Here is a 70,991-nt window from a genome sequence, read left to right as displayed (position 1 = left end):
AATATGTGTGATTGAAGCTATGCAAGTTGTGGGCTGGAGGTAAACCTATTCAGTCCCTCTGTGCAGTGGTTAAAACAATGCAAAACAAATTCCATATTGAATCAGGTCATGACCCCATGACCTAGTTTCCTAGTGACCTTGTGACCTATGACCTTTGGGGTCATGCTATTAACCCTTAAAATAAGCTTTCATATACACATTACATTGTTATTACATCATTATTACAAATGAGCTCAATTATTATCATATAGCAGCTGATTTCGGACATGTAAATGAACTTATCTCTGGTCCTGTTTACAGTCATCGGACAAACAAAGAGAATTGTTATTATGAAACCTTTTAATGAGAGAATGTGTCTCTCTGTTCAAACAGAACTTTGCTGCTCAGTATGATGGAGCTAAAGGACCTGAACCTGGCCCTGGACCTATGGTACGTGAATTTCCCTTTGAATTGGATACATTGAACAGGCCTACATATATCTTATGGACAATAAACGATTCAAACTTGGAAGAACACCAGTTGACAGTTTTACTTCATCTTTTCAAAATACTTTTTGACTGTTGAGGTACCAATATCACTATGTAGCCCACTTGATGTAGCCCTTTGTAAAATGAAGACACATGCAGATGCTCTATGGGTGTTGTTGACAACATGAGCAATCATTTGTATTTGCTTTTGTACAGGGTCTGATGGGAGTTAGAGGCCCACCTGGACCTCCTGGTTCACCCGTAAGTGCTCATACATATTATATATACATACATATTTTGCTGTATGAAGTGATTAAATGATACTCACATGTTGATGTTATGGTCATTATAGGGACCCCAAGGATTCCAAGGACATGCTGGAGAGCCCGGAGAGCCAGGACAGGCTGTAAGATAGCCTTCTACTCTTTCATTTCAATAATGTCCTTTCTAAACACTTAATCGTCTGTTGAGAAGTTGGTCTTGAGGTCATAGGTCACTGATGCCTTTACCCTCGTTTGCTCTTTTTGCGCAGGGTGGTCTTGGTGCTCGTGGCCCCCCTGGACCTCCTGGCAAGTCTGGCGAGGACGTAAGTTGAAGTTTGCGTACCTGATCAAATGTTGATCTGACAATTAAGATAAAAATGTAGAAACTGACCATTTCCCGGCATTCTTTACATTAGTAATCATATGCATGTGACAAATAAACATCCTTGTATCCTTGTATCCTTGAAATGGTGTGGAAAGGATGTTTCTGATATTACAGGTCATCAAGGGGTCGCTTAATTTGCATGTCTGCTCTTCTTGTCTTGTAGGGTAACAATGGAAGACCTGGCAAGCCTGGAGATAGAGGAACAGCTGGTGCTCAGGTGAGAGCAAACATAACACTTAATTTCTTAGGTACTTAAAGGTACCATCTTTTTACTGCTATTCAAAATCTTGTAATAAGGGTGAAGTTTGGTAATGCAGAAGAACCGCAGTGAACAGGAGAACATAAACATGAGTGGCACATTATGTACATCAACGATGTTCTTGTTGACATGCTCATATTAACAACTCTCTTCTCTTTGTGCTGCACAGGGTGCCCGTGGTTTCCCTGGAACTCCCGGACTCCCCGGAATGAAGGGACACAGAGTAAGAGCCCTCTCCTCAAAAGGCATCTTTCTTGGCCATACCATCAGTCATCAGATCCAGAATATATCATCACATCACTCTAGGAAAACTCTAGCCTGGGTGTTCCCATCCTACCTTGCGCGGTGATTTGATTCACGCTGCTAAGGCAGTCTGGAAACTACAGCCCTAATTTTTGCCTGAGATAGGGGACCAATCACAGAACAGGGGGGGGGAAGCAAGACGATGATGAGCTATGCACAGATGCATTTGATAGACATCCGTGGCGCCCAATGAACGGATCTGGGCATTTTTTCAAATATGAGAAAATTAACGTCTGGTTGCCAGACCACGTCTCATTTGAGAAGTGGTAGGCGCTAGCCAGGCTAGGAAAACTCACTCTTATCCTGCAAATTGTTGTACTTAATCCCATAGTGTAGATGTTAGAATAGTGACATATTGAGGGGGAAATCATTATGTAATCATTATTTTGTTGGACAAGCTTGTTTGCTCACACTGTTTTCTGTCAATGCTATAGGGTTACAATGGACTTGATGGACGCAAGGGAGAGCCTGGAGCTGCTGGAGCTAAGGTAATGTTCAACAGACAGGCCAATGTTTGCCACTGACCATCCAACACAGTAAAGCCATAACTGACTCTCTACTAACTACTCTGATAGCATCAGTAAGCACTAACTCTGATAACCCTGACCTTTTAGTGGCTCTCTGGGGGTCTGTCTTTATCTTTTACCCCCAGAACATTCTAGAAAAGGAACTTGGAATGTTAGGTTCTCTACAAATAACAGACACACACCATATAATTAACTCTGTACAATTTGAAAGGTTTTGAAAAGGTTAAATTTAAAATCCTGAACACAGGCCTACATTTCTCTCCATTCCCTCTATGGTATTCCTCAGTGGTCTACGCAACAAGCTTCCTTGTGGATTTTCTCATCCCATAATGTCTCTTTCCTCTCCCTAGGGTGAGAATGGTGCCCATGGTACCCCTGGAACCCCCGGAGCAAGAGTAAGTGTCTCAAACGTTTTACCAACTCATTTTATGTCACCTCAATGTTCACATGGTTGACTTTCATGATAATAATCCAGCCCAGAAGTAGCTTTTGTCATACAGATACACTTACACAGTACATACATTTCAGCGCCTACACTTACATACATTTCAGCATACATACAGACAAGACTTAAACATTCAAAGCCATGATCTTGGCAAAGCAACTACCTCTCTGAATCAGTGTAGCTTCAGGGAGTGCAGTTCATGAAGGCCTCTGGGCATGGCCTCTGTTGTACATGCATGGGACACCTGCTTCTGTTGAATATGGGATGCCTGCTCATGGGTTGTGCTCTCTGTCCATAGGGTGCTCGTGGTCTGAATGGCGAGAGAGGTCGCGCTGGCCCTGCTGGCCCAGCTGGTGCTCGTGGTGCTGATGGCAACACTGGACCCGCCGGCCCTGCTGTAAGTAATCTTCACCACCCACACGGCCTGGTTGCCACTTCCAGACCCAGTTCTCTAGGACAGAAACCTAGTCTGACTGGCACCTCTAGACTTACTTTGCTACAGCATAAGTGCAGCCTGTAACTCAAGACCTTGTTCTCTGGAACACAAATATCATTGCACATTGACTGCTCTGCTAACTAGTTTTGCTACTATAACAAAACCTAATTCCTTTGAATCAGAGGGTATGTATGTACAGTATATTGTATGGTTTAGTCAACTGGAAATATTAACTTGACCGAAAGATGGTCTGATTACAGTTCTAAATGTTGTCTCTCTATGTTATTTTTCCTAGGGTCCCTTGGGATCAGCTGGACCTCCTGGTTTCCCTGGTGCTCCTGGCCCTAAGGTAAATGTCACAGCTTTGAACAAGCACATAGAAAAGAACCCAAGAAACACACTTTTGCGACCAACTTAGGTCAGGACATTGCCGTTTTCCTGTTAGCCACATAGTGCACATAGATAGACATCTTGCCTTACGTCATGGCATACAACAAGCCTCAAACTGTGTAAATAACCAAAAAAAGAGCTGGAGTATTTACTCTTTTCATATTCATTTTTAATTAAGCACTGATTTTACATTGCACATACACTAGGTTTGTAGCTGTAGCACTATAGTGGTGGGAACTAACACCCTCATATTCCCACTGTCTCCTTCTCCAAACTGCAAACTGCAAACTGAACAATTATTTCATGTGCAATTTTACAAATACATATTCAGCAATGCCACTATAATGGCCAACTACAGCTAAAAGAGGAACTTGTTTCCCTCTAGTAACAATAAAGTAGGTCATTCTCTGCAGCCATCTTGTATGTAAGCACTCACACTGTCTCTGTCTATATGCAAACAGGGAGAGATTGGAGCTGGTGGTGCTACTGGACCTTCTGGACCTCAGGGAGCAAGAGGTGAGCCTGGTCCCAATGGAGCTGTTGGACCCGGTGGTCCTCCTGTAAGTATCCCGTTTTGTAGTTTGTTTTCACAAAATTATCTGACAATTCGTTAGGTAATTCTGTGATAAATAATATGGTTTTTTTCCCTCTCTTTAGGGAAACCCCGGAGCTAATGGTCTGGCTGGATCCAAGGGATCTGCTGTAAGTATCTAGTAAATTGCTAATACCAAGTAAAATATACGTTTAAGAAGTTAATATACAGTATACTCACTAAGCAGTCCACCTTGAGTCTATGGAGCTATCAGTGAAGATTCACCCATCCTGTTGTGAGAATAATATGTGCAGCCATAGCTTATCATAGCCTTTATGATACGTGGGCAGTTGAGCCCTAAGTCATTAGAAACCCTTATCTGGTATTAGTGTGATAATAGTAAAGCAATCATGATGTTTATGTTGAAATTGCAAAATATTTTTTTTATAACCTTCCTTGACCTGACACATGTATGTATCTGTCTCATTTTTGTATATTTGTCTCCACTAGGGCACCCCTGGAATTGCTGGTACCCCCGGATTCCCCGGCCCAAGAGGAGGACCTGGATCTCAGGGACCATCTGGTCCCTCTGGCCCCAGAGGCCTGGCTGTAAGTGACCTGTGTAGTTCTTTTGCGTTGCACCCGCCTTACCACACCTGCTGTAACCTCTTAGCCAGGCTGACTAAGATTAGGCCTTTACTCCTAGTCTCGACCAGTTGACCCTAGCTGGATACTTGTCCCCCAGTTGTAAGTTGTTTTGCATAAAGGTATAGATACCAAAATATCAAATATCCCAAGTCTATGTAAATATAATGTGATTCACAATCATCAACACTGCCTTTTTAGAATGATTTTTGAGGACAGGTGAATATTTGACCGGGATTGCATGTAAGGTGTTTTTGAACCAAATAGTTCTAAGAACTACTAACTGGACACTAGAACACAGTTCCTGGGGCTGTTATTCTGTTTGCATTCACACTGCCAGCAGGAACACGAGGTGATATAATGTATAGGCTTCATTTAGAGCACTCATGGTGGTGAACCCAAACATTTCACATAAACTTTCCCCTTTAGAATTTCAAAAAGTGACAAATTATAGCGTTAACACATGTTATTAAGAGGGTCATCCCCTTTATGAAACCTACAACAACCTTCTCACGTCTGCTAAATATTTAATTTTACTTTAGTAAACCTGCCTATAGTCTCTAAGCCAAAGTGGTTTCATTTTTATATTCTCGACCCGCTTGATTTGGAAGATGACAAAAGGCTAATAGAATAAGCTTCAAGGAGCGCAGCGTCGCCATTATAGTGGAAAATCTGTCAGGGTTATAGCAGCAAACCAATCAGTATTTATTTTACAGTAAGGTTACCATCAAACAGCATATCTATTTAGGCTACTGAAGTGTATTGAGAGAAGACTATGGTATCAGGAAGTTTTCAGCTTTGTTGTTTTTATCTGTGCATTCTAATCATTTGTCCAGAAGACACATAGCATGACAGTGACAGTGGCATTGGAAGCCTATCCAGCATCCTCCTGCAGTTTTTACATTAAGCAAATCTAAGTAGAGGTTGAATCATGTTTACATGAATTTTGTCAAAATTTCACTTCTGGTGCATTGACTTAGTTGGCCATTGCACTTGACCAATCAACATGTACTCATGGTTCCTTCGTGCAGGGAAAAGACCCTAACTGCAGTATATATTGCAGGAACTGCAATCTCCCCCAGTTCTATGCAGTGGGAACAGGCAAAAAAAGTTAACATCCAACTCTGAAGTACCTCTGCAGATAGCTGATTATTTTCCAAAATGATTATCCAACCTGGCTTAAGTGATGGATACAAACATGTAGGCCTACACTACATGTAAACATATTCATATTCCCTATGGGCTATTGCTCATGTAAACATCACATATTTCAAGTCTTATACTCATAAGGTCAAGCATTTTATACCGGTACATGGGTTACAAATCTACATATCCGATCCTTACAAGAGGAAACTTGATGCCAAACATTTGATGCCAAAAGATACCAAATTATGCAACCCAATCCAAGCCTTCAAAATGGCAAATTCCAGCAAGTATCACTACAAGTCAAGGATTATTTTTTTTATGATACACCACTACAAACCGCATCTATATTGTTGCAGGTTAACTGAGATAACCAAGTGGATTACAATGTCCTGAAGATCAATGGTGCATGATGGGTAAATGGCATGGAACCTTGTTTTTGTCTGTCATAGGGAGACCCTGGTTCCGCTGGCGTCAAGGGAGAGAGTGGACCCAAGGGTGAGCCTGTAAGTAAACACGCACATTTTCATCTTTGTAAAATGTACAAATAATGAACATAACACTATACCAGTCACATTGTCAACAAAGAATGTCCACTTATATCAAATAAACACCATTCGATTGCATTTTTCTCATTTTTATGCTTAATATAATATTGCTATTGTGTACCAAGTCATATTATTTTGTTTTTGGTACACATAAATCATATTTGTACACATAGTTAGATAGTCCGATAGGCCTTGTTCTCTCTTGGTTGACAACATTTAGAGTTGAGTCTGCTGTCAGTTTCTCACGACTAAATGCTTGTGTGCACTACACAGGGTGCCATGGGACCCCAGGGTACCTCTGGACCCGCAGGAGAGGAGGGCAAGAGAGGCCCAACTGGTGAGCAAGGTGCATCTGGACCCGCTGGTGTCGCTGGACCAAGAGTGAGTTGATCCATGATCTGTTGTTGTGTGTTTATGACGTCTACACTTACAGACGTGGCTATTAGTACAAGCCATTAGCTATGAGTAAACTCTAGGTGATGTCTTAATTGTGAGTAAGCTTTAAACACATGGATAGCCTATCCTAGACATTGTATTTTATTCATATTTCATTATTATTTTTTGCATTTCTGAATGCTAAATGTTCACACAGAGTACATTGATAGAATTGATACATTACCATTCCACACTTGGAAAGCATAGTTGCAGCTAGGTGCCTTTACAGTAGGTGCTGAAGTGTGAAAATGCCTCCTCCTTGTTCATAGGGTACCCCCGGAACCCGTGGTCTTCCTGGTCTTCCCGGCCGTGCTGGCCCAATGGTAAGAAACAGTTGAAATGTTATTTATCAGTTTAAACTGTTAAATGTCTCTGTAGGCTATGTATTACTGTATATTAAGCGTGATATAACTGACTTTAATTAAATGGCTTAAATTGACTTGCTATTGCTATTGCTGTTTAATTGCCTTGCTATTGTGTTGTACTGGAGTGCAAAGATTAAACGGAGTCAAATCCCTTGTATGTTCACGCACACCTGGTCAATAAAGCTGGTTCTGGTTCTGATTCTGATTCTTCCCTTACTTCTCTGTAGGGCATGACCGGTGCCCGTGGTGCATCTGGACCTTCTGGTGCCCGTGGACCCCCTGGAGACTCTGGCCGTGCTGGTGAGCCCGGTCTGACTGGAGCCAGAGTGAGTTAACAACTTTCTGATAGATAATGTTCTTCAGGGTGCTTAGCCCAGACAATCCCTAATTCAGTGGCATAGCAGCAGCAACAACAACAACAACAACAACAACAACAACAACAACAACAACAACAACAACAGCACAACACATATAGGCCTAGCACTTTATCAAGGCACCATCCATGTCTAGCACCCATCTGAGTGATGCATGGCAGCCATTGTTCACCAGAACGTGTACATAATGCAGTAAAACTCGGCACACTTGTCTATTCTTATGAGGTGTTCAAGACAGATTTATACCAATGTGAGTTTGAGATGTACCATCCTCTTGAAACCCCACATGTAGACTTATAGTAGGCTAAGTTAGCCATTACCTGGTCAGCATTTAGATATAGTGGCGTTGTGACTAATGCACATGTCATGGTGAAGTGGGTATAATGATTCCAATAAACGGTCTTTCAGTTAATCAATGCAATACCTGTAGTGCTAGCACAGGAGTTTGCCCTGTAATGCTAAAGGCTAATGGCTAACCCAATGTTTCCTATCCTACAGGGTCTGCCTGGAAGCCCTGGCAGTGCTGGACCCCCAGGAAAGGAGGGCCCTGCTGTATGTACCTTTCTCCTACTATCCTCAGTCGCATGCTCAGTTATTGCTCTGTACAATGTCTCCTTGAGGCAGATTTATGACAAGTACCTTTTAACTATTACAGGGTCCTGCTGGACAAGATGGCCGCTCTGGACCCCCTGGCCCAACTGGACCCAGAGGACAGCCTGGTACTATTGGATTCCCCGGCCCTAAGGGACCTGGTGTACGTATCTGAAAAAGCTTCTCCGAGAAACCCAGTGTGGATGTTTTAATTGTTTGATCTCTTTCTGATGGGCTCCTCCAGAAAGTGCTTTGCTCTTCAGTTTTGTAAAACTGTTGAATTTGAATGAAGTAGGCCTACCACAACCCAAGCAAGCGTGTGCAAAGCAACACTCTGATTATTGTTTGTTCTTTTCCATCAGGGTGAGGGTGGTAAGCCCGGAGAGAAGGGACCCACTGGACCAACTGGTCTTAGAGTAAGTGCCGCTATTAACTATGTGTCAGTCACGGAAATATTTGTACAAGACTATATGTCTCTGTTTATGACACCACACAAAATGTCTAACCAAAATTAAACCCTTCTTCCTCTCTACTAAAGGGAGCCCCTGGTGCTGATGGCAACAATGGCCCCGCTGGACCCTCTGGACTTGCTGTAAGTTAGACTGTCTCTCTAGAGCTGGAGATTTTCATGTCAACACATTCCGTGAGATTCAGTTGTTTACTACGCCATATTTGAGGTTCACAGTGATTCCTTCTTGTGCATCTAGGGTGCTTCTGGTGAGAAAGGAGAGCAGGGACCTTCTGGATCTCCTGGTTTCCAGGTGAGTGTCGATAGTCATAAAGAAAATCAACGCTGACAAATCATTACTAACTTTGAACAGTGCAGCTAAGACAATGTATCACTTAATACAGATTAATTTGATAACAGATTGAAACACGTATCTGTTTCTACTTGTAGGGACTGCCTGGACCTGCTGGACCCGGTGGTGAGCCTGGCAAGACTGGCGATAGAGTAAGTGAAGCCTAAAACCACACACACACACACATGTATACATTTCCTGGTATCCAATACTGAGTCTACTTCTAGTTACTGTAAAACCATTGTTTGGATGCAACTGACTAAACAGTTTACAGATGTCCTCGGGATGTCATGATTTCACAATACAAGACTTATGCATGCACTGAAATGAGGGACATGGTATTTATCAGTTTCTCTAAGTTTCTCTTTCTGGACTGACAGTAACAAATGTGTGCTATTTCTTCACAGGGTATTCCCGGAGACCAGGGTGCCTCTGGACCTGCTGGTGTGAAGGTACAAGACCTTTGGCCTGACCTTCCTCGACCTTTCACCCCCTGCATGTGGCAAATGTTCACCCTGTCCTTAATTTCTACACAAATTTGGACATAGCCACGTTCATCCCTTCAATAAGTCAGCAAGAGCTAAGATGCTAACTCATGCTTTTCTTTAGGGAGAGCGTGGTAACCCTGGACCTGCTGGATCTTCCGGCCCTCAGGGAGCCATTGGTGCCCGTGGACCTGCTGGTACACCTGGAGCTGATGGTGGCAAGGTAAGGATCCAACACTCTCTTTGGTACGAGCAAAAAATACCTTAGTTGTGATCTAGTATACATTTGATATTGTCTATGGCGGATAGGAAATAGAAATGTCCTTTTGGGTGTTGTAGATAATATTTGTCCTGTTAATTAGGAAATACTTGTTCTCACATACCACCTTAGTTTTCCTACCCGGAGTAAAGGTCTTGCTAGTGGTGTTACTATATGTCATGATATTCATTTTTGTAAGCAACTGTGCCAGTGTTTCTCAGTATGGAGGTGGCTCAAGGTCTTTATTATGCCCCCCTCCTAGGGAGAGCCTGGTGCTGTTGGACCTGCCGGTCAACCTGGACACCAGGGCGCTGCTGGCATGCCCGGAGAGCGTGGCGCTGCCGGGACTCCTGGACCCAAGGGTGAGAAGGTAAGTACTCACTAAAGTCATCTAAATACCATTGTCTCTTCATAATGAGGACACAGAGCCTATCAACAACTTGATAAATGAGCCATTTGTGTCTGTTTTATTACCTCGTTGATTTCAGGTTGTTAGCGCTATTATCTGTCAGAATGTGCTATTTAGCTAATTTTGTTGGCAAGAAAGAATTGTCTCTGTGTGTGCCCCCTGTATGTTCTCTTAATAACTATTGCTCAGAATTACACACTTACTTTTTTCTTGAATTGTTCTTAATATGCTTCTATTCTTTGTTTTCTTGTCTAGGGTGAGGGTGGATTCAGAGGCGCTGAGGGAAATATGGGAAGAGATGGTGCCCGTGTGAGTACTCGAATTCACTGCTAATTGGGTTTTATGACAAAACTTATTATGAAAAAAAAAACACATCCTGTATGACTGTCTCACTTTTCCACTTTTCCGCTTCTTAGGGTGCCCCCGGACCTTCAGGACCCCCTGGACCTGCTGGTGCTAATGGAGAGAAGGTAAATATCACCTGGAGGTGTTATCATCCATAGATGAAACAAAGGTCATCAGTTCAATCTGCTCAAAGAAAACAAGTTGAGGGAATTGAGGATGTGTCATCACAGACGTGATCAATAGAGTGGCACACACCCAGTTCACTCGGTTAAGATCGGTGATGCGAAGCTGCTAGCTAGCCATGATGCTCAACCCTCAAGATCAAGATGATGAACACACTTCTCGCCTCAAGATATGAGTCAGCAACCTGCAGCAATGACACCCGGCATGAGGACACGTATTTTGGACACAGTCAAATTTACCTTGATGGAAAACGTCTTATTGACCCTGACCTACCACCAGCAGAGAAAATGTGCAAATGGAAGGAAGCATTGGCTCACCATCGCCATCTGCTGGTTAAGATAAAAACTTTTTGGTCTTTGGCTGACACTACATGGAATAATTTGGAAATGTGTCCTGGACCAGAAGAAATCAATCCATGTGGAAATTAAAACAATCATTGTGGATTTTATACTCAGTTATACTAACTAATTTGCACAATGTTGTTTTTTAACTAAAACAAACAAATCAAGAAGCAAGCAACAATTCATTTGAAGACCTGAACACACTCAAGAACGTTGGAAAGCAATTGACAAAATCATTTCACAATATGGAGTAAAACCTACATGTAATGGATTTTATCCCTACATGGAAATCATTCCTTTTACAATTTGAATGTATTTTTACATTTTTATGCCTCAATATAATGTCTTTGTCCATCTATGGACCCTGAATATCTGGCCTGGAGGGACACCATACCAATGTCAGCTCTCAAGATTGTGGAAGCTGGTCTACTAGTCCTGAAGACTTTTGACGTCTTTCCTATCAAAGGAGATTGATTGAGACAGAAGTATTCTGGAAGAGAGCTTTTGAGAATTGTACTGGTCAGTGGACTAGTGATTTGATTTGAGTTCAACAAAGCCCCATAAGGCTAGGACTGTGTCAAATAACACCATTTCTACAGTGATGACCAAGGAAGGGAATTTATGATGACTTAGATTTGGAAACAACTCTTTAGACCATTTCAACATGACCTGTATGCATCTCTTCTGCAGCCTGTTTTATCCCATGGCCTTTAACCAAAAGACAAAACATCATATTTCATATGAGATATGAAACCCTTGATGCACTCTTCTCCTGTAGATTCACACAGGAGGGGCACCCATTACCCAGAACCATGATTGGTTGGAAATCAACTTAAAATATAAACATCTACCAGCCATACTGTCAGATAAATGATAAAATTCACTACCCAGTCAATAATAGATCAATTTTTTTGGTTCTGAAATCTATTAGCCATTTTCATATTTTATCAGTATTTGGTGGCCATTCGGTGGCCATTTCCCATCCCTGCAGTGTTGTTAACAAGTGGCGTCCCATCTGGGATTACAGTGTCTTCCTCCATCACACCTCTCATGGTCTACCTGTGTTCTGTTCCCAGGGAGAGAGCGGATCTTACGGACCCGCCGGCCCTGGTGGACCTCGTGGACCCCCTGTAAGTCCCTTCCTGATGACATCATCCACACAACAGCTTGTCTCACTACTGATATGATGTCCTTAAAGCGTCTTACAGACTTGGATTAAGACTCTGATTCAGTTTGGTATGGTTTTGTATGCATCGTAGGGAGAGCGTGGAGAGGGAGGCCCTGCCGGACCTGCTGGATTCGCTGGACCCCCTGTGAGTACCTGATTCTACATTTTCCTGCGCTGTACAAACACACACACACACACACACACACACACAATAGATATGAGGACCTAACCTGTCTTGTGTTCCCTATAGGGTGCTGATGGCCAAGCTGGAGCAAGAGGAGAGAAGGGACCTGGTGGCGTGAAGGGTGATGTTGGACCTCCCGGCCCTGCTGGACCTGCTGGCAACTCTGGACCCCTTGTGAGTTTTACCGCCATCACTTCATCTTGTGACATGAGGACAAAACGCTAAGCTGTCAATTAAGCATCTGCCCTCATTCATGTCTACATACTTCCTTAGAAATAGCCATGGTCATAGTATAGTGAACAATTAGCAAACTGACTTACATGCAGGTCTGACTGATGTATCATCTCATGTTTGTTTGTTTAACTGATTTCTTTCTTTCTTTGTTATGAAAGGGAGCTGCTGGACCTGCTGGCCCCCCTGGAGCTCGTGGTGATGGCGGTCCCCCTGTAAGTGGACATGGCTGGCAGTGGCATCATAAGGATCCTCAAATTCTGTAACTTACATACAAGTTCTTCTGTGCCACGATGAATGTGTTTCACTTATGTCCCTCTATTTGTCCACTAGGGTCTGACCGGTTTCCCTGGTGCCGTTGGCAGAGCTGGCCCTACTGGCCCTGCTGTGAGTACAATGTTGACTAAATGTTTCAATTCATTTAAAGAAGGCATCTGAGACACATAGGACTACAGCAATATTCTCTTATGCTCCTTTTATAGTTTAGATTCATTTTAGAGAGAAAGAATTACAGTAAGATGTCCAAATAGGTCTGCTCCAGATGCATCATAACATTCTAAACTATCCAAATCTGCTCTCACTCTAGTATGGTGAATGATGAGGCCCACTTGATAATGCATTAGAGGCACATGGCTAATTGTTTATTAGCATAGTTGATGGCCTCTACTGTACGTCTAAACCCTATCTAAGGGCACTTGTTTTGCCATGTGCTTAATTCTCTGGCACATGCACAAAGTGCTGAAGAGCAGTATGTACTGTACATACACAATATCATCCAGTTTTTATAGCCTTAATTGGAATCAATTTCTAATGTTTTTAATTATTGATGATTAATTATTTAAAAATAATTCATGTATGTTCATGAATTCATGTTCATGTATCGCTTCCTGCGTGAGACTCATTATGTCAATGGACAAGTCAAAGGACAACATGGGGAAACAGAATGCCAGGAGCCCATGGAGTTCATAGAGTCTATTTGTTTATGCTCACCTACCTAGAGAAAGTTAAGACTCCACGGTAATCTCCTCTCTTTATGTGTAAAGGGTATTGTTGGACCTCCCGGACCCACTGGAGCCTCTGGAAAGGATGGCCCTCGTGGAGGCCGTGGTGACTCTGGACCTGCTGGACCCCCCGGAGAGAATGGCATGATCGGACCTGCTGGTCTTGCTGGAGACAAGGGATCCCCTGGAGAGCCTGGTCCCGCTGTAAGAATAAGCACTGGTCAAAATGTGTATCATGATGATTAGGCTGGGTGAACCCTGCCTGAACTTCCGGCGAAATTTGGATTTCGCCCGGCAGCTCAGGCTGGAAACCTGCACATCTAGTTCCTCTGTGCCCTGCCAGAACCTTTGGCTCCAGTCAGAAACTAGCATAATCCAAAGGATTGCTCTGATTGGTTGAAGGACTATCCAAGCGTATGGTGTTATTTGAACGATGCCCATTGATCATGCCTCTCGTGCAGTAGAAACAAAGCACAGCCTCCCCATGCTAATGTTCAATCTTAAAAGATTGAGTTTAGTATAGTGATAGCCAGACTATAACATGATGTGTTCCATGTCAATCTGAAAAATGGAAGCATAGTCACCAGTGGTGACAGAGATCATTTGTTTTTTGTGACATTTTGTCTTTTTTATATTCATTTAATACAATACGGCCATACTATGGAACGCTTTAGTGCAGCAGTCCACAAACTTTCACAGATCACTGACATTGAAATGACATGGTATATATCTTATCTTTGCTTCCTGATAGGGTTCCCCTGGTGCCTCTGGACCTCAGGGTCAGCTTGGATCTCAGGGATTCAGTGGTCTTCCCGGAGCAAGAGGCGAGCGTGGTCTTCCTGGTATGGCTGGTGGTCTTGTGAGTATTCACTCTGTCTATCACATAATTTAAGCTGCTAGTTCGCAAATGACTTGGACTTTGATGATGGTGAATTATTGACCTGGTAACTTCCTGTGAACAGGGTGAGCCTGGAAGAATTGGACCTGCAGGTTCTTCTGGACCTCGTGGTCCCCCTGGTAACATGGGCATGCCTGGTATGACCGGTCCCCAAGGAGAGGCTGGACGTGAGGTGAGAATAATCACACATCCTTATAATATTTAATGAGCAGAGATGAGTGTAACGAAAGCCACAATTCCTCCTCAGTTACTGAAAGACAGTTGGTGATAGATACCATTCCATTTCAGCTGGTTGGTTGTTTGACACTGTGCATCTAATATTGCATCTCTGTTCATTTTATAGGGTAACCCTGGTAACGATGGACCTCCTGGCCGTCCTGGTGCTGCCGGATTCAAGGTAATGTTTTTGGCCCAGTGTTTGGTGGGAGAAGCAAACACAACCGGGCCTAAAGCTCATAAGTACTTTCCATCACGATACACACTGAGCATCTCTATCCATATTCACACTCTGTAAGTAAGGGAAACACAGCCAATACAACGCATTCAAGTCATCTTTTCGCTTTGATAGAGTTATGCTATAGTAGTGTAGTGAATGAGGAGCTGGGTTTGCATCCAGTAGCTTGAAAAGTTGTGAGTTTGGTTCCCAGCTGCCACTTAACCTTGAGTTGCCCCAGGGAGTGTGCCCCTGCAATAAATATGCATTTGTAAGTCACTTTGGATAAAAGTGTCAGCCATATTTAAAAAAAGATAAAGCTATTAATATGTGTTGTTAGGTTTAGTACTCATACAATAATTCAACTCAACCAGATGACTTGATTAGGTTATGATTAGTGCACAATTGTTTTTTGCAGTGGACTTGAACACAAAAAAACTGATTCCTAAACTATTCTAGGTACATCATCTACAACAGGAATTGAGAGATCTGTAAAGTAAATGATCTGGAACAAACCATAATTACCATGGCACAATGATCATTGTTTCCTTCATAGGAATTATATTTTATATCTGGTCTTTAAAGACAGTCAGTTGTAATGAATGTAATGTTAGAATAGATTTATTGTTGTCAAACAAAGATACTACTTAATCCATGTCCTATATCTGAAGAAATATACTGAAGCCAAGTTAGGCCTGTTACTCAAAACTTCTTGCCATTTCTACAACACCTGCATACCTTCTCTTGTTCCAGGGTGACCGTGGTGAGCCCGGCTCTAATGGACCTGCTGGCCTTCCTGGTAACTCCGGACCTGCTGGACCTGCTGGCGCTGTTGGCAGACCCGGAAACCGTGGTGAGGGTGTAAGTAGTCCAATCTTGTTTGTTTTGTTTTTTTTCTCTCTTTTTTTTTACAGATATACCACCAAACTCTTAAAGACAGCTGGTCATCGCCACCAATTAGCAACTTGTTACAAAGTCATACATTCAATTTCATTTCTTTAAATCCTCGCTTGAAATCGCCTTTGCTAAGCTAGCGCACAGGTCTGTAATTTGCATTTGAGTTGATTATGTTTATTTGAACGTTCTCTCCTTTAGGGATCCGTTGGAGCTGCTGGAGCCGTCGGACCTGCTGGTGCCAGAGGCCAATCTGTAAGTACCCACCCCTGCTTGAGATCCACAGTTAGACGACTAAGAATCAGAATTACACCCAGGAGCTGAAACTCAAGAATGTTACTCTCTTTGTATACAAAATGAGATGTAACAATGAATTCATCTTGAATCTCTGATTAATCTCTCATCATTCTCTCTCTCTCTCTCTCTCTCTGTTGTAGGGCCCTGCTGGAGCTCGTGGTGAGAAGGGAGGTGCTGGAGACAAGGGAGACAGAGGCATGAAGGGACTGCGTGGACACCCTGGTCTCCAGGGAATGCCCGGACCCAACGTGAGTGAAAGTCAAGGCTCCATCTACAACTTCTTGGAAGACTTTACTTGTGCTCTCTGTCAAAGGCTTTGTGTAGCAAAGTTTACCAGAATTAGAATTAGAAGCATTTTCACTATTGTATAGGATAGTGCAGGAGCAGTGCCAGGCTTACTTGTCTTGTTAGCACCCTAACACTGCTCCTCCATCTTTATATCTAACGTTTGTGTCATTTTAACGTGTGAGACGGTCATTTCACCGTCTCCCATATGCCTTGTTATAAAACGCTTTCAAAACATTGCGTTATGTCTTCTTGCTTAGGGTCCTCCTGGTGACTCTGGTCCCGCTGGTGCTACTGGACACGCTGGACCCAGAGTAAGTAGCCCAGATGAGTGTATTCTTATTCAATAATAAAAAAAAAACGCTCTACTGAACCACAGTGCTGGTCCATAAGACTGGTCCATCAACAACCTACTGTATCAAACCTCTGTGGTGTTGCTGTTTAGGGCCCTGCTGGTCCCGCTGGACCTTCAGGCAAGGATGGAAGAGCTGGAACCCACGGCCCTGTTGGACCCGTCGGTCACCGTGGTCCCCAAGGACATATTGGACCTGGTGTAAGTTTTATAAAAAACATAATATTTGAATATAAAACATATCTGAATACACATAGCTGAAATCAACTGTTCTAATATATTAGTAAGCAGGTGTATAGAAACTGAACACATATCTGTTTAGCAGATGGGGAATCCCCCATGCAGCGAAAGATCCTTAGGCTCATACACATTTCAATCAGATATAACGTGAAAAACGCATGAAGCAGAGGGAACTGTTCCACTAAGGTCATGGTGTTGCCTGATTGCAGGGTCCTCCCGGATCTCCCGGTCTGCCTGGACCCCCTGGTCCCGCTGGTGGCTCTTATGACGTCTCTGGTGGCTTCGACGAGTACGCTGCTGACCAGGCTGCCCTCAGGGCCAAGGACTACGAGGTGGACGCCACCCTGAAGTCTCTGAACACCCAGATCGACAACCTGCTCTCTCCCGAGGGCTCCAAGAAGAACCCAGCCCGCACTTGCCGCGACATCAAGCTCGGTCACCCAGACTGGAGCAGTGGTATGTGAACTTTCACATTGAATTGCCTCGCAACCATCACAATCATGGCCAACCAGTTTATTCACTGCTCACTTGATGAATGACAGCCATTTTATTGATGAGCTCAAAAGACATTGAGCTAACCTTGAGGACAACAAAAAGATATTTTCAAACGATCAAAAGATTTGTATGCAGTCAACAAAGCTAACTTTCTCACCTTTGGTTTCTCTGTGTAGGCTTCTACTGGATCGACCCCAACCAGGGCTGCACCATGGATGCCATCAAGGCCTACTGCGACTTCACCACTGGACAGACCTGCATCCACGCTCACCCCGAGGGCATTGCCCGCAAGAACTGGTACAGAAGCTCCCAGGAGAAGAAGCACACCTGGTTCGGAGAGACCATCAATGGTGGTACTGAGGTAAATTCAGTCAAATACTGACAAAGCAGCTATTGGTTATTATGAGCTATGGTCAGTTTCACTGGATACATTGGACATGTACTAATTTCTTTTGCTTTGGTCTTTCCTTTTCTCGTCTCCAGTTCACTTACAATGATGAGACCATGAGCCCACAGACCATGGCCACTCAGCTGGCCTTCATGCGCCTCCTGGCCAACCAGGCCGTCCAGAACATCACCTACCACTGCAAGAACAGCGTCGCCTACATGGACGCCGAGAACGGCAACCTGAGGAAGGCCGTCCTGCTGCAGGGCTCCAACGACGTGGAGCTGAGGGCAGAGGGCAACAGCCGCTTCACTTTCAACGTGTTGGAGGATGGCTGCACCGTACGTTTCCCCTTTCTACTTTATTTCTTTTTTTTAAATATGCCGATTCTATCACTGTTAACAGTACAACTTCGTTCTACACAAACGGCAGATTCCATATAGTGGTGGTGGTCCATAATATATTTATCATAGACATATTTCATTTCAAGTCAACTGTCACTTGCTACAGATTTGAGGCGTGAAATTGATTCATATAAATTATGATAATGGAATGCTGCCATAGTGTAGGGCCATTGCTTTCTCTCAAAGAAACTTTAGAGACAGAGGCTTATGAATCAAAAGAGCTTATTACTGCATTCACAATCATATTGTGCAGTCAATAATGTTGAGAAAGAATTACACAGCTTTCCTGTCCTTTTATTTCCGCATTTATTGTGTCCACACTAACCAATCTCTTCTTTCATCCTCTCCACCTGCAGAGACACACTGGCCAATGGAGCAAGACAGTCATCGAATACAGAACGAATAAACCATCTCGTCTTCCCATCCTCGACATTGCACCTTTGGACATTGGTGGCGCTGACCAAGAATTTGGTTTGGACATTGGCCCAGTCTGTTTCAAATGAATAGACTCACGATAAATTAAATCCAAAAAAAAAAGAGAGAAAGAAAGAAAAAAGAAACAATCTCTGCCCTTCTGTCTGTGTCGTTTTTTATACCGAATGCTGATTTCCTCTGCACATCCACTTGCTTAAGCTGGGCCCTATCGGAGAGGACCAACGGACTAAATGGAAGCGTTGCACAATTCAAATTAATACAGAAGCCCAAAGAGACGCAGGAAACCATCATGTTGTGGGACATGTCATCATTTTGTAAAAAATAAATGTAATAAAAACAATGAAAGTATGCATCACTTTGTGGTCTTTGTATATCTTCCAAAGAGGAGGTTTAAAACCACAATTTTCAAAAACAAGGTTTAAAACTACCTCATGCTTATGTTCAAGAAAATAATATTACAAAAACCTGATCCACATTTAAGATGTAAGTGTTAAGGCTTCAAGTTTTGTCCTGTTATCGAAGGTGCTCCAATACTTGAAGCGGTGATCTATGGTGCTATGCAGCTGTGGAGAGAACCACTTTTACTGGATTACTTTGTATTGTGTCTGAGGAGTCTTGCAGAGGTCTTTCCGATAACCTCCCACTTTAAGCAGGTGGACTAATTCTAAACCTGATGTTTTGTCTGGTTTTAACCTGTTTGGTTTATTTTTTGTTTCGACCTTTTTTGGTTTTCATTTTTGTTTTGTTTTGTTTCTATTTAGTTCTGTTTCAAGGAATTGCATTACTTCAGTCCCCCCCTAGTCTTTATGTTCACAGCACATTTCGTCCATTTGAATGGGTTTAGCAGGCCTCTCTCTTTCTCAAAACAAACTACAAAGTTTATTGTACCTATTTTGTATATGTGAGATGTTTAAATAAATTGTGAAAAGTTCTGAAATAAAGCATGTCCAATGTTCCAAAACACAACATGCCATGACTTAAGTGCTTTAATATATTTACATGCAAAGTGATCGGCATGAAATGTAAAATATCTGTGTACTTACTGAGATGGTACTGAGAGAGTTTTACTGAGATGGTACTGAGAAACGTTACTCCCTTGAACAAAGCAAAAGGAGAATGGCTAAAGAGGATGGAAAAATGTGTGTGTCTCAGTGGCTTACGGACAGGAGTGAAAATTTTATTTCATGAATCAAAGGCCAGGCCCATTCTTTTTCAGATTTTTCTTTCTAATCTTTCATCCATGTACTTCCAACGTCACATTCTTGCTTTTGCATGAAATAAAAAAGCCAAAAATTGCAACCTCTCCAGGCATTCTGTATATTTCCAGATTTAACTAATGGCTGAACCCATAGATCACAATAAAATATTTAAAATAAATGATGTCCTTGTTATCCAGCAAATGGTGAGGACAGAAATTACTAAAGTAGCTTCATGACATTGTTATTTGAAAACGTTTTTCTTACCTAAATTAATTGCAACAGTTATTATACTTCAAAACAAAAAGACCTGGCACCGTAAACAGACAGTATTTGATTGGTCCTTCTGTGAACATTCCTAAAGATGATTGGGCCACAGATAGAACCTTATAATTCCAAGTCTGAGTGTAACTTTGTGAATATAACCTTTTTGTTTTCTGAATAAAACAACCCAAATTAATTTCATTTCTAAAAAATAAAGTTATAAATGAGTAAGAATATGTAAATAACTACATTTTGACAAAAAATATCAGATAGAACTTTATTATTCTAGGCTAGGGTAGCAAGTTCAAAACAAGGAGTACAATACAGCCATCTACTGGACAAACTATGAAATGGCAAATAACACATTTTGAACCTGGACTGGACTGAACTGAGGATGGCGCCTAAAAAGCCAGAAAAAAAACTCTAAAAACTTTAAAAACTTCAGAACATGGCTCATACTTTGCTCTTTAATAACTGACTTTACAACTTGGATGCAAATAATTGATACTGCATTTACAATGTCCTTCAAGCTCCCAGTACAACTAAAACTTTCTTTAGGTATCATCTTAATTGGCATTGTTTAAGTGTAATGGGGTGCACAGAGCAACTGTTTAAATGCTTATTTATCAGATTTATTTAGCTATTCAGTATATGGTCAAATTCCAGCATCTGGTTGGTCACTGATGACCCACTACTTTGTATGAGAATTTTGATTACCATTTTTCTCAGTCGCTTTGGTACATTTCTTAGATCAGAATTGAAATTCTCAAAACTACCTGTTCAATCTTCACATCATTGTGTCACTTGTGCACATCAAAAAAACAGTTTCTCATTCCTTTGATCAAGTTGCAAATGTTTTAGTACATCCGTGCAAACTATCATGTACAATTCTCAGCTAAATAGTCTCAACCCCCACAACATTTAGGCATTAGTTCATAGTATAAGTCTTTACATGAAAAATAGTTGAACGTGTTGTCATTTGAGAATTTGTGGCGCAAAAGACAGGAACATCAGGAGGTGTAGGAGGTCTGCACTATAATTCCAACGCTGCATTTACGTTTTCCCTAACGATATTGTCCTATTTCTACTTTCTACTTTATTTCATTTTTTTCCCTTTATACTATGCAGTGCTGTCTTTTAGCACAATGAAGGACAACAAATTACAGTAAAAAAACCCTGTAAAAGCGACAAAAAATGTCATACAAATTTTAGCCATAGTTTACATCAGAACATCCCTCCAGAGTACACTGTTATACTGACAACATTACTTGACATTCTGATGCACTGACATGTTCATTGGCACAAATATTGAGAGATGTACTGAGGATTTTGAGCAAGAAACTGGCTTTTTCAGGTAATCCAGGGTGTTTTGCTATTTGTACAAACAGTTTTGAGAAATGCACTTGCTGTTTAGCAAATCTCAAGGATAATTCGAGAAATGTACCAAAGCGACTGAGAAAAACTGTAACAGGCCTACATGTATGCATGCATTCCAAAAAAGTTGTGACGCTTTGTGAATTTCAAAAAAATAATGTTATTATTTACAAATCACGTTAACTCTGAGAATAGTTCAAAGACAACATACTGTATCCACTGCTGAAGGACAGAAATTCTATTGTTTTTGGGAAAAGATTACTGTAATTAGGGTTAATTTTGAAGTCAATGCTAGTAGAATCAATGAAGCACAGGCAGATGTGGACTTGGTAAGTGCTTGGATGGATGGCCTCCTGGGAAAGCTAAAATAAATTTCTGCTAAAAGTTGTCTTAGGGGTCGCTATATATTTGTATTACTTGTATATATAGTTGTTATGGCTGCTGTTGTTGAAACAAAGGGGGGGTGGCCAACTGGGACGCCAGATGTCGCTATTGCGCCCTCTGGAGAAGTCATGAGCCTATCAAACACTAGAGAGGGACGATGCCCAGAAGGGAAAGAATTAGAGTGGAGACTGAGAGCCAGAGCCCTATAGGCTAGATACATAGATCTATGGGTGCCTCTCATTCGTGTTTTAAATATCCTCCCTTCCTTCCTCAGTCCTCGTTCTCACTGATCTAGATAAAGAATGATTGGGCGGCAACAATGGGATAGTCTATCCAGTTATAGATCAGTGGGGACGAGTCTGGAGGTCCGAGCATCGAGGATCGAGGAGGGATGTTGAGAGAGGCTCTGCTGAGAGGCAGTCTCCTCGTCCAACATCAGTGTGTGACCTCACAAATATGCTTCCGAAAGAATGGTCAAAAATTCCCCAAAAACACATTACTAAACCTTGTGGAAAGCCTTCCCAGAAGCTGTTGAAGCTCTCTCAATCCGATTGGAAATTTTGTCGGATTCAGCTGAATCGGATAAGTTGAGGTGTTTACTTGACTCCAAAATCAGATTAAAAGTGTCCATGTAAATGGGGCTAGTGGCATTTAGAAAAAAGAGAGGCCTTGCAACAAATGAGAGATGTAAGTCTGTGTGCATCACAGGTGGTTTGAGCTCTATGGTTCAAAACACCAGATGGCTCAATAGATTTATTTGACTCCAGTTCTGTTCAAATCTTAAGAAAAAATCATGGCAATGCTGAAGGGTCAGTGTGTGCGCGTCACATGTGCTTTCACTTCAAAAGACCAGGCAGCTAAATAGATCCATTTTTTTTATTATTATTATTATTTTTTTTAATTATTTTTTTTTTAAATATCTATCCTCCCTTCCTTCCTTCAACGGAGCCGAGTTGGACAGGAGTCAAGATCTTAACTCAAAACTATCACCTCTCTCTCCTGCACCCAACATTTTCTCTGCCAACCTTGAGCCAAGCCTCTGATAAGCGCTCATAGCCACACAGATGGAACAAGCTGAGGACCTCAACATGCAGACCTTGGAGAACCATAAACAACCAGAGCAACCACGTCCACTCGACGTGATAATATGTGTACTGCTAAAACTATTCATAGTAAATCATTGGCATCAAACTCTGCGAAATTTCAACAAACAAATGGATGTCATGAGCAGGAGGAGATAGCACCTATCAAAGCTGCTGGGACTGAGGCTATCAGAAAGGAAGGGTCATGTACCAGTGCCCCTCCCCACCTCCGTTGACACGCCACCACAAAGCCATAACAACATGGAATACACTACTGGAATACTTGCTAAAAGCAAAGCAACAAACCCCCCAGGACCTCATCAGGCAGATGGAGACTTTTGTTCCTTGATTTCCCATCACCACACACACCCAATAACCACCCCATCCAATCCAACTCCCAGGCCACCCAAACCAACTATCCCATCCCAATCCCCACCTCATCATCCAACCACCCAAACAAACTACCCAGGATCCCCCACACGACCCTGTAGGCCTATGTATGTCTAAATCTGACACAGAGAAAGTGATAGCTAGGCCTACCAGGCTACATGCTTTTATCACCAATAGGTTGGACCAAACCCAGATAGCAAGCATAGTCGGCCCGATTCTGGCTGAGTGCCGGCAGTGTCGGCCGAGGCCCGGATCGGCTGAAGCACAGCAAACACAGTCGGCCCGATCCTGGCTGAGTGCTGCCACTGTCGGCGGAGCTTCAATCGGCTGAGGCACTGTACCCCCGTTGAATGGGCCGACACTGACACGCAGTAGTTGGGCTGGTTACTTTGTTTCTTACTTGGCCCGATTGTGGTTTGACGGGCTACTGCCGATGTTCGAAGCAAGTTCGGCTGAAGAACAACAAACACTGTCGGCCCGATCCTGGCTGAGTGCTGCCACTGTCGGTGGAGTTTCAGTCGGCTGAGGCACTGTACCCCCGTTGACTGGGCCGACACTGACACGCAGTAGTTGGGCTGAATACTTTGCATCTTACTTGGCCCGATTATGGTTTGATGGGCTACTGCCGGAGTTCGGCAGACGCATCTCATACAGCGTGTGGGCCGATACTTACAGAACGGACACTGATCAGTAGCATTGATGTTGGCGGCAAAATTGAAATATTAAACGGCAGACGGAAACTAAACGTACATGGCCCGATTCTATAAAGTGACTGTCGGCCCATTACATGTGGAAGAGCGATGGAACAAATATTAACTGAAGATTGAAACCAGAACGGCGCGAAACTGTCTCGTTTTGGACACTGTCTGTGGTAAGTGACATTAATTTTACCTTTCCCTCCTATTCAAAGTAAATTATTAAGAGTGTAAATTATCTCAGGCATAATCCTAACAGTTTAACTGTCAACCAACCATAAGGTACCAAGAATAGGTTTTAAACTAAACGGCTTGATATTGACCAAGAAAGCTATCGGTAAGTTAACGTTATGTTAGTCAGTTTTGATTAGCCTAACGTTGTAGTTGGGCTAATAATGTGAACGTCAATATTGGTGGTTATAGATATTTAAGTTAGCTATTAGGGATACTTCCAAAATTGTGTGTTTCTCAAAGTAAATTGTGATCGTAACTTATTTCAGAAATACCTACGTAAGCATGCTTAAGAAACTGAGCTAGCGATAGGTAAATTCGTTGCATCCGTTGCATAGTTATCTATCCAGCTTGTTTCAGGTAAGACGTCTTGGACAACTAAGACTACAACGCCTTCTTTGGGTTGCTGGTCTGTTGCAAAAGTCAGTAGAAAACTGATCCTGGAGCCAGAATGTTCTATGAAAAGAGAGAGCACATCACATCTGTGCTTGCCACACTCCAGTGACTCCCTGTGTCCCATCTTCATCGGGCCTCGCCCAGAGCGGTAGATAAAACCATAGAAAACCCTACTCAGTAGCTTACCAAAAATCCTCCTAATCCTAACGAGCTAGCTGTCGCCCACTATATGAACCCAAACTGTAGAATACACCTAGACGGGAGTTTTCTAAAACACAACTCAAAACATAGGCTATCTACTGTAAAACATCTTGCATATAACTAGTTCCAGGCTTTAAATAGCATTGCCAGTGCCTGGTTCCACAGGTGTTATGGCGATTGTATTTCTTTGAGCGGTCAGGGCCACCGTAGTTTCTGAATGACAATCGCTTTACAAATAAAAAGTAGGTTATCATATTATAGTAAGCTTGTGTGACAAATAGCCATGCTTATGTATAACACACCACAGTTGACATAAACTGTACTTAAAACGAACTTCATCGAGGTGCCTAGTAAAGCATGGAGAAGAGTGACAGCAGGGATAAATCAGCCAGTGTTAAAAAGACATCAGAGAGATTTTGATAAGAATCATGGGTTTATATAATCTCAGTGTAGTTCTTCAAAGCTTCTCTGGTTTAAGATAAAGGATAGCCAAGGCTAGCCTAAAAGAATGTTCGACTTTGTGTTTGACTGGAATATGTGAATATGCTCATCGTTTCTCTCAGAGCACAGTTTGCTGAAGTTGTTTTGGTAGGCATATCAATTAGTCAAACGTACAGCCGAAAGGTTACTTATCCATGTATAGACCGTCCCTTTCTTCCGGGAAGGACTGGGAGGTAGGGCAGAGTCTGGTCTCCAGGCTAATATGGTCCGTTGTTTGAATGATAATTTCGTACATTAGAGATAACTTGTACTTTGCTACTTCTACCTGTGTTTACACCTGTAACTTAGCCAGATGACATTACACACATTGCTTCAAGGAAAACTTTTTGAATAGCTGGTTCTTCTTGTTTGACAGGATTGGGGCTTAAAAAGAAATCTCGTCGAATGACATTTCAAAAGCATTCTCAGGTGGCATAGCCTACATACTCAAGTTCCACTTACTGCGTGAAATATTTTAGTTATGGAAGAGAAAGAGCCCTTATTTATACCAGAAGAAGCTGATCCCGGTGAGGCAGCCGATGCTCTAGGAGCAGCATACGAAATGACAGACCCAGCTATGCACCCAACCACCGAGACGGACAGCAATAGCGCCTACGCGCCGATGTGCAGCCCATTCGACTACTCCGCTACTGTTGGTCGTCTATCTGCTTGTTGTCATGGAGGAGCCAAGATGGCGGTCCTGGCCTACAGCCTGGGCAAACGAGAAATAAATCAGTATTTTAGCATTAAAAATGCAAAGTTACTCTCGTTTACCGCAGTCGTTCTTCTTATCGCATTTCACTCTGCATCGCGGTACTATGGAGGTAAGTGTGCTACTCTAATTAAGGTTATTAGTCCAGCCAGTCAGATGCTATCCTTACATGCAGCCATAGCATGCTAGCTGTTTCGTGCTAGCTAATATAAAAATAAGCTCAATGTCTGCTAGCGAGCAATTAATCAAGATTATAAATCGTGTTTTGGGATCTGATTGTCTTATTTGTCCGATCTGTATTTACTTGACTTCAACTAAAAGTGAAATTACTGACATGATTGTTTGCCCTGCTGTGTGATTTCTGTTTAACTTCACCAGTAAACACGCCGTTTAGCAGGACTGCAGGTGGATTTCAGTCCTCATCCGTGTTTACATCGTTCATGCAGTTGAGTCGCTAAAGTTAGCTACCACAATAACTGCTGTAGCTGGCTATGCAGCTTGCTAACCGTTATCTAATGTTAACCGTAATCGGTAGCCTGTTGTCAATGACAATATCAGTATTTCCGTGATCTTGTAGCGTTTGAAAAGTCGATTCGTAGTACAACAGTGTAACGTGAACGTTGAGCTGTCTGAGCTAGCTCATTTACCCAGTAGGTTGTCTCGTTTACGTTAGATAAGCCAGCTAGGTTAAGTTGAAAAGAATGGGAAATAATGAACTCATTCTGTAACTTAAATCTAAATGCAAGGCGTCGACAGAGATTAAACTCAACTGGCCCCACATTTATCAGGTCGCTGCAGCGGTGCAGCTTCATGTCAGGCAAAGTGTGTAACCTGTTTGGTTCCAAGCAGCAACCGCAGCAATCTAACCAGACAGGTTCGGCCTGGTCCTATTGTTCACAGTCTAAACGAATGCATTTCACCGTAGGCTATGGTTTATATTTTAACGATTTGTTGGTGTTTCCGAAAAGCTAGTCGCTAAGTGTGACATTTTGATCATGAAGTTTAGCTGAAACATAGCTAGCTGTGTTGTGTTGTGTCTTGTCTGTCAAGACTGTCATAATTGCTAAGTCGTCATTTTTAGTGCCGTCCTTTGGCAAATCTATTTGGCAAAATGAGTGCATTGTCCAGTAGCAGTTGTCTCAAGGCTCTTGTTCGCTATATGTTATAATTTTGAACTTGGTAACATATTGGGATGTTGATGTAGATCATTTTATATTTGTTGGTTCCTCCCACAGGCGGAGACACATGCGAGTGGCTGCTGTCAAGCGGTCGCTTTTTGGGGGAGAACGTATGGCAGCCTTATGGCTGTATGATGCACAAGTACAAAAGCACGTAAGTCAATGGTGGTCGCAGTCAACCGATCTGTAGCCTACAATGACTTTAGGAAACGCCTAGCCTATTTCTAAACTGGTCAGGATAAACTTCAGTTGCCCTTTTGAGTCTCAGTAGGCAGTAGCTTACAGTACAGTGAATTCACTCGTTATTACAGGTTAATCACCAGTTTTTTTTTATTATTATTATTTTGCAGTGAAGCCAAGTCCTGCCTCAGCCACAAGAGAGTGGCATTTATTGGTGACTCTAGAATTCGGCAACTTTTTTATTCGTATGTCAAAATTATTGACCCTGACAACAGAGAAGAAGGAAACAAGGTGGGTCCTGGCTGACATGTTAACATTTACATGGCTAATTATGTTTCTGAATATCTTTGATATTTGGAAAATGAACATAATTTGCAGTTATAAGTTACATTCCCTCTCTAAATTATATGTAGTGCATTTGCTGTTACATTGTGCAAAAGAAAATTGTTTCAGTTCCTGAAATCTCTCTCTCTCTCTCTTTTTCTTTCTCATTGTCTCTCACCCTCTCACCAGCATGAAAATATCCCCTTCGAAGATCGGGCCTCCTCACTCAATGTGGTGAGCTTGTATTTGCATAATGACCCTCAAATTTGTATACACAGACAACATGTCTTGTAGGCTACATGCTTTTAACTATTTGTCAAGCCTATACAAAAGAATAGCAAGGAAGGTAAAAATACCCCATAGATGATTAAGTGCTTCCTTTGCTTGTTTACAGGATTTCTTATGGTATGCAGAAGTGAACAACTCTCTGAAGGAACATCTTCAAGTATGGATAGAGGTGTGGACAATATTTTAATAATGATCTTTTTATTGTGTGTGTGTGGGTGGCACAGTGGGTAAATGCTGGGTAGAGTGCAAGTCAGTCTATGAGCAAAGTTGTCGACTCACGCATGAACTAACAGCATCATGTGGCATGAGACTGCTTTTAGGTGACCCACCGCTGGTTGTGCTTATTTTAAAGACTTCTTCTTCTTCTTCTTCCTGAATTCTTCTTCTTCTTTTTTTTGCAGAATATGTCTGCAAAACCAGATGTCATCATAATGGGTGCAGCAACGGTGAGTGAAAGACTCTGGTCTTACCAGACTACATGTCACGGAAGGCTCTTCAAACAGCATTTTCCGATGGAGCATTAGTGTAACGGCATCTTTTGTTATATTCTGCTCCTTTCCTGTTTGCTCTGACACTTCATATCTTGTTTATGCCTGACTGGGCAACTCTATATTGAATTTTGACAAGCGTAAATTCTTCAGCATTTTAACATGCTCATTCACTAGGTGCAACAGAGGTACACTAAAATAATAGCCGCCACAACACGGTGACGGTCCATCGGAAGTTTATGTGCTGACTGAAAAGCCTTCCCGGAAGAGCCTGGCATATAGGCAGTTTGTATGTTATGCCAGGCTCTGGAATGCCATCACCCTTACCATTATGTGGTCTGTCTGTACAGTGGTCCATCAAACTCCACGGCGGCAGCAGCGAAACCGTGTTGCATTACAAAGCCAACATCACAGCCATAGCTCCATTGCTGGAGACCCTAGCTGTGGACACAGAAGTCTACTGGGTTTTGCAAGGTAGGCAAGAAGCCTAGCTATCTTGTTACTTTTGAATGGATGCAGTTTCTTACAGAAGGGGATGTGGTCTTCCAATGTATTCTCCTGTGGAATGAAAGAGAAGCAGTGTGATTTCGAACAGAATATAGACTGTGTGTGTATGTGTGTGTGTGCATGATGTGTACAGTATATCATTGATAGTATAACAGTTGTTTATAATAGTTGATGCTGTGCTCCAGATCCTGTGTCTGAGGAGCTGCTGAGCGACAGCCGTAAAATGATCACCAACGAGCAGATTGACATGTACAACGAGGCGGCAGTGAGCGCCCTCAACAGCAGCAAGAGGAACGCTAAGGCCAGGATCCGCTTTCTGGAGGCCTCCCGGCAAGCTGCCATGGAAACGATCGCCACGTCTGACGACGGCTTGCACCTGCCCGAGGGCACCAGAGATGTGGTTGGTGTTCTATTTATAATGCCGCTTTGTTTGCGAGTAGATATAGAAAAGCCAAGGGAAGATGTGGATTTAGAGTTATGGGTATTTGCTGGAGTAGGAATACTTCATATGGTTTCCTGTGACTTGGTGAATAAAAACAAAGATATGTTAACCTAAGAACTTTTTTATGTTGCCACTGCTCTTATCGTATAGGGCCCTTCTCCCTTCCTTCCTTCCTTCTTTCCTTGGTCCTCCGGCTCCCACTGATCTATAAAAAACACTGGATAGACTATCCCATTGTTGCCACCCCATCATTCTTTATCAAGATCAGTGGGAACGAGGAAGGGAGGATAGATAAAAGACCAATGAGAAGGGCCCATAGAGTATTGTAGTATTGCATTGTTTATTTGGCACTATATATTGTATTGCTGTGGAACCAAGTATCACAATATTTATTTATTTATTTATAGTCGCGATGTGGCTTATCCGTCTGGCACTGTTGAGCTCTTGAGCAAGGCGCTTGGGGTCTCTCTGGGGTGACTTGCCCTTTTAGTAGTTGACATATATTAGTCGCTTTGGATTAAAGTGTCAGCTACAACCTCTTTTTTTTGGTGCCACAGTGAACAGTTAGTATGAGTCTGTCCGAGCATTTGACAGTACAAGATAATTGTAAACATTTTTCGCCAAGATGGCGGCAGACTCTAAATGACCGTAGAAATAAATCACTAGAAATAAATTGCAGTGTAATCACGTTACTGGCTGTATCGTAAACCTAACGAGGTGCAATGATATTGCGTCGTGGCCCAAATATTGTGATGTATCATATCATCACATCTATGGCAGTTCTCACCCCTAGTATGCCATGCCACATGAGTTGTAAGGATACACATGCTCACTCACATTCCCATACTAACTCTCTCACACACACGCACACACACTCAGTCAGTCATACATTGAGACTCGCTAAGACGTTCACTAGGGATGGGTATTGATAAGTTTTTATCAATATCGATGGCATTATCGATTCTGCCTATCAATCCAATTCCTTATCAATTCTCTTATCGATTCCCAAAAAATGTAGGTGCACCCACATTTTTCATTGCATCGCCTTTAACGCCAAAAGGTCACCTTTTATCGCTCTCCTTTCATATAATGTGAATGATTTTTTAACAATAAGGCGTAGAAAAAGCTTGTCTTTATTTAAAACACAATAAGGAATATACATATTCTTTATAAAGAATTATAAATATGTATATATATAGCCTACAGTGTAATCTAATCTATAGCCTACTACTGACATTTCTGATATTCATGACATTCATGACTATTCATATTACAACTCTGCCTCTTTAATTCAGCTGTCGGCTTGAAGCCTCAAATTGTAAACAAAGTAGCATAGTTGGCTAGCTTATTATAGTCTACTGGTTGGACTGTTCAGTTTCCCCACGTGTGTTTAAGTTGCAAGGTAGGCTAATACTTTGTCTACTTGGGACAGGCCCTTTTGAGTCTTAGAGTTGGAAAACATTGAGATGATCAGTCAACTTGAATGCAAGAGTTTGAATCAAATTTGTGCTGTAGCCTACGCTATGACGCTAACCGAAATTAATTATAATGTCGCTAGTTGTTTTCTATGCGTCATTGCTTTCACTATTGTGAATGTGCATGTCGAGGGGCGGGTGTCGCGCACGAGAGAGGGAGAGGGAGAGAGAGTGGGCCAAGGGGGTTACTTATACAGTTTGGCAAAGTTGCACCATGCATAGTCTACAATTAAAACTTGTGAAGGAAACGTATGCGTTCACCCGAGCAGCGTCAGGTGCACCTAGAATTATTTTCAGGCACACTCTTAAACATTTTGGGCGCATATGCACTCTGGAGCCCTGGACCGGGCAAAGTTAGCACCCCTCCGTAGTCTGTCAAACACATGACACTCTTGGAGCTTAATCCCATGCTTCACGGACAAATGTTTTAACATATTGCTGGTATTACTACCCTTACACGATTTGACTTGTAGTATGAATCGTCGCAGAGGGCGTGTAGTAACACAAAATTTCAGGAAAACCGGAAAAGGTCCGACGTCATGCAGGCTGAGGGAATCGTTAAGGGAATCGATAACAAAAAAGACGTACGATGTCGATGGAATTGATAAGTTAAACCCGGTTCCAAGACGGAACCGGTTATCGATGCCCAACCCTAACGTTCACACACCGTCACACTAACACGGCACAACTCGCCTCATGCCACTCCCTCCCATCCTCCCAAACGCAGGGCGCCATGGTGATGATGAACGCCGTCTGCAACAAGGTCCTCCAGCCCATCGACGGCTCCTGCTGCCAGGCCCTCCCCGCCACCAGCGGCCTGCAGAAGCTGACGGCGGCGGCCTTCCTGGCCTGCGCCGCGGGCTTCCTGGCGCTCCACGTCCTCGGCTACCGGCACCAGCGCAAGAGCCGCCCGCCGGCGCCGCTCGACGTGGAGTGCGGCGAGGAGAAGAAGAAGCCCGGCTCGGCGGCGGCGGCGGCCCTCAACTCCCGCGGCCCGCTGCTGGCCGTGTGCAAGATGGGCCTCATCATGGCGTACTTCTACCTGTGCGACCGCGCCGACGTCTTCATGAAGGAGCAGAAGTTCTACACGCACTCCACCTTCTTCATCCCGCTCATCTACATGTTCGTGCTGGGGATCTTCTACAACGAGAGCAGCAAAGAGGTGCTTTTCACATTATGCATTATCTACAGAGACCGTGTTAAATACACACTATATGAATATGTCAGTCTGTCTGTGAAGGCTAACCTATTCATGGGTTTCATCAGGTCCCTTTCCACAGGTGTATGAAATTAAGCACCTAGATTAAGAATGCAGACTGCGTTGTGGCTTGATGAACCCACCTGTGGAAAGGGACCTGATGAAACCCATGAATAGACATGAATAGACCCATGAATAGACATCTCTACCATGGGAGTGCTGGATAATGTACAAAGGAACTGGTCATACTAATTCCTTCATTTTTGAATATCAGAGCGTAAAAGACGGATTATCTGGTTATCAGATGTCTGAGCGTTTTTTTTCCCCCCATCTCACCGTGCAGACGAAATTTCTGAACCGAGAGCAGACGGACGAGTGGAAAGGCTGGATGCAGCTGGTCATCCTGATCTACCACATCTCTGGAGCGAGTGCGGTGAGTTTGTCCTCTCGCTGTCGTTGCCACTTGGTCTTCCCTGCCTGCTTCAGTACAGTATTTGCATACACAGGAGTGCATTGTTGACTCTGCTTGTCCTCTTTCCAGTTCATACCAGTCTACATGCACGTGCGCGTTCTTGTGGCGGCGTACCTTTTCCAAACGGGATACGGCCACTTCTCCTTTTTCTGGCTCAAGGGAGACTTTGGTCTCTACAGAGTGTGTCAGGTAACAGCAGCGAGAGAGAGAGCATTGTCCTTCAGCACTACCTTATTGCCTTATTGTTAACCATTGTGTGTGCCATAGGAATCGATTTGGCCTTAGGGTTCAAACGTTAGTGACAGCAAGAGCATTTTGAACTTCACTGTGAGCCGGAGCTGAAGGCCACTGTGTGTTTGCCTCCACATACCCCTTAGATGTTTTTCTCTCTTTCAGTAACACACTAATGAACTGTTCGTGATCAGAGAGAACACTCTGATTGCATTTTCTCGTCTTTGTGTCCGCCTCAGACAGTATGAAGTGCTTACATGAAATGTGTATATGTATTTTGAATGTAGAAAGTCATTGTACGACTAAGGCTTTCAACAGACTCACTTTCAACTGTTGTGTGAAGTTATAAGTCAACGATTAAACTGGCTGTTGGGCTGCGGCTTTGTGGCCTGAATATGTAGCTTTATCTTTATATGGATGTTTTATATCGTTATATCGTTATATATAGCCCAAGGTTACTATGATGACTAGTGCTTATCTTTATCTGTGTTTTTTTCCGAAGGTGCTGTTCCGGCTGAACTTCCTGGTGGTAGTGCTGTGTTTGGTCATGGATCGGCCGTACCAGTTTTACTATTTTGTGCCACTGGTGACATTCTGGTTTGTCGTCATCTACGCCACAATGGCTCTCTGGCCCCAGATCCAGCAGAAGAAGGCCAATGGTATTGTCCATAAAACCTACTGTAATAAATAATCCTTAAGCACATAAACGGATATGTGCAATGTTTGCCTCGTGTTGTTTACCCTGTGTGTTTGCGTTTGTTGTTGGCAGCTAACGGCATATGGAATTTGGGGATTCTTATGAAGCTGCTCGGCTTGCTAGTCTTCATATGTGTTTTTGCGTATTCGCAGGTAAGTCAACCGCATCCTTGCCAAATGAAATGGAAGCGGCTGTCTCATAGGATTGCCTTGTTAAGTGTGTCAGAAGTGTTCTGGATGTCTGATGCCACATCTGTTCTGTGTGTTGACTTTGATAGGTGCTCTTCGAGAGTGTCTTCTCCATCTGGCCAATTTCCAAGCTCTTTGAGTTGAAGGGAGACATCCATGAATGGTGGTTCCGTTGGAAACTCGATAGATTTGTAAGTGCATTGTTTGTGTGTGTGTGCGCATGCGTGCGTATGTGTGTGTGAGTGTGTTCGCACCACATCCTGAATCGTGGCTGTTTAAGAGGATGTCCCTGGCTGCCTTGTATTTACTTGCCTTTTCAAAACCACCGTGTCATGTTGCTTAACAACCTCGATGAGTCAATGGTGCCATCAGCTGCAACCAGTCAAGCCAAACCACTTATAATTGGTGTGTGTGTGTGTGTGTGTGCGCTCACTTCACAGGCGGTGATCCATGGGATGGTGTTTGCGTTCGTGTACCTGGCGCTGCAGAAGTGTCAGCTGCTGTCGGAAGCCAAGGGGGAGCCCCTCTTCTCCACCCGCGTCTCCAACTGCCTCCTCTTCGTGTCTGTGGTGTCGTTCATGGTGAGGGGCCGGGGCTCGGCTCTCAGTAGGGGATGTCGGGGGACTTCTCTGAGCTCGCATAACTCTCACCACTGGCCATTAAGTCATTCCCATTCCCCCCGGGGAGAGGGTGGAGACACAGTCGGAGAGAGAGGACATAGTTTTTGTGCTGTTTATGGAATCAGCAGTGTATGAAAAGCTCGTAAGACTCGTAGGGCTGGTTTTCCATACATGGAATACCGGTAGGCCTAGTCCTGGAAACCTCCTTAGAAGTTGTTTTTTTCTCTCTCTTTTTTAGACTAGGCTTTAATTCATGTTCAGGAGACTAGCATATGGGGATTATTTAGAGAAGCACATAATAGCTATAACTGGCTAGAGCAGAACTAACTAGAAAAGCACTCTACCTCCGCCTGCCTTGTTCTTCCTAGGTTGTCATACATTTGAACCTAAACTATTCAGATCGCCACTACGTGGCCATACTGTGCCATTACACCACTAAGCTAAATACATAAACGGCTGACAGACAGACATACAGACAGACACCGATGAAAATATATACCTCCTTGGCGGAGGTAAAATATAATTGAATCACTGGCATACACATAGACTATATGTTTTATATTATTGGACAGAGTGTGAGATGAAAGCCTACATGTATGTCAAACCTTGCTTCCATTATGTTCCATTAAACTAAAAAACAAACAAAAAAAATGTAGCACACTGATCTCCAATTGGTTGTTCAACCCAAATGGTGATCATGTGAAAGCAGCGATTTCAAATTGATTTTAAACGTATATCTGACCATCAGTAACATATAGTTACAGTAGATCATGTGGAATCATTCGTCTTCTAATTTGGACCTTTAACATGTTGCCTGTTGCTTCCATGTTTCAGACCTACTCCATATGGGCCAGTAGCTGCAAGAACAAAACAGAGTGCAATGAGATGCACCCCTATATCTCTGTTGTGCAGGTAAATGCATTACTGTACATTCCTTGATACCAGTATACTGTATATGATATTTTATTATACTGTGAACTGTGTTTTGTATCACTATACTTTATGATGATGTGTTATGTTGTGTACTAGAATGTGTTATACTATAAATGATCATGTAGTATGCTGTGTAGACTGTAGAAGGTCAGGGCTATAGTGAAATTGCATATGCTGTCAAAAGATTCATGAGCGCTCAACTGCTCGTACTTCTGCTTGCACAGATCCTGGCCTTTGTGTTAATCCGGAACATTCCTGGCTACGCCCGTTCCCTGTACAGCTCATTCTTTGCGTGGTTTGGGAGGATCTCCCTCGAGGTAAGGCGAGTTTTCTATTGATGGGTCTCGTCATAACCTCACATCTTATTACATTTATGTTGCTGTGGTTTTCATGGGTTAGTAGACGTTGTATGTGGTTGGACAGCCATGTTATCTGGCGGTATGAGGCGATAAGAACTGATGTTGTCAATTTAGACAAGAACACTAGGAAACACTAAACACCTACTCTTGATAAGGTGGTAAGGTGTTTCTGTCTTAAACCACTCTTATCTAAAATCAGCTGATCCACTGGCTCCTTCCTTTATCTTCAAAAATGTGTTATTCCGCTTGAAGAAGTGAATTATCAAGAAATGTAATTTCCCATTGTCTGGGCCCCAATTTACTTTAGATGGCTTATCGGTGTGTCCTATTTCACGTACCTACATTGCATTTACTGTAGTGTGTACTAGTGTGCACTTAAAATTAGTTTTATGTGATGTGTAACTAAATTCATATTATTGTGTAAGCACAAATCACAAATTCATGTTGGCTCAGTGTAAATAAATGATGAGCTTAGAATGTTTAGTGTCTTAAAAAAAAAAAAGAACACTTTGGTCAAATCAGTAGACATTATTGAAGACATTATTTGGGACATTGTTCTAGAACTGACCACAACATACAAAATGGGAAAAATATATATTGTGAAGCAAATCTGCTCAACAAAGTCTTGTAGGCCCAGAGTAGCCCAGCTGATCTTCTTTGGTACTTTGGGGTTAACTGTAGCACCAAAAGCACCAAATCAACAGGCCACCGGGTCACCATTCAACAGCCTCAGAAAATGGTTACAGTTAACCCCAAAGCACCTCTTCTTTAGTTAACAAAGTAACTAAATTAACAGAATAGTAACTTATCCTTTGCTGGCAAACTCGTAGGCTTTCATACTCTGATCCCAAATAGCCCTGTATGCTAATAGCCATGTATCCTGTAGTTTAACCCCTCTCGTCTGCTCCTCCCCCTGCCTCAGCTCTTCATCTGCCAGTACCACATCTGGCTGGCGGCCGACACCAAGGGCATCCTGGTGCTGGTGCCCGGCAACCCCTCGCTCAACATCATCGTCAGCACCTTCATCTTTGTGTGCGTGGCGCACGAGATCTCGCAGATCACCAACGACCTGGCGCAGGTGGCCATCCCCAAGGAGAACGGCCCGCTGCTCAAACGCATGCTGGCCACGGCCGTCTTCCTGGCCCTCGTGCTGCTGTTCTCCCGGAACCACTGAGACGAAGGGTGGACCGAAGGAAGGACGGTAGTGGACAGGTAGTGGACAGGTAGCTGACGAGACATGGCGCGACGCCGGGGGTGGGAAAGGAGCCAGTTGGCATGAAAACTGGATGGCTGGGCACTGGAGAAGACGGAGGGGCGAGGTTTGGGGTGGCTGTGAAAGGGGTCACTTCCAGCTGGACTTCTCACGAGCGTGGGATAACGGTCGGTGGCGAGGAGGAGGAGGTGAAACGAGGGCTGAAAGCTGTGCCTTCCAGCTGTGCTGCCGTGATTTGCCGGGATCCTTGACTTCGCAGACAGCTTCCATTTTGTGTGAGGGGAGCGATAAGTCCTGCTACAGTACACAGATAGAATCGAACTGAATGTCGGATACAGTCGCGGACACAGAGGTGTGCCAGGTCATACCCAAGGAGCTCTTCGATGGCAGTCTTCACCAGTCTCACCCACAAACTTGTTTACAGTTACATCTAAACAAATGTCTCGTCAGAGGTCTAGAACAGACCTAGGACCCTACAAGTGGACCCTAGAACGAACGATACTTTCCCAGATGAGAGCGGTTCCTTCTCCGTCCAGCCGAGAACACCGTAGCTGTAAAGATCACTTAAGAAAAAGAACAAAAAAAAAAAAAGTTTTGATTGCTGAAAATTTGAATGGTTTCTTTTGCCTTTGCACTGACCAGTGCCGTGGTGTCATAGCTCTGACACCGCTTTTGAATTTGTTCTCAATGTACAGTATTTAATGTTTTAAATTAAGCTTATATTTTATACTGGTGTATATTTGTGTTTGTATTTTGATGTTTTTACCCTCCTCATGGCTTTTTTTCCCCTTGTTGCTGTGTCTGTGCCCTTGACTACTGTATGTGAATGAAGTATTCGCGAATGCATTCATACTCTCACCTCATACTAGGATGGCTTTTAAAGTCAGCCATGCATTCAAATGCAAGGGCAGGACTTTCAGAAGATCATTGGGGAATGCTCCACTGTTTACTTGAATCTACCCCCAATCAAAGTAACAGTGGTGCATTTTGTTTTTTAAATTGGTTGATTGTAAAGGTCTGTTTCCCTACATTTGTACATCCAAAGGGCAGGGGAGGGGGGGTACATAATTACATTTTGCATATCATCAAGCATTGGTCTTTTAACCACTGAAAATGAATGCCAATGTTTTGAAAAGCACAGGCTTTTTTAAGAAAATTGTTATGACATTTTATGGGTATTTAATATCATTGTATTGAAGGCATACTACTCTGTGTCTGCTGCATTATTGATCCAAATTGCTTGAAGCAGTAGCATTATTATAGCAGTGAGGACACACATACACACTCACACACCCTCTCTCTATCTTTCTTTCTGTTTTTCTCTCACACACTCTCTCTCTCTCCCACTCACACACACACACTCACACACTCTCTCTCTCTCTCTCTCTCCCTCAGCAATAGCCACTCCTGTGTGAATGTTTCTCAGAGGCGGTGCCTAAGCTATTGTTTTTTTGTTTTTTTTGTGTCACTGCTTTGGTGACTGGGTGAGTTAACCCAAAGAAGGTGGTAAACCTCCTAATAGAAGAGTCCTCTGGCTTTGTTAAGTTTGGAGATTGAAACCCCCGGGCTGTACTATTATCAAGTTTACAACTTACAACCTCTGAGTTATCTTGCCTAGTTTTGCCACTCAACCACCTACTTTGAATCATGGCCAGGAGTGTCTGACTGATACATACATGATGAATGCGCAGGGAGATTGAGCAACAACTTTTAATTTTGAGATTTGCAGTGTCCTTGCTTCTTGCAATGGGATTATGAGAGACTAAACCACCGCCATGTGAATAGCGCTATCTGTATGCATTGGTGTGCACTGTCAGCTGTCCACTGAAGACACACCAATAGAAGTCTCGCACCTTGGCACCACCGCTGGCTTAACCGTTTCACAGCCAGTTCATTTTTAAAAGAATAACAAGTAGCTCATAAATTACATTTACAAAGTTATAACGACAAATACTCAATGTTCAACCATGTGAAAAGAGAAAATAACTTTGCTTGTTATTCTGCTATACCTTCTGCTAAGCATATTGTAAAGTGTGTGAATCTGATTTTTAAGGCTACTATCCCCTAATATGTGGTATATTTCAGTTGATGTGCCATGGACTTTCCTGATGAAGGGGGTTTGTGTATTCTCTTCCTGTGTGACAGATAACCACAACAACTGCACTGCTATTTGCTACATTTGAAATGGGATACATTTATGGGTCTTGATTTCTCTGTCTTTCAGAAAAATACCAACAACAACAACAACAAAAAACACCACAATTAGTGTCCCAACCTGTTCTGACAATGCAGATCATTTCTGCGTAAGAAGTTTGACATTTTCTTCCATTGTAGGGAGGCATTTAACCTGTCGAGGCAAACAAAAGTGAACTTCTGTTTCACACAGCTAACTGTGGTGTAATTAAAAATGTTTCATTTTATGGGTGTTGCAGTTGCTCGACAAAGGGGCAGCTTCGTATTCTCACACACTCAGTGTATGCTTAAATGGGGGTTAATTATAGTGTACTGTATAATGGCTATTCTGGGACATGTGGAGACATCATGTGACCTTATTTACAGCCTCCATTTTGTTTTTGTATAGTTGGACTGGTATATATTTAAACAAGAGAAGCTTTATCCCAGGGCCTTGACAAGAGTTTTGTTTTGCTTTGTAAATACATGTGTGGTGTATTCAAATGTGAAAAAAGATTACCTGTTTTTATTTTCAGAACATTTTGTTTCGCTCCTGTTGTACACTTCATGGTTATTGATAAAAATGTCCTTGGACATGTCTGGTTGTGTGTGCCTTCTTTCACTTAGGGGTAAGAAATAGCCTTTGTTCCAATTACTATTATGCCAGAAGTAGAGTATAATGGTTTTTATTAAATGTGTAATTACACAACCCTTCAGATATTACTTGAGTTCTGTACATTTCAATGATTCATGGGTTCTTTGTTCTTTGTTATGTTGGTTTGACACTGGTTAACAAAGGGTCATCATTTAATGTTACAATCTACCCCAATGAAAGCAGAGAAGCAGTTTTTACTTTTCAGTTGGCTGACTGTATTACTGATATTACCTGGGTTCTATAGATTTCAGTTACACACAGAAAAAGTTCTTTGCTATATTGGTTTAAGACTTTCTGACAAAGTCCCAAACCACTATGTTTGTCAGCTTATGACTGACCTCTTCAGGTTGCAGGCTGTAAGTAAGGAGGATGTGATAATGTCCTCATCATTCAAATTTGCATAACTATTTGTCTCTCAAATCCACACCGCAACTGGTTTTAAGCTATACTTATTTCTGGTCAAATAAGCCAGACTGATTTTACATGATGGTCTTTGTTACTATATTGCAGCACTGACATTGGGCTAGGTCCAGTGTGCTGCTGACTAGCTTAAATGTTTTAGAACATTTGGTTTGTGTGCCTAAAGGAAGATAAATTGGTCTAAATGAAGTTAAAAGTGTACAACCTGAGAAAGGCACAGGTAAACCCACAGCTACTGTCATTTCAGATACCCATGTGGACTTTTTCCATCTGTCAGTTTACGTCTGTGTTCTCATGCCCTCCTGTGGACACAAAATAGGCCTACATCAAAAAATATTTTGTAACAAACTACAAGTACTGGCTCTAGCCAAATAAAATACAAAATACTGATGTGATTTTTTTTTTTTTTTTTTTTTTTTTTAAATAAGTCATTAGTAATTTGAAAATACACAAATACCCATCAAATAATCATGGTATAGGCCTACCAACTTTTAAACGAAACTAGGCTATAAGGCATATTATTGAAAGCGTAGAGACAAGAAATGCTATTTTCTGGTTGGCTAACAGGGGCCTACAGTTTTTCTTGATTGATTTGATGCAGCAGTCAACTCAAACTCCACATTTTTCAAAACAGTTAACACACATGCTGAAATGGTCAAAATGACACATTTTGTTTATAAAAGGCTCCCACATGACCCCCCTAGTGTGGGCCTGCCAACCATCGAAGTGCATGTTGTTTTCCCACAGCAAACAAACGCATTATGGGAGGCCCAAGATTTGCCACGCCTTCTACACCTGATTGTGATTCTGTTTTCACATAATCGGCACTCCTGTCCATGCTATGCAAGGAGTCTGAGGAAGATGCAGGAAGCATCGAAACGTTAGTCCCTTTGTGCACCTAAAATCCAGTTTATAGTACATCTGTGCTGCTCCGAGTTATACTTTTAGTATATCTACACGGTCCCTTCTCTCGTCTGATGCACGACCAGATGTAATGCTGCAGAAGCCCGGTGGATCTACCCTTTTTGTGAAAGCATTATGGTTTTGAGTGTACCCTGCCAAAACATACACACACACACACACACAAACACACGCACACACACACACACAGGACTCCGTGGCGTGGCAGTTCAGTGAAATTGTGTGTTTAGTGAACTTTAGCCCTCAACCACAATACAGAAAAAATGAAATGAAATGGCGTATATAGCCAAAGAGGGTTAAAGTGGAGCAATTAGTAATCAAGGATCTTCGGCGTAGCCCTGCCTGATACATTTGTCACAAATAATGTGCTATACAGTAGGCTATGTCAAAGAAAAAATGATACTGATATTGTGGAGAAAAAAAAAATACTGTTCGCCATCTCTACATCTTATGATGTCTTTGATACATGGCCACACCTGAGCTTGCTTATCAAATCTGTCGGCTGAAAATTCAAAATTCAAAAAACAACTGACAAGTCCGCAATCCCCAAGATGCTTTTAATTTCAGAGAAGACTAAATCAAGGCCCTTGGCTTCTCCTCAGCTGTCAAAAGGCCCTCCAGTTTATTTATTGGGCCTCCGTCATGCAAGGCCCACTGGAGGAGGAGACCAGATACAGTATCATAACATGTAGTTGCTCTTGGCTACTGCCTGAGTTAAAAAAAAAAAAAGTCATTAGTGAGGTTACACCAATGACTGACAAACTATCTCCATGACATCATGTTTCTGTTTTGTGGTTTCAAGATCTGATGTCATGGTAACTGAGTGTTTTATTAGTGCAACCTCTGAAATTAATTCTGGGATCATGCTCGCCAGACATGATCCCGGTCACAGGCAGAAAAAAAACAGGGATTTTATGTCATACAGCAGCAAGACATGATCTTTCTCTGGGCCTCTGTGCATGCATGCATCTCTCTCCCTCTGTGTGTGTGAGCCTAGCCTGTAACCCATATCTATTTGTTAATGTGTAAATATTTTTTATTATTAGAATAAATGGTATAACTTAAGACACAGGGATGTGCACCGAGAAGGCAACCTTTTTTTTTCTTATGGCTATTTTCATTTCAGTAAGATGTTTCCTATCTATGAGTTACATGTATCTTTCTTTTTGACATCTTTGGACATTACATACCCTTCACCATAGCTAGAGATCCTGTAGTTTCCTGTGGCCTATTAGCCTGTTTGATTTGTATTGAGCTCAATGAGCATCAAACAGGCTAATAGGCCTACTGGAAAAAGCACCATGCCAATCTCTAGCTATGGTGAAGGGTATGTGATTATGTGGGGCTATTTTAATTCCAACGGCCAAGGGAACTTTATCAGAATGCATAATATCCTGGATCCATGAGATAGCTGGCCTTAAACAATAAAAATCTGTCTGCCACTATGTTAACCCTATGTGTTAAATTCCCATAGGGTTACATAGGGGGTCAAATACTGTACTTCCTTTCCCCTAGCATTTAGGAAGAACATTTATTTATTTACAATACATTCTTCAATCACAAAGAAAATTGGTGTACTTAGCGGTTTTATTTTTACTAATTGTTTTAATTAAGACATTAAGATCAATTGTCAAATGATGATTTTATATTCCTCTTTTTAGGCAACTGTAGCATGGTATCAAATACATTTTCTCCCCACTGTATGTGAAATGTACATAATGGCCTAGAGATCATTCTTATGTTTGATGTTTTATGTAACATTCTGCCTATAAACATGATTAAGAGATCTCTTGAAGACTTGTATGCTAGATAGGTCCCTGTTAAAACTGTATGTTAAATACAAATATTCCCATATAGTTCTATATTTTTCTACAAGAGTATTTGCATACAGGACATTTTAATTTTTTTTGATATACAATGTATGTTTTGACTATTTATTCACTAGTGGGATGTTAAATGATGAATGTCAATGTATTGTGAAACCTACCGGTCAGGTGACCTATGACGCATTCAAAAATGGGGATGGTCTTTTGTCTCTTTTAAGTATGAAGAAGAGCCATGCGGCTCGAAACGAAAGTGTGCGGACCTTTTACTCTTTTTTGGATCTTAACTTTTTGGCACCTGCACCTTTATTTGGATGTGCGCACTGTTTGCAACTAAATTCAGCTATGTTACAGTAATACACAAGGGCAGCTAATATGTTATAAATATGGTTTAGTTTATTTTCTTTTCTTTTAACTTGCATAAAAGACGGCTTAAATGCGGCTAATAGCCTACACAGGAAATTACTGTAGACACAAGTTTTCTCTTTCGATCAATCTCTTTATTTCATAATTTCTTCTTCATACACATAGGCATACACATTGTGCAATGTTACAGAGCAAAGCTGAATTTGAGGGCACTGAAGTCATATCATCCTTTTAAAAATGAACAACATTAACAATGTGCAACATTACCCAGAGGGAATATAACTGAATGTCAGCAGTGGCCAGATATCAAAACACACATCACAAGGTTCATGGTTGATTTTCTCCAATACACATTTCCCAAGAAGATGATGGCCTAGTTTTCCTTATGTAAGTCTTTGCATGGACTGCATCAGATTTAACAAATTATTCCTTATTATACAAGCAGTGCTGGTGAATGTTTCATCAAACTTTTTTTGTCCACCAATTTTTTGTTGACGATTTACAAGAAGATATAAATAAGTGAAAATCTGGGTTTCAGAAATCATTACACACCACAATAAGATCAATATTCTTGTACCATATCGGTACAAAACATTATTAAAATCGTATCTCAAGAGCAGGGGTGTATAAAATCATATTAGTTAGTGGGCTGGATTTGTTGGAATGAGACGTCACGGGGGCTGTCTTTGTCACGGTCATCATCATCTTTCTGCATGGGTATCAGAGTGTCATTTGATGATATTCTATTCTACTTTACTCACTTATGAGTAAACTAGTGCTGCCGCGATAAGTTGACGTATTCGAACTAATCGATGAAAATTAGTCAACTTCAATTTATTTAGTCGACTAATGGTTTTGCCATTGACCCCCTATTTATTTTTGGTCTCCCGTCTCTAACGGCTGTAATGTTAATTCTGTTATTAACTCTTGTTGGCAATAATGTTTTAAACACCAGCAGCATAGCCTGCGTGCCTGCCTGCTTTCAGCACGATTCATAGTCAGAGCTAAGCGGGGGGAGCTGAGCTAGTAGGCTAGTCCAGACTCTGACTAATAGTATTGTGGAAATTGCAATAAACAAAGTGAAGAGAGTACAAAAGTAGGCTGATATTGATATGAGCATTTCTATATCTACTGTATGGCTATATGTCATGTTTTGACCCTTCAGTTGAGTTAAAAATAAAATGGACACAACGAAAACTTGATTTTTAAGAAATGATTTTTAATTTTTAGTCGACTAATCGAAAAATTAGTCGAAAGATGAATCGTTAGAAAATTAGTCGTTAGTGGCAGCACTAGAGTAAACAACTACAAATTGAGTGCTGCTGTCATATACTGTTCTTTCTCTCTTGAAATAACCTACTACCTAACGAGCCAGACCCACATCAAGATGTAGGGTCTGAGAACTCACCATAGCAGGGCTCAATCGGAAGAGTGGGATAAACGATTGTCTTTCATATTCCCTCTCCACACAATAGGATAGCGCTAAATGAATCACCTTCTTGTTTTCAAGTAGCAGGATGCTTCACGGTCGCAACTTCTGGTCGCAGGTCAGTCGTCGTTACGTTACGCCGCCTACTGACTACTGGCCCGAGAGCAGTTACCTCGAGGCAGCTCGCAAGCCAACGGAGAGTTGCTAGACTACCCTAAATTACAATTGCTTCCACTAGGGGGCGTCTAGATTTCTACCTAACCTACTTCCATGTCCGTTTTTTTCAGTCTCTTTCTTCCTGGGGATGGTTTGAAGTGCTAGGTTTAATCAGTTCATATCATAGACGTCATGCTTATTGTTGAATTGCTTATCACACAATATTTTCCTAATTTTCCCTTCCTACCCAAAACATCTGGGGGGCTGTATGAAACCTGCTGGCAGCCTGATCTGCCCGCCCCTGAGAAATTTTGTGTGATACACATGCTGTAAAGCTATCTTAACGGTCTGCCACTTGGTGTCACAAGATTAGTATACAATCAATTTGAAAATAGATACTTTCCGCAGTCCTTGACTGTGACAGGCTGAATCGCGTTCCGTTAGCCTAGGTTACCATAATTCGCTGGAAGTGGGGTACATCATTAGCATACCTCTCCAAAATGTGACAAAATAAACTTCTTAACAACTCGACAATATTCTTTTTCACATTTTGTGACTTCTGGGACCAGTCTTCCTCATAAGGAATGGATTAGTTGATAGCTTCCAGTTTTAAAACCTGGTACTAATTATGTCCTGCGAAGAGAGTTTTGAGATAGATCAGAGAGGGAGACTGTGTACATTTAATCATTCTTTTTTTCTATTACGTGGAAAACAAGGTTACATGGCAGTGATAGGGTAGAGGGTAGAATAGTAATAGCTAGGGTAGAATAATGTAGAAGCATTAGAATGTATCAGTAATCGATTGTCAGTTGTTCACTCACCTGTATAACATCCTTATTAGGGGTTAAGGCATTATCTCTGTAAAACTGACTGTTCACCACGGCATCATGGACTGTGGGAAACAGGCACTCTTTAGTGACGGGATCTGAGAAGAATCCGCCACGTTCCATGTCTTCTACTATAGAGACTAGAGGAAAGTGAGGAGAGGGTTATTCACATGGTGATGGTCTTAAGAAGAATGGATATCAGACATGTGTGTAGAAAACCTCTGAAGGAATGTATGGCTGATTTGACTTACCTTGGCATCCAGCCAAGAAAACATCCACGTCAATCTCACTATAATCTCGGATAATCTGGAAAACAAAGGGGTACACGTACATTTCTTAAATACTGTGTGTGTGTGTGTGTGTGTGTGTGTGTGTGTGTGTGTGTGTATCTATCTCTTTCTTTTATCCAATAGAATATACAGTAAACAACTTCTTTCACTGCCTCCCATTATATTATTATTACTCTTCCATTATCTACGACTTTCTCATTCCCACTTACATTTCTCAACAGTTTGATAGCCACTGTGTCAATGAAGTTGGCTGTGGAAAGGTCCAGTATGATGGTGTGGATGTCCCAGGTCCACTTGCCCAGTGAGCCCCGAGATGCCTTTTCCGGGGCCGGACTGGAAGTTTCCACATCAGTTTCCTGTACAGCATCAGTGTCCTTGTCCTTTGTCTCTTCCTAATGAGCATAGTATCAACAACGGTTTTAAACACTGTAGACCTCAGAAAAGTCCAGGCCCAACCAGCCAACTCATCTGCTAGCTGAGAATTGACTCATGTTAACCTTGATCCGAGCTTAGTAGGCTAGACACTACAGTATTTTTTCACTTAGAAATGTCAGAGGGTGAGAGTGAAGGGTGAACAGTGAGCGTTTCAGTGAGTTAACATCATCCACTGTATCCTCACAGCCAGGGATGTGCCCTGTTCTCTCTGTTGTACATCCTATACACACCAACGACTGTTGTAAACATCATGACAGCAGGCACATCATCAAGTTTGCAGATGATTCAGTTTTTGTCAGCCATACTCAGTGCACATGAAAATGACCATGGTCCAGTGATTGATGATTTTGCTGCCTGGTGTGAGAATGCCTTCCTTAAGATTACAAAAACTAAGAATGTGTCCATTAATTTCAGACGTCTTCCCAATGTCCCCTGTGTTTTCAAGGACAAGGACACGGGCATGGTGCCATGTTACACATATCTGGGCACCTTGATTTATAAGCAGCTTAATAATTTAAAGAGGAACTATGCAGGATTGGCGATTTCATCTCTGGTTTCGGTTTCGTTTTTCGCTTTCGCTCGTTTTATGCTTGCATTTTCTCCGCAGAGCTTCCCCGACAGCTTTAGCGTGTATATTTATACATGTATAGGCTATATTTAAATATATAAATTGCAAGCGTGGTTCTTTGTCTCAGACTTCCAGATGTAAACAAGGAGCGATCGTCTCCTGCAGAAAGTTGCATAGGGTCTCTTTAACCTGAACACTGCTTCTGTGTGCAAGAGGCCAACAACAACTCTTTGCACTAGGAAACTTGCCAAATTTGGTGGACAAAACATTAAAGCTGTTGGCAAGTCTGGCAGATTGAGGGGACTTTGCCAACATTTTGAATGCATACAACTCTCCCCCCACTACCACGAGCACCCTCCCATTGAGTTTATGCTCATAAGTGACTGCACGAACTGTGATTGACCGTCAAATCTGCCAATAATCAAACAGCCCTGCACTTAAAGACCTCTTTGCCTACAAAAAAGCTACCATCTTTGCCCAAATAAGGAGATCCGGTATCTTGACATTTCTTCTATGGGAACATAACATGAAGTTTTTGAATTATTGTTAAACTCTAGCGGGGACAAAGAAATTGAAAATGCAGACGTATTGCGCGACACAGTTTTGTCCTCTGCCTTGGAATGGATACTGTGATCTTCAGTAAGTGAAGACAATGCAACTTGCTATAGGTAGTTAGCTTCAATTAACATCCGGATCTCCTTATATTGGAAAATATGGCAGTTTTGGTTCCTTTTCGTAGGCTAACTTCAGAGGTCCATTGGACCAGAAGGAATGGGAGCGGTGCATTTTTGCCAAACAAATAAAAGGCTACTGTAGCTGATGTTAGAGGCGCAGGTTTTTTTCCCTAAAAAAACGCTGATTTATGTTCTTATCTGTTGTCGCTTTACCGACATTTTTAACCAACAGATTTTTTGCAACTATTCATTCTTTAACTTAGGCTGAAGCTGTTAATTGTTCTGTGTTTTGTGTTGTATGTTCATGTGATGTCTTCCTGCTGCATACAAATTGCCCTTTTTGCGAATAGAGAATAAAGAATAAACTGAACTGACCTTCTCTGTCGACCCCTCAGTGTTAGTGTCCGGGTCCATGACGGTCGAATTGACCCAGTTGTTCTGAGCTGTGTCCAAACTAGGGAAGTCAGGAGAAAAGTAGGGTATGACTGAGCTCTTCTCTGGTAATTGTCCATCCTCCACTGCTTCTTTTATCTCCACTCCATTTTCCTTCCAGTGTTCTTCTACTTCTTCAGTATCCTGAGATGCTTCCTTAATAGATTTTGCCTAATGTGGAAAAGAATAAATAGAGTTTTTTTGGTGTTGAATTGGATATACATTATGTCATTATGCTATGTGCTGTGTGGATGAAATATATGTCACATGGGTGGATGGGATATGTTACATGTTGTATGTGTTTAAATGTGGTGATGTGCTATAGAACATGAAAACAAGATGTGTGGAAATTGTCATCCCTGTGGAACAATGAAGACTCTATCCGTCTATCTATCGATCTATCTAGTATACTGTATTGGATAAAAGAGATACTCAGAAATGTGTTCGGATTTAAAAGACATTGAACACTCATAGAATGAGTAAGATACAGTGTAATGAACAACATTTGAAATCAGGTAAAACTTACCAGTCTTTTGGCCTCCTTCTTAGCCTCCTTCTTGGCCTCCTTCTTGGCCTTTTTTGCAGCTTCCTCATCTTTACGCTTTTGCTTGGCCTCTTTTCTCTTCTTGTAGGCAATTATTTCACTGATGTCTAGTCCACTCTATACAGAGCAGAGGAAGCAACATGAGTTTGATATGTGATTTTGTGTGATCAAAGGGTCATGTATCTGAGGGGAGCCATCTTATCATTATATATATATGCCCTGTCCAAAGATGGGTTAATATGTTTTCATATTAAACATCTGATTATTTCTCTGTTTTGCTAGTGTATTTTCTTGGCTATTCCAAAGCCGAAAATTATACTTTTTGAAAACTGAGGTGCAAATTTGTGTGTGTGTGTGTGTGTGTGTGTGTGTGTGTGTGTGTTTATAATATAATGATGGGAAGTTGTCATGATACTGATAAAAAATGAGTGTTCCAGACACCATCAACAATAAACACTTTTATGGTGTTTTGTATCCAATCAAAAATTATATGAAAAATGTTGATGTGGACAAAGATAGTTTGTGTGCGTATTATCTACCCGTCTAATTGCGGAAGTTAGTATTTAAGTATTGTGAATAGTATTTTCGATTGATCTAACCTTTTTCTTCAGGGCCGCCAAATAAAATTCAGTATTGGCAAAGTACACTGTAGCTGAAGAGCGGAAAATTATGATACCGGGAACCTCTTTTACCTGCCAAAGAAGAAAAGCTATGATAAATAACAATGAATAATGAATAACGTATCACATGGTCCTGGTGCTAGTTACATTACATAAAAAGGAAAGAGGGGTTATTTTATTTGTGTTTATTAGTCAAAAAGTATTAAAAGCATAGCATAATAGCATTTATGACACCTGGCTGCTTGGTGTTTCAGTTTCTCACCCCTTTGTGTGTCTCCTTGTCCATATACAGTTCGGTTCCAGGAACATGACCCAGCAGAGAGTACCTTGGTCTGAAAACAGTGAAAAACAAGATATACATTTCTGCAAAAAAAAATGTAAAAAATTGCAAGCACGATTGCTTACCAACATACCGTATTTACATCCTGGCCACTCCCGTAGGTTTTTTCTAGTCTTAGTAGTGTTTCCCAAAACCACAGTTGGTTAGAAATGGGAAGTCGCATTGCAACCAACAAAGTTGCTAACTTAGCAAATATGGTTTTGGGAAACGCGCTCCTGGAACAAAATGGATCACTATCGTTTCCCCAGATTGGTAGACTATCAGCCCAATCAGCAACTAGGCTGACACTGTAGATTGGAAACCAAAAGGGGCTAATAAACGGTAGTAACAAATTTACCAATGTTGTTTTTTGTCAGTCTGTAAAGTTTTGATGAAGTAGGAAGTAACATCAGGAATCCCTGATCTATGTGATTGGTTAAGTTGGACTAACGATTTCAAAGTCAACACTATGTTTACCGTCATGCAATGTAAAGGATTCCCAATGACCACTGACCAGACTCTATTCTAATGCTATTTTGGAAGCATTTAGCTCACCACCCTTTGCCAATCCATTTGGGGCTATGGGTGTACCGGGGCAAGCTCTGTAGACGTTGATTAATCGGAGTTACGTTTTAATTAACCGACAAAACTAATTTGGTACATTTACTCTTTAAAAGGTCTACTTCTAATCTATATTGAGAATTACACGCCTGTATACAATTTGCTCAAAAGAGGTATACATTAATTGCTGGACATAAGTACAAAATACGAAGTTTTGGCTGTTAATCCTGATTAGCGTTAGCAGTTAAAAGAATGCAGAAAGCAGAGAAGAGAAGGTAGCCTACCTCTGGGTCCTGAAGGTAACTGTCAGCATGGCAAAGGCAATGGATGCCCCAAGACCCATGTCCAAATTTAAGAGCAGTGTGGACACCAATGTGACCAGCCATATGAGCTGTAGAGAAGTCATTTATAAATGTGAGTTATCTCACATGATCATGATAGAAATTAAAAAAAAAAAGTTTTCTTTTCTTATCTGCTCTTGAACCTATGGGATTATATTACATTTGGACAATCTAATATCTATGACTACTATCAAAATGCTGAATGCTAATAATGGCAAATATACATTTTAATCCTTACACTGCAAAGTATATGTAAAATGTGTTACGGTGTATAGCATATTATGCACTGTATATCTGTATGCTTCATCTTTTAACTGACCAGGTCAACCTTGCTGCTTCTCCACAGAGTCACAATGTCATATAGCTGCTTGAACATTCCTTTAAGATTTACAATGGCGATGGCAGCAAGAGCAGCCTGGAAGAGAAAATGATACAATAACTCATGTATATGCACATGCACATTTAATTGACACATGGTGCATAATTGGATATAAAAATTCATTGGAAAAAAGTCTCACCTTAGGCAGTTCCTCAAACAAATATCCAAGTTTTAGTACTGTTACCAGCACTATCACAGCAGAATAGATTGATGCCAACTGCAAAGAAACAAATTATGCAAATTATGTTTTATTTCAGTTAGTCTATCAGCTAGTTTCATTCTCATTGAGCTCAATGCAATTCAAACCAGCTACAGTAATAGGCTAACTGAAATAAAACCATTCCAATCTCTTGGTATGGTGAAGGGTATGTGTTGATTATGTGGGGTTATTTTAATTCCAAAGGCCATGGGGACTTTATCAGGAATAACTGGCATTTAAACAAATAAAACAAATAAATATTATAATAAGATATTTCCTCATTTTTTATTTAAGGCATTAAGATCAATTTCCAAAAGATGATTTTATAGTCTGCCCTACAAAGCCAAAAAGCAGTAACTGTGAAAATTCCAAACTGAGAAAAACAGCTTTATTGTTTGTCTTTCACACTGTATTTAGCAGAAACTGTAAAATGGAAACCCCTGTATCTTCAGGAACTGTTTCAGTAAATCAATGATATTTGAACTGATTGATCAGAGGATTTGGCTTTTTATATTGGTGTAAAAAAATGCAGTTACTGCTCTTTGGCTTTGCAGGGCAGTATAGTTAACTTTAGCATGTGTTCCACTACTTTTGGAGGTGACTGTACATATAATAAAATATGATTATTGGTCTATATTGCTCCCATGCTTTAGCAACTTGACAGGGGGAGCTTTACCTGGGTTTTGCCACCAGTACTCTCCTGGACTAGACTTCTGGACATGGAGGGGCAGACAGCGAAGCACTGGAAGAAGCCTCCCACAGTGTTACTGAGGCCCAGTGCCACAAGTTCCTGCCACAACAACAGACAGGATTGAGATCAGTGAGGAAACATTTTACAGAGAAAAAAAATAAACATGGTACCAGATAATATTCACTATGGTCAATTAGATAATTGTGCCCCACTGAAGTCTCAACTTTATCACAAGTGTGAATACATTTATAGGAGAGGTACCTGATTACTGTCCACTCTGTATCCATTTTTAAGCGCAAATGTTTTCCCTAGCGAGATAGAGATGGCATAAGCCACAATAGCTATGGCAAAAGCATCCCCAAAGACTTCTCCAAAAAGGCTGATGTCAGGCACAGTAGGTGGGCGCAGTCTGGAGTGAACCAAAGAAAAGGCAGCAAATTAATGAGTAGACATGACAAATCCAGAGAAAAGACACTGTAGTACTGCCCCATATTTAAGGGCTCATAAAGGAACTAGATAATAAATGAATGAATATATCTAAATAAAGAAAAACGTAAGTTATTCCTGGCCATATTCTGTTTTATTTTGTATGCGTATAGAAAAGTAAGGAAAGAAAATACACTTTGAGATTCACTTTTCACTTGTCACTCCCAATTCTACTGACTACGCGCATTGAGTGCAGCTTGCTCAGGTTATCAGCTGACCGAGTTCCATCATGGGGCGGAGAAATTTAAAATAGGGAACATAGTAGCTGATAAATAGGAAGACATGAAATGCCAGCACTATGCCAAAAAAAGATTACTCATTGGTAGAATAATTTGTTTAGGTTTTGCGGGTCATTTATGGACTCTAAACACTAGAGCACTTTTCCTCTGTCGCACACACTGTATTAATAGCAAATAACAATGTCCACAGACAAGTTGCATGATTTTATGAAAGTATGATGTATTGCGACATCGATGAAAGTCAAATTTGTACTTTCTAATGTCTCATTTCATCGATATGCTACCCAATCTGGCAAAGTTACATAGCGCGGTAATAGCCGAGAGAAGGCCGCGAAGTGAATGCAGAAGTGCCGTTCACCCTGTTACGAGTTGATGAACCGCGAAATAATTTTGGAAACATTATAAGGTGCGAAAAACTCTTTAGTGTTGCTTTAAGAAGGAATACCACCAGGAAACGGAGCATGGGTGAAATAGGCCTATGTCCTTTTTCTGTTCATTGTCAGGTATTGTTGCCTCATCAGTAAGGATTAAGGGGTTGGACATTCGCGAACCTTCAGGATAGAGACTTGTTTTTTTTGTTTGTTGGATTCTTTTCCTTGGGTTTGTCAAGTCAAGTCAAGTCAAGTCAACTTTATTTATATAGTGCATTTCATACACAACAAAGAGCAAACAGGAATAGCTAGTAAAAGCAGAAGGGCAATAGTCAAAGAATAGTTTCAAGAATAAAAAAAGAATAATGCAGAACACACTAAGGTCATAAAACTTAAAAGCATAAAAAGGGAGATGTTTTTTTTATAAAAAGTATAATAATAATAATAATTAAAAAAAAACATTGTTTATTTTCATTAGGTTATTGCTTGAATTGATATAGTTTATTGTTTACACTGCTGTTCTCCCTACTGTAGTCTGACCAACTTTTTTAAATTGTTTGCTGTTAAATTAATGAATGTATTGTTTTTATTTGTACTATATGTCACTTTGGACAAAGGCATCTGCCAAATAGCTATAACCACAACCATAACCAACATAACCAAAACACATAAAAATGGCAATAAATAAGTTGTTTAAAAGTGTAAAAGTAAAAATCAAAACACACATTTAAAAAAGAACAGCAGCTTTCGAGGAAGATTCTTGAAGTATTCCCAAACTCGCACACACAATAATTTCCTTTCCAGGGCCAAAATTCCCGGCCACAGGGCTCGATGGTGGCACTCGTTGAGAATTAACACCCAAAAAGTTAACAACAAAGTTAAACGTTGACACTTGAGAGCTGTAACTCAAGCCATAAAGAATGAGCGGTTACACTCTGACTATGGCCGATCTGTCTACTCTGTTATACAGTACTGCACAGAATCCCCCTTTGCCCAACTAAGGACAGCAATACTAGTACTACATGGAACAGTAATATTCACCCAAAGAGAGGACTGGACAAAGAATATTTGATGAGTTTTGATTATTATTTGCATCATAACATGAACAAATTGTTATCTCTTATCTCACCCTATCTAGCGATTGCACGTGCCACACAGACCATTCACAGTATTCATTATATTTGCCTTTGAAAGAAAGGTTAGAGGAGGAATAAGCCTTCTTACCCGGAAGGAATTTCCCCCACAACAAGGATTTTGTAATCACTTAGGCCTCCATAGGTTGAAGTCAGGGTCGCTATCACAATCTAGAGAAGCAGAACGGATCCATTTATACAGAAGCAAATGCAAAAATATAACTTATAGTCTGTAATGCATACATGCATCATGCAAACACAATGAGCATCTATGTGCACCCACACACTTTGGGCAGGAAAGCTATTTGTACTGTACCAGAAACACCAAATATCAGCACACATGACTGCAAGTCATGAATGCAAGTCTCTGATTAGTGTTGTGAGAAGTGTTCTGAGAATTGCTTTAAAAAGTTTTTAAAACTGTTTGCCATGTTGTAAGTCGCACATACAAATGTAATAATGTATTGTATGTAATGTAATGTAAAAAAGGTTACATGATTTGGTAAAATGAGCACACTGTTTAGAAAATGAATGACCAATATACTGTAGCAAACGAGAATACAATTCAGCAAAATTAGCGGACTATACAATCTTCTTCTCGATTAAAAAAATGAGCTAAAGAATGTAAAACATGAAATGCATGAAGAAAAAAAGAAGCACAACATGTGAGGGAACATGAGAGAGAAACTTACAAAGAGGAGCTCCACAGGGATAGGCACAGGCATCTTGTGCCTGAAGGCTGCATTGAATTCCTTGGCAGCAACCAGAATCACTATGGATATGATACTGACCCCAAGGGTTGGGAGGTGAGTCTTAGGCAGCAGTGAGCAAACACCAATCAGGGTCTAAAATGTGGATCACAGGATCGCAATCATTCATGAGTTCAGAATGGGTGAATCCAGACGAGATTCATCTGGAAAGGATTCCATTCACGCCGTTTCCGAACGTCCTGTTTTATGACTTGAAATTAAATTAAATTTAAATTGGTACGTTAAACTCTTACCAGATCGTTTCTGAAGGGCAGAACACACATGTTTACCCAATCCCAAAGAAAAAAAACACATCCATATACTGTATGTTAAACCCTGTCACCATCAACACAGTCATTGGATGTGTTGAATGCACTATTCTATCTGTCATCAAAACCTCCCCATGCCAGATAAGTGATTGGACATTTTAGTGATTCGGAAATGGGCATCAATGGGATCCTTTCAAGACTGACAGAGCAAATTCAAATTTGCTTACAGGTTCATCTGGGTTCACCCTGGCTAACGTGAGCTATTAGGTGCAATAAAAAGTACTCAGAACTAATGACATATCGTGACATAAATCAACCATGGTGTGCATTTGTGTTGCATGCATATTTACATACTGTAGGTCTGAGTGCATGTTTGATTGTGCATGTATAGGCTGAGCATGTGAAAAATAATAAAATATATAGTTTTAGTAAATGAATAGTTATACTAACATAGACAATAGCAAGGGGACCACTGTGGCGAGTAGGTGAAACTCCAAACAGGTACTTCAGCTGTGACACCACTGAATGGAATGCAGCTCCAGTGGTGTAGGCCCGTACCAATGGCTCCGACAAGTATGTGGCTACAAAGCCAAACTGCACCAGTCCCAAAAACACCTACACGTAAAAAAAATCAATAATTAGTGTTAATCTGCTCCTTTACATTTCTAACTGCAGTTGAGACCAAGGGGTGGTGTACACCAGTTTCCAGGAGTTGTTATGCTTTAAAATTGACACATTGTAATATGAATTTATAAAAGCACAGTACATGTCCAGATTATGTTTTGAAAGTTAAGAGTTGACTGATGCTGACATTGACTCACAGCAGCAGGAATCACACCAGTCGACAGATTGTCAGTCAGTGAGTTACCACTGCTCCACCACATTTGCCAGTTTAAAGCACAGGCTTAGGTACTGTACCTGAATAAATCCTGCCAGGACTGTGGTGGCCGCTGCAACCTGCACTCTGCGCAGGTCTCTGGCCACGACATCAATCTCAGCTGTTGAGTTGGTGCCGTTAATGAGGAAGTTCTCATCTGGAGCCAAATTCTCTGTCACGGTGCCCACCATGAGACTGAGGACAGTTAACGTGCCTGTTGGTGCATACATGTGAGAGGGGTGTCATACGGAGTAACATATCATATTGTATGTGCCATATCATTAACTTCCTCCTGCTTTTGCCATAAATACCATGGTCTGCATTGTATTTGAAATAGCGATGTATTTTTTTTTGCTTAATTCCAGCTCAATCATGTTGAGTCATGTGGTTGTATTGTTTCTTGCATCTCTGTTTCTGCCCCTAAGCTAATGACTCCAAACAGGTGAAGCTAGATTTACTTGAACACTGCAGATAAAATCTATTCCAAGTTGGTGAGGAGGCCAAAAGGTATGAACAACAAGTGGCTCCACACTACCCGGTCGCTCAGTGAGTCTATAACAGGGGTGCCTGAATTCTTCCCTTTCAAGTGCTGGGGCGAGGGCCATGGGCAAGTCGTAGACCATTGTTGAGGGTAGATGTGGATGAGAGGTCGGAGTGAAAGTTAACACTCAGGAGAAGTCGGAAATCAAATTGAAAAGACAGGGATTTTTTTTTATATTTACCCCATTTAAGGCCAATAAGGCAAGCAAATAAAATGGAAATGAACAAAAGCATAGAAAAGAAAGAGAAAAATTAGCCTGGCACGCCCTCCCAGTGACGCAACGCCGTCAGGCTTTTGCTGCTGGTCTGGTCAACTGCTCATTGAGAAGGATTTCTGAGTTCCCGAAATCTGCGGAACTGCCCCCTTTGGTCGAGAACCAATCAACTTTGAGCAGCTCCAACGGCTCTGGGTAGAGGCGTGTTCAAGGCAGCGGAAAGAGTGTTGTTATTGGTTTAAACTCGGCAATCCGCTTTCTAACATCTACCAGTAGCAAACCGAGGCACTTAAAGGAGGCGGGTCAACCAGCGCTGGCAAGAAACCGTGATAGCACAGGCTGTTGGTCAGACTAAAGTCTCGCAGAGCCTTTGAAAGTCGATGGTAATCAGGCTAGAGAAAAATAGCAAAATATTGCAGTTTTTTAAGCTTAATTTACCTTAACTGAACAGCTTCACTAGAAAACAAGTCACGTGATACATACTGAGCAGAGGGGAAATTTTCAATGGTAAGATTTTTTTATTACAAAATGTCCAAATGTCACTTACCAATAGAGATATGTCTGGAGGTGCCGAAGAAGAAATATACCAATGCAGGGAACAGGGATGTGTACAGACCATATACTGGAGGGACAGCAGCCAGCAAAGCATAGGCCATTCCTGTAGAACCCCGTGAGGATTATCTAATCATTATAGATGACTGATATTTAGCAAACACATTTATCCAAGGATCAAGTTTAAGCTATAGCCTCTGAAAAGCATCTTGAGACATTTTTGGTCCTATATACTGTTGATTTAAACAGTATAGCAGTATAGTATAACAGTATACAAAGAGAGAGAGAGAGAGAGAGAGAGGGAGAGAGAGAGAGAGAGAGAGAGAGAGAGAGAGAGAGAGAGAGAGTGAAAGAAAGAATTTCTTACCCTGGGGCAGGTGCATAATTCCAACACTAATGCCTGCTATGACATCAGGCACTGCATATTCTTTGATGGAGTATTGCGGTATCCAGTGGAGGATAGGAAAGCAACAATACAGTAGCTTCTTCAGCCTTGGCACAGTACATCTAATGGACACCATTGCAAAAGTAAATAACTTGAATCCAGTCATTACAGTGTGGGTCTTCATTTCAAGATACTACTCACAAAATATAAACATAATTCACAACAGTTGCTTGCATCAATTGATTAACAATTGTTCTGCTTCAGACTGACTGATACTGTAAATGTAAAATAGTTCACCTGTAACTTGCAATTATAACATTGCAGCATTGGCTTTTTAAAGAACAAATAAGAAAAAAAATGTTTGTTGCAACTGTCTTTACCTGGTGCAGCGTTTGAGACGTTCAGCAACTGAAGGTTGATTTTGATTGTGGCCCTGCCTCTCTGATAGACTCTCCAGTCTCTGCTCATCCAGTACCGGCCTCTGAATGATTACATTGCATTCTCCTACCTCCATTGACTTTGCTTGGTTTCAGCTCCTTTAGAGAATCTAAATAGTTTGTGTCTGGTTCTTTCATAAGGTTTCAAAAATATCTTCATATATCCTCCACTTGTTGAACTATAGAGATTTTGCGAAGGAATTGCAAAAGGTAAGTGTCTCCATACTGAATGATATCCGAACAGGAAAGTAATACAGGAACTATAAACACCTTATCACAGAAATAGGCTAATGGCACATCAGAAATGCATCTTTCTTAAGAACAGTAGATTAGAACTGTTAATACAGTATAATACATTATACTATTGTAAAGCTGGTAATTTTCCATCCTCTAAAGTTCAGAACGGGGGAGACGACCTCACAGCTAGACTCCTTTGTGTCCAGGTGATCTATTTGCATTTGAACTGTCCCTATTGTGTGTGTGGCCGGCCATTTGTTAAAGGCCCTCGGACACACCTCTTCTCCCCCTCTCCATGCCTCTGATGAACTAATGTTGGAAACTGAAATGTATCTGTTTCATGACAAATGATAATACATCCATGTTTGGTCTTGAATTAATACTTGTAATGTGGGCAACAGCCTAATCACAGTTTCATTGCAATCTAATATATTTGTACATGGTTATAGACTAAGAAATACACTATAGAGTTTTAGACGCCACACCCACTTTCAGGTAAAGAAGCCCTGCTGAGCTGGGGGTGGCTGGATGAATGAAAAGAAGAAACTCTTGCAGTGATGCTCGCTTCTCTTCCTGCTCTGTTCTGGTCTAGGCAAGAGGTCACACTGACCTCTCTGCCCCTCTCTCTCTCTCTCTCTCTCCCTGCCTTTTCTCTCTCTCTCTCTCTCTATCTATCTATCTTTTGATTTCTTTATGGGGTTTGTTATTTTCATTATTTGATATATTGTTTATCTGGTGTATGTAGCATTGTAACTTGGTAACTTGTTAAGGTTTAAGTCCAAGTTTATTGTTTTGTTTTGAGGTTAAGTTCATTTTCTCCTTTGTTCCTTTGTTCAAGGATAATTACTGATACTTTACTTTTACCTAAGGCTGAAGGCCTAATAAATGGTTAATTCTCCTCGCTCAGTTTGCATATCTCTAAAAGTTTAGTGTGCCATTCCATTCTCTACCATAGTTAAACAAACTAGTTATTTGGTAATGTATTAGAGGTACAATATATCTATGGAGTCAGATTCTTGGTGAAATTCCTAATACAATTGCCATCTAACTTCTCAGATATTTTTACAGTCCAATTCAACCTCATCGAAGCGCCGGACGTAGACAGAACACGTATAAAAGTGGGAAATATATTGTCGTATATTTTGCTTATTTACAGTTGGTGACATCCCTTTAGTGATCTGAAACTGCTTTTAAAACAAGCATTCCAGTTACGTCGGTCCGCGCCTTAAACAATAGATGTAAACGTCTCTACTCATCAACAGCGAATCGTCGTCGTGAGTGATTTGATCTATCTCTGAAATTTGGTGAGTACATTTAACATTTCTTGAAGACGTGTAGGCTATTGATGTTAACATTTCACCATAATATTCAGAGAGAATAACTCTCATGGTCCTATACAAAATGAACGAAAAACAACGTAACGATGCATCTGCGCGATTGTTATTATCCGCATGGACAAACATGTTAGACCGCCACGGTACACTAGCCAAACAACGTAAAGGGATAACAATTCATTCTAGCGAGGAGATATATGGGTTCTGGGCGCACAGTGAGATGAAATCTATAAAGAAAAATGAAACACGGCCTAGTGCAATGATGGAAGGCCTTGCCTCTTTAATATTGCAAAAGAAAATGAATGAAATTGAAAAACTTCGCAATTCAATGCAAATGACTGATGTAAAAGATGTTGTGAACACCGATATTTCTGATAACTCTACTTTGCCAACTTCGTTGCCATCTTGTTCTGATGTGAGAGATGCTGATATTTCTAATGAGGTCCCAGACATTGTTGTTTTGCAAGACAACCCAAGCACCAGTAGGTCTGTCTCTCCTGAAAATGGACCTCTACCTGACGAATGCGCTGTGGCCTCAGTGAGACACGTGGACACAAACAGCCAAGGCTTGGTCAAGAAACGACAAGGCCACAAACGCGGACCCAAAGCGAGCAGATTCTGCAATTCGTGCCATAAAGTGGGCCATGACGAGCAACAATGCTGGACCCTCGGATTGGGGAAACCTCCGCCATATTACCTGAAGCGCCGCGAGCGAAACAACAAGCCTCCTCAAAAACAACAAAACGGTTTGCAAGATGAACTTCTCACTATGATCAAATCTGCAGTTAAAAATGAGACATCACGGATAATTAGACTGTTCAGCCGGGTCTTAACACCTTTAATTGCATAGCCATCTCCCAGTTAATGATAACCTGTAACAGTGCCCTCTCGAGGTTGTTTTCTCTGATGAGAAATTTGTTAGTCACATATCCAGACAATGAGTTTTTGTTTATTTAATTTGAAGATGATACGATATGTACTGGCTTTGTTGTATGCCCCTGTAGAGGGATAGACCTTTAAGTGTTTCTGCTTGAAAGCACCTACTAATGCCAGTAGTATGCTTATTCTTTACATTTTTTTTGATATGTACTCATTTTGAGGGCTAACCAAACGAAATAATCCTTGCTTTATACCAGTGTTATCACCAAGCCAAAAGAGCCTCTGCGTGAAAAACTAGGCCTAGTCTGATATAAACAAAGTGTTGTCGTTAAACGGTCCATGAGCCAAAGAGTTATGGATATGAGGTAAAATCTTTTATGACGACAGATAAGCCCCTGATAGAGAGATAATTCCTTAGGTGTGCATGTTACAGATTATTGACTAACACTAAACCCTATTAAGTTGGATTTTGGATGCCTGTGTGAAGCTTAACAATCAAGGATGACTCATGCTTACTTAATTTTTCCAAATTAATTGCTGACACACTCTGATTTACTTCTAAATTGAACAAATGTTGTACACACAGATCTGCCAAGGAGACGTACACATGGCTGACTGCTGTGGCAGACAGTGTTGTACTAACATTCATGCTCACTCTAAAAATAATTTACACATTTAAGTGTAAGATAAATGTTATACTGACTTTGTTGTATGCTTATATAAAAGGGCATAGATTCTGTAAATGTTTTGCTTCAAAGCACATAGACAGATGTTGGTGGTACAATTATTCTTATAGCTAAAATATTGACTTCTTACAGTGTTAAGAAGTGATAAAGCACATACACACCGTCACACACAAGTGAAATTTCGATTAATGATTTAAATTGAAGAATTTTAACTGCTGGGATGAACTAATTTGCTTTCCTTTAACCAATCATTTATATACATTCTTTGATTATTTGATTTGATTTTCATGATAAATTTGTATACAGTGTGCAAATAATGCCAGTAACAAAGATGAGTTATCTTATGAAAAATTTTTTTTTCAATTTGAGATACACCAGAATGTGTTTAATTCCATTCATTTTGAAATTTGTATATTGGTTTGTTTGTTTTGCTCTTTCTCTCTTTCCTGTCTTTTCCCTATATACATGCCCAACTCATTGAAAAGCAATTTTGACTATTGATATTCTAATGTTACAGCAGACAGACGATACTCTCATGATTCTGCTCAACTCCAGATTGCTTTTACACAAAGAAGAATGTTCCACGCTACAGCAATGCTCACCTGATCCTGAGAACTTGTTTCAGACCGGAGAAGCTCGGTCAACTAATGTCAAAACTACTCTGAGAGATTCCTTTGGACACTATGGACAAATATGTGAATATGGATGGCCAGCTTTCATTTTTGACACTTATGAGATAATGACTTCACAGTGTCAACTGGGCGACTGTAAAGCTGGTAATTTTCCATCCTCTAAAGTTCAGAACGGGGGAGACGACCTCACAGCTAGACTCCTTTGTGTCCAGGTGATCTATTTGCATTTGAACTGTCCCTATTGTGTGTGTGGCCGGCCATTTGTTAAAGGCCCTCGTACACACCTCTTCTCCCCCTCTCCATGCCTCTGATGAACTAATGTTGGAAACTGAAATGTATCTGTTTCATGACAAATGATAATACATCCATGTTTGGTCTTGAATTAATACTTGTAATGTGGGCAACAGCCTAATCACAGTTTCATTGCAATCTAATATATTTGTACATGGTTATAGACTAAGAAATACACTATAGAGTTTTAGACGCCACACCCACTTTCAGGTAAAGAAGCCCTGCTGAGCTGGGGGTGGCTGGATGAATGAAAAGAAGAAACTCTTGCAGTGATGCTCGCTTCTCTTCCTGCTCTGTTCTGGTCTAGGCAAGAGGTCACACTGACCTCTCTGCCCCTCTCTCTCTCTTTCTCTCTCTCCCTGCCTTTTCTCTCTCTCTCTCTATCTATCTATCTTTTGATTTCTTTATGGGGTTTGTTATTTTCATTATTTGATATATTGTTTATCTGGTGTATGTAGCATTGTAACTTGGTAACTTGTTAAGGTTTAAGTCCAAGTTTATTGTTTTGTTTTGAGGTTAAGTTCATTTTCTCCTTTGTTCCTTTGTTCAAGGATAATTACTGATACTTTACTTTTACCTAAGGCTGAAGGCCTAATAAATGGTTAATTCTCCTCGCTCAGTTTGCATATCTCTAAAAGTTTAGTGTGCCATTCCATTCTCTACCATAGTTAAACAAACTAGTTATTTGGTAATGTATTAGAGGTACAATATATCTATGGAGTCAGATTCTTGGTGAAATTCCTAATACAATTGCCATCTAACTTCTCAGATATTTTTACAGTCCAATTCAACCTCATCGAAGCGCCGGACGTAGACAGAACACGTATAAAAGTGGGATATATATTGTCGTATATTTTGCCTATTTACACTATAAAGTTGCTTCAGGTACACATCTGAATGGTTAAATGTGGCAGAAACATTGCAGTACTGAGATTAATAGGAAAATCATTACAATGTCATTAATAACATTACTGACCCCCAAGATAATTATAATAACATATGCACATTGCAGTTGCATACAACACAAAGAGCAAAACAAAGTATTATCAACTGTTTAAAAAACCATATACACAAAACATATAGTCTCCAGACAAGTAGACAACTTACCTCCTTGGGGAAATTATGACGGGTTCTGGAAGAAGTCTTTGTAGCAACAAGGAACCTGCACTAAATACAGATCTAAGCCCTCTCACCAAAACTGTTTCAGTCAAAAAATTGAGATTATAGCCTTTATAGGTAAACCACGTCTATGCATATCTATACAAACCAATGAAATGTCAAAGTGTGCCAATAACACCCCAGTTTCTCTCAAACAGGTATTGATTGGTCGTCTGGACCAATTGGAAAAGGAGTGTCAATGGGCAATTTGCATATGGGTGGTAGGTTTAATCAGAGCCTTTCTACAAAGGAGGCAAAAGGACTTTGGTTTAATCATGTCAGATAACCTAACATTCAAGGGTACACTATTAGGTATGACTATGCTGTAGATACAGTATGATTTATATGAATGAGAGTACTGTCAGATTGCAATTACATGTTATTCTTACAGGCTCAAGACGAATTTCCCTTCTGGGGACAATAAAGGTTATCTGATCTGACCTACATTAATTATCCATAGTTCCTTCTAGGCTGAAAAACAAAAACCAGGTAAATCTCCACAGGTTTGACCAGACCATCAAGTCACAGGGGTCAGCCTTACACACAGGCATTTCGCCGGTTGACACGTGATTTTGCCTCTCGCCAAACTCTACATCACTCACTCACACCATACATCCATTTTCTCACACAAAAACAAAAACAAACAAAATCCGATCTTGGGCTGAGACTTGTTCGATCCTTTTTAAACTCCCCGACAGTAACACTAAGAAGCGCCACTGTACCCTATTCGTTGCACAGACATCCTATTTACCCTATGTATTTATCCCAATGAATCCTGTAGTCTGCGAAAGAAGAAGAGTTGCATGGGCACACAATCAACCTACCATGGTCAAACACAAGTCTATCATTTCATAAGGCTATATTGTGGTACATACTGTAGTTATTGAGGCACAACAGTTTTCTGGTTGAAAGTCTAGAAGGCCCAATAAGTCATGATCAGATGAACATCTTCGCATACCACCCAAATACCACAAAACAATCCACTTGAATGCAGGAAATTACACCTTTAGCTATGTCATTGCTTCACAGAATGTAACCAATGTTGTCCATCTCTAGTATAGGACCCCCTATCAATGGCTTCCAATTCCCTGATATTTCAGCCACCAACGCGTGTGGCTGCGTGCGGGACAACATTTTGGTCACCCCCTGACAAAATTTCACTCCGAGGTTTTTTGAAAAGTTGGCAGCTCTGCCGATAAGTGTCCAAAAAGTGTTGCAATATGGCCACAGAGCGCATAGGGACTGGCCTAAAAGGAATTTAATTTAATCATGTCAAATAGCTATTCAAAGATACACTACTAGGTATCACCAGAGAGGGTTAAAGCGGAGGCGCAAACGTTCGATCATTTCCGCGTTCTGTCTTCGCAAAGGGGAGGGGGGCTAAATCCCCCTTTAAGCAGACCTGTTAACATTCAAACTGAACTGCTTGCCAATCTGACAGAGATCGATATCCCACTATGACGTCTTTGTGACACGCCTCTTTAAGCAGACAGGAACTGTTCGAATTTTTCTTCCATAGAGATGCATTATGTTGCTCTATCTTGTCAGTAATTAAGGATCTTTGGTATCACATACTGTGGTATGATTTACATGAAAGTACTGTCAGATTGCAATGATGTTATTCTTACAGGCTCAAGACTAATTCCCCTTCTGGGGACAATAAAGTTGACCTGATCTGACTTATTCACAGTTCCTTCTGGGATTGGCTATAGGCCAATCTCCACTGCAGTCTAATGCTTTTAAGTTGTCTACAGGCTGACATAAAATTGCCCCAATTAAAACAAAATGGGCTAACACCCCATGTTGTTCTTGCACAGGGGTGATAGCCTAAAGTTGGCCATTCTGGCTCCGTCAATTGGCTTTTCTTTCTATTCAGTCATGTTCAGAAGGAATCATAAAAGAGAAAAGTTGGATAGGCTATAACACTTTCAATGTGGTCATACTACTGCAAGAAACATAAATGAGTTTACATTTCATGCTGTCTTTCCATAAGTGTATGGAATAGCCATTTTTATGGACAAATCGCTATTTAGGTCAACTTTACAGCTGAATGTAGGGAATTGCCCAAAGGGTATCATCGGGCACCTTTGCTATTCTTCTTGAGTAATCCTTAGGCAACTTGAAAAAAAAACTTTATCTGACAAAACCTGTCAAGCTTCTGGCCTTTGGCTCCCAGACAAGTAGCTATAGGCTAGACACCGAGGTCTTGCCCTCTTCAAGTTTCGTTTCATGTACAGTACGAATACCTGACGAGACAATTATCTTCACATTAACCCACCGTCAAGTGACACGTTTTTGCAGAAAGGGGGGGGGGGGGGCAGATCTTAGTTCTTGTGACTTTTTTGCCAAATGAAAAAAAAAAAAACTTTTTGCAGATACTTCGCAGCACCTTTATAGGCCTACTGTATACTTGGGCTCCGTTCGAATCGGAAGGCAGCTGCCTACTGCCTCCCTCCCTAAATAGAGAGCTCTCTAACTAGACATGACTTTAGATTAAACGCGTCGTTTAAAAATGAGCGTAGCACTCTAGAATGTTTGGTTAACACTACGGTATGACGTTAGCAAAAGCCTGACGTTAAACTAAATTAGCCTACGTAAGCTAGCAGGCTAACGGAATAAAATAGTTTCACTGGCAGCTAATATCTCAGACCAGGCGATATTAGTGGGTACAACAATGGTATAACCAGGTAGTAAATTGTTTATTTTCAATCTACTTTCCACAAATCCAAGCTAAATAACGTCACACAAATGACATTTCAACAGATTCGGCAGTCATTTACCGATATCGGCAGCCATGTTTGTTTTGTTTTCACAGAGATTCAGACGTGGCCGCAAAGGATTATGGGTAGAAGGCAGCTTGAAGTGTACATCGATGCTGCCTTCAAAATTGACCGTTATTCAGATATCTTAGAAGGCAGCGAAAATCGTTTTTTCGGTTTCGAACGGCCTTCGCTGCCTTGCTCTCTAGTTAGATATCTTAAAAGGCAGCAGTTTTACCCGATTCGAACGGAGCCAAGGTCTACAATTCATATTAGGCAGTGGCCAGGATTGGTTGGAATGAGACCTTTTTGTGATCAAAGCAAAAACTATATGGAGGTCAATCTTTACTGCAGGTGTTACTACCAGTCCATCAAGTCACAGGTGTCCTGTCCTGTAAGCCTTGATTGACAACGTTCCATTCTTGGCCTGTGCTCATTTAACCCTCATGTTGTCCTTGGGGTCAATTTGACCCCAAGCAATGTTTAACATCATAAACTATATGGTTCATTTTTTTTTGTTTTGCTTCAAGTTTCATGACTTTTCCTCATTTGAAGGGTACAGCAGAGTAAACATGAAATTTGCACAAAAATATGTTTCCAATGTCCTTTAAAAAAAATTGTTACGTTGGTGTTCTTTGGGTCAATTTGACCCCATTTTTATGAAACATGAGGTAGATGAATATTTGACACATTATGGATATTATTATTGTAATAGTATGAGAACATGTAGTTATATCATTACATATGCAAGTACATATTACATAAAAGTTATTTTGGCAGGTCTGAAAAAGTCCAAAAAATCAGCCTTTGGGCTGTTGACACTGGATGGACAATATTGCCAGCCAGGGTTCCAGGGCTCATAAAGGGGTGTGGGGGTGGGATTGTTTTGTAGGGCTTTTGATGGTGGTTATTACACTCTTGTTAAAGGGACAGTTCACCGATTAGCATTCAGCTTTGTATCTTTAGAAAACCAGTCATGTTTTTGAATGGTAGTGGAACATTCCCTCAGTTTGCCTTGAGATGGGAGAAATACGGATTTCAATGAAACCCATTAATAGGACTTCCTGCTTTCAATGATGTAAAATGATGATTTTTACATCATTGAAAGCAGGAAGTCCAACATTGAAATCCGTATTTCTCCCATCTCAAGGCAAACTGAGGGAATGATGCATGACCATACAAAACCATGACTGATTTTCTAAAGATACAAAGCTTAATGCTAATCGGTCAAGTGTCCCTTTAAATACCTACCACAAAAAAAACTGGGTAAAAAAGATCATTTTAATCATTTTTTGAGAGTTTATTTAGCTAGGGTCAAATTGACCCCAAGGATAACGAATGTCGGTAAGATTTGAGGACAACATTAGGCTTAAGAAAATTCAGAAAATGTTGAATATTTCAACTAAGCGGATATTGTGCTTGTCACTTTAGGTGTTGCCTAATTAACAAAGTTTTAGCAGTAACCAGAGGCGGACATCCTGGGTTCAGAAAGTAAAAGTCTACCCTGCACGTGTTACCAGTCCATCAAGTCTCATTCTCTCTTGTCCTGTCAGCCAGCCACGGAGATATGCTACCATGGACTACTAGGCTACAAATTGATAAACGAATATTTCCTCCCCTCCGTTTTCAACATTTTAAAATTTAACATCGTGACACTTGTCAGTTTTCAGAAAAGTTTTCGTTGACACCCGTGTTCATGCCGCCAAGAGCATGCCAAATCTTAGTGGTGTAACAAGAAGTTTGAGCCGACGTTAGCTAATCAGAATCCCGAAAATATCAATAACATCAACGAATCACTTCCTTGTTTCATTTCAACTGTATTTGCAAATGCAAAAAAACGAAAAGGGTTGGCACCAACATTAGATCATATTTTGCAACTGATACTAGGAATGCATCCATGATCACCAAAGCCAAATGAAAATGTAAACATTGGCCACACTTTTTGCGCAGATGCAAGTAGCCTAGGCCTACTTAGTTTTTCTCAGTTCACATTCATACGCGAAACAAGTCCACGAATCTCCACTTTTGTCGGAGTTTTCAGAAAGAATTCAGAGGCGAAACCGCCGTTTTTGTGTAGGCTACACGGAAGGCATAAACGAAGGGAAAAGTCTCTGTTTTTCAAGATACCAGTGAATGTGAGAACGGGGCTCAAGTCTCTGATCAGATCTAAAACACATCTCCAGTTCTCTCATTAATGCTCCTAAAACGCATATAGGTCTAATTTGCACATTGTTCTCTGGTCTTTTCATTGTAAACCTGGCCTACAGGCCCCTCGTGTTATTTGCTGTGTTCACATCCAGTTACAGTGTGATGTCAAATCTAAATGGATCTAAATGTTGAAATGTTTGTTTTGTAAATCTAAATGTTTGTATTTTGTCGATTGTAATATATTTTGAGAAATAAAATATGTTCTTTATATATTTTAAAAAGTGGGTCGCGACCTAGTAACCAAAGGGAATTGTGGGTCCCTTGGCCAAACCAGTTAAGAACCACTGCTGTAAGCCATGACCCCTGTGACTTGATGGACTACATTCCTCTCTTGGTCTGTGCTCATTATGACCGCCGCTAGCATAGCTAGCGAAGCGGTCATATAGTTTGTTTTTTTTCGTCATATTTTTGGTCAACGATTCCCGGGACTCCGTAACACTGGGGCACATGAAACTTGGTGGGCATTTAGCCCCAATAGACTTTTACGGAAAAAATCTGTTTCGTCCCCGGGGGTCACAGTTTTTCCAAAATAACTACCTGAAGCGCGGCACTAAGGATGACAAAATGTTTATGGTATGTTTGTATCAAGAGCCTGCATCAACTTATCAACTTATAACCAGTCATTTGTGATTTGCATCCCCATAAAAATTGAAAATGAGATATAATATTGCTTTAATCACCCCTATGTTATGATTATGAACTGCACCAAATTTCATGTATATGATCAACCTGACACCCTCTGGGAGTATGCCAGTATGTTTTGTGGAATTTCATCCATGGGCGGCTATAAAATAAATGAATTTATGTGTACTTAGGGGCAGCCGTGGTGTACTGGTTAGCGCATCGGGCTTATAACCGGAGGGTTGCCGGTTCGATCCCCGACCAGTCCACTACGGCTGAAGTGCCCTTGAGCAAGGCACCTAACCCCTCACTGCTCCCCGAGCGCCGCTGGTTGGGCAGGCAGCTCACTGCTCTGGGTTGTGTGATTCACCTCACTGTGTGTTCACTGTGTGCTGTGTGTTCACTAATTTGGTTAAATTGGGTTAAATGCAGAGAACTGAATTTCCCTCACGGGATCAAAAAAGTATATATTCTATTCTTATTCTATTCTATTCTACATTCAGGACTGTATACCCATCGGCCTGTAGATGGTGGTATTAAGTGAAGGGTTGCTCTGGGTGTTGGATGGTACGGTCATACACACACACACACACACACACACAAACATGCAGGAACACACACACACACACACACACACACACACAAGCACAGGCACATACAGTACACACACACACACACACACACACACAATCATATATTTGAGTACGTTTTGTGAGATACAGCACTGTGTGAGACCACCGGAGCTGAGAAGTGAGTGTGTGTGTGTGTGTGTGTGTGTGTATGTGTGTGTGTGTGTGCGTGTGTGCGTGTGTGCGTTTCTGTGTGCCTGTGTGTGTGTTTGCATGTGTGTATTTGTGTGTATGTGTATGGTATGTGTGTATTCTGTGTGTGTTCTCTCTTTCTCTCTCTCTCTCTCTGGGTGTATCTGTGTGTGTGCCTGCATGTGTGTGTGTGTGTGTGTGTGTGTGTGTGTGTGTGTGTGTGTGTGTGTTCTGATATTGGAGTGACAGTGACAGCAGTGAACATAGTGAACATATTCCCACACACACACACACACACACACACACCATTACCCCTCCACACACATTCACAAGTGAACATACACACACACAGACACATAAAACACACACAAACGCAGGCAAGCAGACGCACACACACACACACACACACACGTGAAAACTCGCATACAGAGAAGCACACATACACAAAAGCAAGCGCACAGCACACACTAAGGCTTAGTTCACTGGCAGTCGAAATCGGATGTCTTGCATATTCGATCAGAACCTGATCTTTCTGACTGACTGTTCTCATTGCATATTGCAAGTGATCACATCCGATCACATCCGATCTTGGCATGCAATGCTCAGATCCGATATAAATTACACACACCTGGATTCATTAGGTAGAGTTGTACACAACCAAGTCGTCATGGATGAAAGTGGATTTATTTTTGATATTTTCCAACTTATTATGCGTAGCCGCGGCGCAAATACCCCATCTCCCTTTACGTTACAGTTTTCCATGTTTCACCATAAAATGATGACTTGAGTCTGACGTTGGTTTTTGTTTTGCTGGTAGCCCTGGCGCACGCGCTGAATCAATCAATCAATCAATCATTTCCGTCACTCAGAATTACGTTGCAATTGTTTGTCGCAGTGCAAATGACGAAAGGGGCACGTTGAAATCCTATTCAAGTTGTTCGACTGTTCAGATTGAGTCATATCCGATAGTAAGTGATATTGAAACCACCTCCATATGTGGTGCGAATCAGCATTGGAAAAATTTCATGCGGTTTTGTGCCGTTCAGACTACCTAAAATTCAAGCTAGATATGCAAAAAATCGGATTTCGACTGCCAGTGTGAACTAAGCCTAATTTACATACATAAAAGTTGCAGCAGGGGATGGAGTAGGGTATGGAAACAAATTGACAAGCATGATTCATTTCTGTGGAGAGAATGTGCAGGACACCGCGGTGGTCATAGTTTGTACCGCTTTGCGGTACATCTAGTTTATGCTTGGCTTCTAGTGCAGACACCATAGTGAATGGAGAGGACAGGTCTTTAATTGTAATGAATCATACAGCAACATTCCCTATCCTTCTAAACTTAAGCTTCTAAACTGGAAACTATCCTAGATAGCGTATGGATGCAAATCAATGTAATTGAAATATCTTTCTCGAATACTTAATATGAATTTCTCCAATATCTTGAAATGTCCTGAAATAGCGTGGTCAAAAAACTGTTCGTTCCAGCTGACTCACGTTTTCCTAATCAAGCACCT

The 70,991-nt window shown here is 41.3% G+C and overlaps 3 protein-coding genes across 3 annotated transcripts in view; 2 read left to right on the top strand and 1 right to left on the bottom strand.

Moving 5' to 3' along the window:
- col1a2 (collagen, type I, alpha 2) overlaps positions 1-19,598 on the top strand; it is a 23,588-nt gene extending 3,990 nt beyond the window's left edge. Inside the window, exons 5-50 of the mRNA XM_062529949.1 lie at positions 373-429; positions 684-728; positions 820-873; positions 1,000-1,053; positions 1,279-1,332; positions 1,544-1,597; positions 2,112-2,165; positions 2,555-2,599; positions 2,948-3,046; positions 3,381-3,434; positions 3,937-4,035; positions 4,133-4,177; positions 4,518-4,616; positions 6,248-6,301; positions 6,617-6,724; positions 7,048-7,101; positions 7,371-7,469; positions 8,016-8,069; positions 8,173-8,271; positions 8,471-8,524; positions 8,647-8,700; positions 8,816-8,869; positions 9,007-9,060; positions 9,316-9,360; positions 9,518-9,616; positions 9,915-10,022; positions 10,317-10,370; positions 10,478-10,531; positions 12,007-12,060; positions 12,190-12,243; positions 12,349-12,456; positions 12,675-12,728; positions 12,847-12,900; positions 13,557-13,718; positions 14,266-14,373; positions 14,477-14,584; positions 14,756-14,809; positions 15,599-15,706; positions 15,941-15,994; positions 16,177-16,284; positions 16,582-16,635; positions 16,767-16,874; positions 17,123-17,369; positions 17,585-17,769; positions 17,892-18,134; positions 18,554-19,598. Of these exons, the coding sequence (XP_062385933.1) occupies positions 373-429; positions 684-728; positions 820-873; positions 1,000-1,053; positions 1,279-1,332; positions 1,544-1,597; positions 2,112-2,165; positions 2,555-2,599; positions 2,948-3,046; positions 3,381-3,434; positions 3,937-4,035; positions 4,133-4,177; positions 4,518-4,616; positions 6,248-6,301; positions 6,617-6,724; positions 7,048-7,101; positions 7,371-7,469; positions 8,016-8,069; positions 8,173-8,271; positions 8,471-8,524; positions 8,647-8,700; positions 8,816-8,869; positions 9,007-9,060; positions 9,316-9,360; positions 9,518-9,616; positions 9,915-10,022; positions 10,317-10,370; positions 10,478-10,531; positions 12,007-12,060; positions 12,190-12,243; positions 12,349-12,456; positions 12,675-12,728; positions 12,847-12,900; positions 13,557-13,718; positions 14,266-14,373; positions 14,477-14,584; positions 14,756-14,809; positions 15,599-15,706; positions 15,941-15,994; positions 16,177-16,284; positions 16,582-16,635; positions 16,767-16,874; positions 17,123-17,369; positions 17,585-17,769; positions 17,892-18,134; positions 18,554-18,700 (3,867 nt within the window). The 3' untranslated portion in view covers positions 18,701-19,598. The remainder of the gene's footprint in view (positions 1-372; positions 430-683; positions 729-819; positions 874-999; positions 1,054-1,278; positions 1,333-1,543; positions 1,598-2,111; positions 2,166-2,554; positions 2,600-2,947; positions 3,047-3,380; positions 3,435-3,936; positions 4,036-4,132; positions 4,178-4,517; positions 4,617-6,247; positions 6,302-6,616; positions 6,725-7,047; positions 7,102-7,370; positions 7,470-8,015; positions 8,070-8,172; positions 8,272-8,470; positions 8,525-8,646; positions 8,701-8,815; positions 8,870-9,006; positions 9,061-9,315; positions 9,361-9,517; positions 9,617-9,914; positions 10,023-10,316; positions 10,371-10,477; positions 10,532-12,006; positions 12,061-12,189; positions 12,244-12,348; positions 12,457-12,674; positions 12,729-12,846; positions 12,901-13,556; positions 13,719-14,265; positions 14,374-14,476; positions 14,585-14,755; positions 14,810-15,598; positions 15,707-15,940; positions 15,995-16,176; positions 16,285-16,581; positions 16,636-16,766; positions 16,875-17,122; positions 17,370-17,584; positions 17,770-17,891; positions 18,135-18,553) is intronic.
- Positions 19,599-25,558: 5,960 nt separating this feature from the next.
- casd1 (CAS1 domain containing 1) lies at positions 25,559-39,600 on the top strand. The gene is made up of 18 exons (XM_062529942.1): positions 25,559-26,149; positions 27,273-27,369; positions 27,566-27,686; positions 27,909-27,953; positions 28,114-28,176; positions 28,409-28,453; positions 28,846-28,969; positions 29,188-29,402; positions 31,647-32,081; positions 32,461-32,550; positions 32,659-32,778; positions 33,323-33,479; positions 33,590-33,669; positions 33,795-33,896; positions 34,146-34,286; positions 35,160-35,237; positions 35,483-35,575; positions 36,540-39,600. The coding sequence occupies exons 1-18, from the start codon at positions 25,807-25,809 to the stop codon at positions 36,789-36,791; spliced, it is 2,601 nt and encodes an 866-aa protein (XP_062385926.1). The 5' UTR covers positions 25,559-25,806; the 3' UTR covers positions 36,792-39,600.
- A 5,781-nt stretch (positions 39,601-45,381) lies between these two features.
- LOC134073191 (solute carrier family 26 member 6-like) lies at positions 45,382-57,982 on the bottom strand. The gene is made up of 20 exons (XM_062530182.1): positions 57,849-57,982; positions 57,451-57,590; positions 57,079-57,189; positions 55,818-55,990; positions 55,350-55,514; positions 54,574-54,726; positions 53,973-54,052; positions 51,914-52,061; positions 51,638-51,751; positions 50,902-50,979; positions 50,703-50,798; positions 50,327-50,433; positions 49,425-49,494; positions 49,142-49,234; positions 48,525-48,659; positions 47,942-48,169; positions 46,099-46,281; positions 45,851-45,905; positions 45,594-45,739; positions 45,382-45,405 (listed from the first exon to the last, which is right to left on the bottom strand). Exons 1-20 carry the CDS (start codon positions 57,980-57,982, stop codon positions 45,382-45,384), a joined length of 2,433 nt encoding a protein of 810 aa, XP_062386166.1.
- Between the last annotated feature and the right edge of the window lie 13,009 nt (positions 57,983-70,991).

Source organism: Sardina pilchardus, chromosome 24 (assembly GCF_963854185.1).
Source record: "Sardina pilchardus chromosome 24, fSarPil1.1, whole genome shotgun sequence".
Lineage (NCBI taxonomy): Eukaryota > Metazoa > Chordata > Actinopteri > Clupeiformes > Clupeidae > Sardina > Sardina pilchardus.
This window is presented reverse-complemented; position numbering and strand designations above follow the sequence as displayed.

What these genes read in the sequence shown, in the direction of transcription:
- casd1 (XM_062529942.1), top strand. Translation starts at nt 25,807, where the DNA reads ATGGAAGAGAAAGAGCCCTTATTTATACCAGAAGAAGCTGATCCCGGT. An exon ending in TCATAATGGGTGCAGCAACG is followed by an intron (nt 28,454 to 28,845) that starts GTGAGTGAAAGA and finishes CTGTCTGTACAG; the next exon opens with TGGTCCATCAAACTCCACGG. An exon ending in CCAGCAGAAGAAGGCCAATG is followed by an intron (nt 33,480 to 33,589) that starts GTATTGTCCATA and finishes TGTTGTTGGCAG; the next exon opens with CTAACGGCATATGGAATTTG.
- LOC134073191 (XM_062530182.1), bottom strand. Translation starts at nt 57,982, where the DNA reads ATGGAGGTAGGAGAATGCAATGTAATCATTCAGAGGCCGGTACTGGAT. An exon ending in AATTATGCACCTGCCCCAGG is followed by an intron (nt 57,190 to 57,450) that starts GTAAGAAATTCT and finishes GGGGTTCTACAG; the next exon opens with GAATGGCCTATGCTTTGCTG. An exon ending in CTGAGGGGTCGACAGAGAAG is followed by an intron (nt 46,282 to 47,941) that starts GTCAGTTCAGTT and finishes TATGCTCATTAG; the next exon opens with GAAGAGACAAAGGACAAGGA.